General features: G+C 33.2%; 6 protein-coding genes across 8 annotated transcripts; 2 read left to right on the plus strand and 4 right to left on the minus strand.

Moving 5' to 3' along the window:
- The first annotated feature begins 56 nt into the window (after positions 1–56).
- On the plus strand, positions 57–2,696 carry LOC108818994 (probable N-acetyl-gamma-glutamyl-phosphate reductase, chloroplastic). Its single transcript, XM_018591974.2, has 14 exons — positions 57–64; positions 185–245; positions 339–482; positions 640–747; positions 837–923; positions 1,004–1,054; positions 1,124–1,195; positions 1,282–1,401; positions 1,496–1,556; positions 1,635–1,715; positions 1,792–1,871; positions 1,951–2,040; positions 2,132–2,260; positions 2,364–2,696. Exons 2-14 carry the CDS (start codon positions 198–200, stop codon positions 2,469–2,471), a joined length of 1,179 nt encoding a protein of 392 aa, XP_018447476.2. The 5' UTR covers positions 57–64; positions 185–197; the 3' UTR covers positions 2,472–2,696.
- Positions 2,697–23,750: 21,054 nt separating this feature from the next.
- Positions 23,751–28,797, minus strand: LOC108822786 (uncharacterized). 2 transcript variants are annotated; one of them, XM_056993350.1, is made up of 14 exons: positions 28,473–28,797; positions 28,181–28,333; positions 28,006–28,104; positions 27,813–27,914; positions 25,485–25,628; positions 25,310–25,404; positions 25,089–25,218; positions 24,905–25,009; positions 24,686–24,792; positions 24,557–24,608; positions 24,396–24,485; positions 24,224–24,308; positions 24,073–24,137; positions 23,751–23,971 (listed from the first exon to the last, which is right to left on the minus strand). In XM_056993350.1, the coding sequence occupies exons 1-14, from the start codon at positions 28,563–28,565 to the stop codon at positions 23,888–23,890; spliced, it is 1,404 nt and encodes a 467-aa protein (XP_056849330.1). In that variant the 5' UTR covers positions 28,566–28,797; the 3' UTR covers positions 23,751–23,887. The 2 variants fall into 2 exon arrangements, with proteins under 2 accessions (XP_056849330.1, XP_056849329.1); XM_056993349.1 differs by having other exon boundaries at positions 23,751–24,137.
- Positions 28,798–29,110: 313 nt separating this feature from the next.
- Positions 29,111–31,201, minus strand: LOC108818631 (uncharacterized). Of its 2 annotated transcripts, XM_018591543.2 has the most exons (7): positions 30,606–31,197; positions 30,377–30,520; positions 30,238–30,310; positions 30,045–30,150; positions 29,869–29,965; positions 29,490–29,585; positions 29,111–29,397 (listed from the first exon to the last, which is right to left on the minus strand). In XM_018591543.2, the coding sequence occupies exons 1-7, from the start codon at positions 31,017–31,019 to the stop codon at positions 29,242–29,244; spliced, it is 1,086 nt and encodes a 361-aa protein (XP_018447045.2). In that variant the 5' UTR covers positions 31,020–31,197; the 3' UTR covers positions 29,111–29,241. The 2 variants fall into 2 exon arrangements, with proteins under 2 accessions (XP_018447045.2, XP_056849292.1); XM_056993312.1 differs by lacking the exon at positions 29,111–29,397 and having other exon boundaries at positions 29,508–29,648; positions 30,606–31,201.
- An 8,707-nt stretch (positions 31,202–39,908) lies between these two features.
- Positions 39,909–40,232, minus strand: LOC108820131 (uncharacterized). The gene has a single exon (XM_056992902.1). It carries the CDS (start codon positions 40,230–40,232, stop codon positions 39,909–39,911), a length of 324 nt encoding a protein of 107 aa, XP_056848882.1.
- Positions 40,233–42,286: 2,054 nt separating this feature from the next.
- Positions 42,287–42,706, minus strand: LOC108820132 (uncharacterized). Its single transcript, XM_018593110.2, has one exon. The coding sequence runs from the start codon at positions 42,704–42,706 to the stop codon at positions 42,287–42,289; it is 420 nt and encodes a 139-aa protein (XP_018448612.2).
- A 19,392-nt stretch (positions 42,707–62,098) lies between these two features.
- LOC108821292 (ethylene-responsive transcription factor ERF022-like) lies at positions 62,099–62,836 on the plus strand. Its single transcript, XM_018594339.2, has one exon. It carries the CDS (start codon positions 62,171–62,173, stop codon positions 62,684–62,686), a length of 516 nt encoding a protein of 171 aa, XP_018449841.1. The 5' UTR covers positions 62,099–62,170; the 3' UTR covers positions 62,687–62,836.
- The last annotated feature ends 6,539 nt before the right edge of the window (positions 62,837–69,375 follow it).

Raw genomic sequence — 69,375 nt, forward strand, 5'->3', positions numbered from 1 at the left:
CCATCCTACGGTGAGAGACCGCCGAACGCTTCTACGCCGCGAGAGTTAAGAAAACTTTCTTCATGTAATCTCTCTCTCTCTCTGTCATAACTTCTGTCGTCTGGTTTGCTAACTCAATCTCTTTCTCTTATTCAAATCAAAAAGTTTTGTTGTTTTTGATCCTTATGACTTTCGATTGTTGCAGAAACCAATCAAGAATGAGTAATGTTTGTTCAATTTCCTTCGAACAAGGATGCTGGTTCAAGGTTTTTTTTTTTTCTTTCTCAAATTCACAATCTTCTGTATTGATTATGCAAATGTGATTTTTTCATTTATTAATTTTATCTGTTTCCAAAAAGGGTGAAAGGAAGATTCGAGGAGTAGGGGATAAGCTAGTCAAGAAGCCATCTTCTTCGATGAGCTTCAGTGTTTCAGCCAGTAGTTCTGAAAAGAAGGATATTCGGATTGGTCTTTTTGGTGCAAGTGGCTACACTGGTGCTGAGGTTTACTTCAATGCCCCACTTCTATGCTTCTTTATTGTCAAATGTTCTACAATATTACATGTGAAAAAGACTGAAAATTTCTATGTGTGAGGTATACATACAAGTTTGGGGTTTTAACAATTTGACTTTTTTTGGAACAACGTTGGAATGGCATCAGATCGTTAGGCTACTTGCAAACCATCCGCATTTCGGTGTCACTCTGATGACTGCAGATAGAAAAGCTGGGCAGTCTATGGATAGCGTCTTCCCTCACCTCAGAGCTCAAGTATATTAACTCATTTCTTCTATTATACCATTCTTCTATTATTACTTTGTGGTGGCGTACAATACAAACAATTTTCTTTCTGTCTTCAGAAACTACCTAGATTGATCTCAGTAAAGGATGCAGATTTCTCTACTGTGGATGCTGTCTTCTGCTGTTTGCCTCACGGAACAACTCAGGTAGGTCCTTTTAGTTTTTTTGATTCTCCCACCACAAGTTTGTTTCTGAGCTTCTGGTAATGAGTGTGTAATTCTCACAGGAAATCATCAAGGGACTTCCCACCGCTTTGAAAATTGTTGATCTTTCTGCGGTAAATGCTCTAAACAGTTCTTTTTTGTTTCTTTCTGTGATATGTTTATTTAAAACACGCTTTCTCTAGGACTTCCGGTTGCGTGATATCGCTGAATATGAAGAATGGTATGGTCAGCCACACAAGGCAGTTGAGTTACAGGTACTTCTTTCTCTTGGCAGTGATTACTTTCTTCTCTTGTGTTCATAATGCTTACTTACTCTTACTGAGTCTCTTGCTTGGTTCAGAAAGAAGTTGTGTATGGCTTAACAGAGTTACTAAGGGAAGACATCAGAAAGGCTCGCCTTGTGGCTAATCCAGGCTGTTACCCCACTTCGGTTCAGCTTCCTCTTGTTCCTCTACTAAAGGTTTCTTTTCCTTTTCTTCTTCTAATCAGTTTGTCTTTGTCTTTGTCTTTGTCTTCATTTCAACTCTAAATAGTATGTTGACATTTTGGTGCAGGCAAATCTCATCAAATATGAGAACATTATCATCGACGCAAAGTCTGGTGTTAGTGGAGCAGGTCTGAGTTTAGTTTGCAGTTAAAGAAGAAGAGGTTTCTAGCTTCTTCACTGATTATGATATTTTTTTTTTCCATCAGGACGTGGTGCTAAGGAGGCTAATCTTTACTCTGAGATAGCTGAAGGCATTTCTTCTTATGGTGTTACAAGGCATCGCCATGGTATATATTATTCACAAACTGATTTGTCACAGTTGTGTATAAATGATATTTAGTTTCTTGATTCTGTTTTTTGCAGTACCTGAAATTGAACAAGGGTTATCGGATGTTATACAATCAAAAGTAACAGTTAGTTTCACGCCACATCTCATGCCAATGGTACAAACTATCTCAAGTCTCTTTCTTTACAGTTTTCACTTGTAAAACATTAAAAAACTGAACCTCACTGTTTGAGCAGATCCGCGGAATGCAATCTACTATATATGTGGAAATGGCTCCTGGAGTTAGAACAGAAGACTTACACCAGCAGCTAAAATCGTCTTATGAGGTGATGGTTTACTCTTTATGTTATAAAAGGCAAGCCAACTACTAGTTTTGTTTACTTATATAATGTTTTGAGAAAAAAAAACGATCTGTAGGATGAAGAATTTGTCAAAGTGTTGGAGGAAGGAGTTGTTCCTCGGACACACAATGTTAGAGGATCAAACTATTGTTTCATGAATGTGTTCCCTGATCGTATACCTGGACGAGCTATCATAATCTCAGTGGTAAGCAATGCATAACCATCATCTGCTATAAACGTATAGTGTCTATAAATGGAATGTACTTATCTTTTTTTTGTGTGTGTGTGTGTGTGTGTGTGTGTTGCAGATTGATAATCTTGTGAAAGGAGCTTCAGGGCAAGCGTTGCAGAATCTTAACATAATGTTGGGATTACCCGAGACAACGGGACTCCTACACCAGCCTCTTTTCCCTTAAGGTGATGAGCTTTTTAAAAGGTGTGAGCAACTTCTTGTCTTCTTTTGTGTCTAGAAGATTTCATCTGTCTTAAGTTGTTTGTTTCGAGTCTTTTACTGCCGCCGTAATAGCAATATGGTTTGTTTTATGATTCACTATAAAGACTGAACCCTCTTCTCTTACCATTATAGACTATTGGTTTTGTTTGTTTGTTAATTACGTTACAGAACTTATATTGTTTGATCATCGTCCTCTTTATTGCAGACCTACAGATCACAACCTAAAATATTCACATTATTTCAAAACTTATAACCCAAAATCTATTCTATTACAACTACGAGAACAATTCTACCACCTTGTAAGAATACACGCCTGACTGCACCACTCTGAGCCGTTCTATGAGATTCATGTTCGATGATACGCTTTGCACCAAGCTGAAGATCTCCTATAACTTGTTTCTCTATAATCTGCATAATTTGGTATTTTCTGGGGTTTGAACCCCAGACCTCCGGGTGTAGAAGCAATTGAACCATTAGTCAAACCACTGGACCAAGAGGGCTTCCACATATTCTAACTGTTAGATATTTGTTTTCTTTTTAGAAAATTTATGTGACATATCTGGTCTATCATAAATATGTCTCCTAAATATCATGGTCTAACAAATAACGTGGAAAAGAGATGTATATATGTCAATATAAAACCTTTGCATTCAAATGAATCAGTCCAAATCATAAAGCTTTTTAGACCCCCTAATAATATAATTGTACAACATTATACTATATTTTCTTATATCACACGTTAGTATATTAGATATATATATTTTAGTTAATACATGCGGTAATATAATACTCATTATCAAATTCTGCTATCAATCAAATTTTCACTGTTTGGCTTCTCTAAAATGTTGGTTAGGTAATTTCAAATATATGAATAGTAGCCTATCAAAATATTTTAAGTTCTAAAACTAAATTTGATTGTATATATTTTTATTAAACTATCCTTGATTTTTCGAATTACAATAAAATAATAATATTTAATAAATTAAAATAAACAGATGTTAAAATTATACATTTAAAGTTTGACTATCACTTTATATAAATATCTTATATAATACCAATTTTTATAAAAATGAAATCAGATTTCTAAAATGGTATCAAATATATATATATATATATATATATTTATTTAAATATTCTATGTTACTCAATTTTTATAAAACTATAATATTTTATACCATAAATAGATTCAGAAATATTTATTTAATTCAAATATGTACTTATTTATCATATATATTTGAAAGAAACCAGATTTCTTAAACCATATAAATTATATAAATACTTTTTAACATACCATTAACTATTCCAATCGTACTATTATTACTCAACATTTCATGTGATATTATTTTTCTAAAAATATTTTATCACACAACGTAGGGTTAACACGATAACATTATATAATATATTTTATGATCAAAAATAACTACATATACTTATATATCTATATGTTCTGTTGCTACTAAGACTGTGTCACGATTATTCTGTAGTTACCATTCAGACTTTTAAACATCAATTATTAAAATGAATTATCATATATCATATTATACTATATCTTCTTAGATTATATAGTTCCAAATATTTACAAAATCAAATTTTACAAAAAATAGTTTAGCAAACAATTTGTTTAAAATTATATATATATATATATATTACACTAAATTATTTTTATAAAAATATTTATAATAAAAATTCTTATTTAAGATAACTTTAAAAACTGTAAAAATCTTATAAATCTATATTATTAAATTAGCTAAAACACTGTCAAGTAATCTTAAGTCTCACCAAACACGATAAATGTAAATTTTATAAAATACACACAAAATATAATAAGAGAGAGCAAGTTTAGGCTTTCATATCTTTGGGTCAGGTACCAATCAGTTTTTTTTTTCTGGTATAGATCTTTCGGATCCTAGACATTTAGACCTAAATAGGTGTTTGATATTTTTTGTTTGGGTTCGTGTCGGTTCCTTTCGGGTTTGGATGAATAATTAAAATACATGTAAACTACATGTAATTTTTGGATACTTAATGGATCCATATCGGTTCAGATATTAGGACCTGAAAAATATTTGAAGTATCCGAAATTTCTAAGAAAACATATCTGAAATACCCAAATATATCTAATACACACAAACGATAATTCAAGTATTTTGAATATCCGATTCGGTCTCGAGTAAGATCCATACTCGAATAGAGACCCACATATCTAAGAAAACTATTTTTAATAGGTATTTGGCCTTGGACTTGGATCCGAACCAATATCAATGCTTCGTTAATCAGTATATATTTTTTAGTTCAATTTTAATAAGAAAATAAAACCCGCGCTTTTAAGTGCGGGTCAAAATCTAGTTTTACATTGTAATGAGAACATGCTCGAATAAGTCCAGTTCTCTCTTTGTATTTATTTAATCTTAATCACTTTTCTTCTGCCTCCTTCACTTGACTGTAACGTGTATAGCCCCTTGTATTGTGATGTACTGGAATGCATATGTTGATGCGTCAATGGCCAAGATTTGACACAAGAAGCATCATAGAAGCAGCCAGAGTATAATCTGTTATATATTATCTCGAGGGATATCAGACTGCAAAGAAACACTGAGACTAATTCCAAAGAATACAAAACCCCCATAGGACTTGCAGAAGAATTAAATGTAAAGTTCTTTAAATATTTTTGTAATATTGTAATATGAGAAAGAATCTTAATATAAAGATTTTATGAAACTCAATTCCAGTATCATTTTCAGAAGACAATAACAAACAACTTAATAATTTCAAAATGGATTTAATTTGGGTTTAAATCTATTTATTCAATTTGCTTATCAGAGAAGAAAATATAAACTGTTATTATAGTAAATAAAGTTAACCACTTACCAAAAACTAAAAGAAAAACAATATAATTATTGTTTATTTATCCATCTATTTCTTCGTCCAGATGATTTATCTAAATGATTCATTTGAATGTTATGTGGTACTCTTCATTCTTCCATCGACATGGTTTATCAGGATGAATCATATAAATAATAAATTTTAACGTTTTCTCATCTATATTTACATCTAGATAAGTGTAGGAATCATATGACTTATATACTTCGTGTTTAGATTTAATCATATTTTTATTTTATGCTTAACTATATCAATTTTATTATTTATCTAGAATATAATTATTTTAACTATGGTTTTGTCGAGAAGATATGATTTTGTGGTTTTAGCTAAAAAATGATATTCTTGCACCGGAAAATAAATCGGATTCTTTTGGGATGAAATAAAATCTTTTAGTCCTCTCAAGTCTCTAATCATTCTCTATTCTTATATTTATTGACCATTTGTCATTCTCATTTCAATTGATTTCTTATTTTCTCTTTCATCAGCCACCAAATATATGTTACAAAGAAACTGGCATTACCAAGAAACAAATGTATGCCGGATCAATTTTTAAATTGCTGCTATTTTATAAAATATCAAGTTTATACATATTTTGTAAAACACAATCTATGATTACAAAGAAAAATACAAGTATAAAAATTAAATATCAATACTATTAAAACAGGAACATGCCATGTTGATAATAGTTTGGTCCAAGTTAAAAAAGAAAACATATATAACTGTTTATATGCCTATATAAAATATAACTGCTTAACATTTAACCTTATTTTAAAAAAAACACGCCAACAACTAGCTGGTCGAAAAGACTACTATTTTTTTAAGAATATGCAGATAAGAACTAACTAGTAAAAAAAGTTACACAACTTTTTTTCAAAAGAGTCTGACGGCAGTTTGTTGTTTGTTGTTGGTTACAACCTGAATTTTATAAAAATTATATTTCTTAAAAATATAAAACAAAAAATATATCCATCATTTTAAAGATGGATCATCAGTTTAGTCCAACTATTTGAAAAATCGATTTACGGGTGCGGATTATGAGTATTTAATGCGTGGTGAGTGTGGGTTGGTGGATTTTGGATCGGGCCTACCCATCGACCCGCAAAGTATTTAAAAAATAAAATGTAAAAAATTAAATATTTTTCTATAAATACAGAAATTTAAAAATAATAATTGAAAATTTAAATCATTTATAATTTTTTAATTATAAATATAATTTTATAAATAATTGAATTAAATAATGATTTCTAAAATATATATATAACCTGCGGATAACCACAAAATTAAGTAAAGCAGGTGCAGGTACAAAATTATTTGTTTGCGGGTTGTGCGGGTCATATTTTTTAACCAAAAAAAATAAAAACCCGCTGGTTGGCGGATTAGCGGGGAGAGTTTGACCCGCAATCTAGCCTTATCCGTGCATATACCAGATCAATTTTTAAATTGCTATTATTTAATAAAATATATTTTGATTAAAATTTATACACAAATATGATTATAACAAAATACAAATATAATAAAAAAGAAAAACAAATATCTAAAATTAAATTTAAAACAAAAGAATACCCGCCCTTTTAAGGGCGGATCAAAATCTAGTTGATTTCTTATTTTCTAAGCAGGTCTCCTTAAGTTAAGTAAGTGCATGTCCTTTCTTTTGAAGGTTGGGGAACCTACCGATGAAGATTCTCTCTACCATACTGGGCAATATAGATGAACAAGCCATGCCCACCCCGCCTCAGATCAGCAGGAGTCAGACACTGCATGGCTCATCCATCAGGTAAAGAAAGGCCAACAATAGAATACATGTTATTTATGGCTGTTTGTACAAGTGCTTTACAAGGAATGAAATCTATACATTAATTACATTGACTACATTCATGTCATAGAGAAGACTTGGTCATGGTGATAACTCCAAGGTTGACTGAGTCTTCTGATCTCGGTCCGGTTTGTAGATGAACCGATGTAGACCGGATGTAAACCTCCTTGCACTTCCTCTTGTACTTGTTGGACTTGTCTAGTACTTGGTTAAGTACTTGGTTATGGTGCATCCACACAATGGTTTATAACACTCCCCCTTGGATGCCATAACCATATGAGTTCATAATATGCTTAATGTTGCCTCATTAAAACCTTACTAGGAAAACCCATTGGGATAAAACCATAGTTAAGGAAAAAGAGTACAACACATACTACTCCCCCTGATTTGAACATCACTTGCTGAATAGATGTTCATGGATTCTTACTTGAACAATCTTGTATTGTTCGGACATATCATGTCTCTTAGAATCCTGATGGTACTTTAGAAAATGTACCACTTTGATATCGACCACTTTAGTACTTTAGATAAAATGTACTATTTTATACTCTGGTCGTTTGATTATGGTCCTTGACCAAATCACTTTTATATGCCTTTCCATAATATTGGCTGGCTAGTACTTTAGATCCTTTATATAATATGGATCATCATTATATCAAATATGAGCTACTTAGCTCTTTAGGACTTATGGACATGCCTTTGGCTTTATGAGTATAATATTATTTGCCATAGGCAACTTTATACATAGGTCATGTCTGTTAGATCATGATCCTTATATCCATAGTTTATCTATGATCGATCTAAGACATTTTGCAGTCTTAGTGTGCCGGCAATTCGTACACATATATATATATATATATGGACGATTGGACTGATCTAGACCGGACACGATCATGACATAGAATTGATCTAATTGATCCTCAAATTTATGTCTAATGACATCCATGATCTACAGCTTTATCATGGACCAAAACTTATAATATGGTCGGACCCGTTTGGTCGCATATGGACACATAATGTGGTCCTACACATTTTTGTTCAAAGATGAACTTTGATCTTATAGCTTATCTTTATGATAGCTTATTCATTCATACCACAGCTTGGTTGGTTCATGCTGAGAATTTTGACCAACCATAAGTATTACCAAAATTTGGCTTAATTTGTGGTGATGGTCTATAACCTTTCTAAGGTTTGATGAATAACCATTTAACCTATCTTAGGCTGGTTAGTATAACACAAGGAATTTAAAATTCCTCTATGGACTGATTTGAATTGTTCTTATAGACCCTTTTCATTTGCTTACATATAGCAATTTAATTCAGTCCATGGACAGCTTTAGGAAAATGCTGTTCATGAGAACTTCTTTTCTCATCTTATGATTCTGAGCTCAGTATATTTTGGTAAACCTTTTAGGTACCAATAATATTATTATCATCCAGTGAGTCATATAAAACATACTACATCTTTTGAATTTCTTCCAGACATTATATGTAGTGACATATGTAGTAGTATCCACCACTTTGGATTATATAGACCTCCCTTGGTCTGTCTCACGATTTGTCCTTCTTTCAGGATTCATCTATTCACTGGGCATCATATGGCGTTTACATATTCATGGCCAATTCAATACGCCTTTATCCGTCACTTTTAGAAACCCCACGTTTCTTTCTTTCATCATTATTATGAGTACTCTTGCGTGGGTTCATGATCCTCGATTCATTATTCATGTGCTACATATTCGCGCTTTTTCTATGAATGTATTGTGTCGACACATTTATATATATATGGTTTCCTTCCATTTCCAGACATCAAATAATTAATTGAGATCTCATCATAGTCAATGACTATGCCCTCGGTACAGAGAGGCTCAGCGTCCCGAACCACATTAGTATGTACCTCAGCCATAGCCATCCCGGGCTAATCTGGAAAATCTATGACCTCGGTTCTTTTGCACCTTTCTTTGATTTCCGAGGTCTTTTATCTTTGGAACCAATTGGTCTTATATTTAGACTCTGTAGCAACTTGGTTGTGTCTTTAAGACATCAAAACCGTGTGGTGCTAAGCTGGGATGACATAGTCATTCTTTTTCGGGTCAATGTGTCTGGCATTTTATTTTGCTATCATTGTAGCATATGGACGTCTATAAATCTTTCTCTAGTCCGAGGATCTTTGCCAAGACAATGATGGTTGATACCATTCTTTACCAGCTTACTACTTCTCCTTTCAAATGTTGGATATTGGGATTCATAAACTCTATGTAATCCTTGTTCCTTGGCCTATGATTAAATCACCTATTTTGGCTCAAGGTTTCTTTTAAACTTATGGAGAAAGTATATTCATAATATATATCCAACATATATATTCCCAATCCTCCTTATGAGATTCTAAGATAACTTGATCTTAGATGGCACATATATTTGTGGTGGATTTATTCATAATATCTTAATATGATATATGTCTGGACTCATGACCCGTATTAGTCTGAGGTGGGAATATTTATTATCACTTATATGGCCTGATATAATATCTATGGCCTGATGCAAGTTAATCTTTTATAACTCATGATGTCCCCAAGCATATGGACTTTTAGATTTTGAACCTTATAGGTAATGGTCATAATATGATAAATTCAACCAATATGAAATATGGTTGTGGACCATGTTTCACGAATTTTAGTATGGTCATGTATCATGGGATTTTACCTCTCCCCCTCATGAACATACTCTAATTCGTAGTGCTTGGGACAATAGATTCCCTTGTGCATAGATATAAATTGCACAAACGTGAGATCTTATGGGATAGCTTTTGTGCCCTTTTAAATCTCTGCATCATAATTCAGATGGCTAAGTATGGTAATGCCATCTAAGTGATAATTTCGTGGGTCAATCAAACATGATTATGATTGCCCTGGCTATTTGCCTATTATCATATTGATCATTTGATCAATAGAGAATGTAGTCTCGACCACTTAGGCGATTTAATTTAGGTACTCTTATTCCCTTTTTTTTTTTGCCCATAGTTGGAAACCATATTCTCTTCTTAATTCAATGGGTCTTACAGGGTGAATATAATGCCTTTTAGGCAATGCCTTGGTCGGACTTCTTTTCCTTTCTTTCAAGGAATGTCCAGTTGAGTTCAAGAGTAAAGCCTGGATAGCCGAGCATGTCGTGCCATATGTTAAAGGCTTCTCTGAACTCTTTGGAAAGTGATTTGGGGTATTAACCCACAATCATATTTATCTTGGCTCAAAGAAGGCCTATAGATATAGTAGGCATAGTCTCTAGGATTTTCCTTTGGCCTTGGGCATTTTCATAAATCATAAGAAATTCTTTCTTTCCTTTGCCCATAGTTTCAATATGTAGACCATTCATATGAATGTCTTTGAAACTTTTATAAATTCCACTTTGATTTATGGGGAATGTAATGCATCAGAGAATTTTCAGATGTGTGCCTTTAGGCATCATGAGGTTGGACTAGCCATGACCTTGAGTAAAATATCTTTTGTCTCTTAATATAATGTGGCTTGGTCCACTATAGAGAACAAAGACAAAGTAAAATGATGTCGAAATCTAATTGGCCTCTTTAAGGCAATATGAAGTCTCGTGTTCAAGCTGATCATCATTCTCATGGTCGAAATTATTCGCACCATCTAGATGGACCCAATGGGTCATAGGGTTTTATCCCTTTATGCTCTCCTGGTAGAGTTCAATAAGGTGTTTGGGAGTTCTACATCGGTTGGCCCAATGATTATTCATCCCACACTGATGGCAAGCAGATTTGGTCGAGGCCCGGGTTTTTAAAATCGGACTTATTCCCACGGACTTATACCCACGGCTAGGTTGGCCTCGGCCTCGACTATGGAGTGACTGTGGGTGATATCCACGCACACCCTTGCCATCTTCCATGGCCTTTCACATGGCCATGGTTTGACTCTTTCATTTGGCTCTGTGGCCGTATGTGCCTTAGGCAATGCCTTAAAATCCAGGAGGCCTCATCTCACTATTCCTCATGAGTAACTCATTGTTTTGCTTAGCAAGCAACAAACAAGAGATTAAATTTGCATATGTGGAGGAATCCATTTCTCGGAATTTATTGCTGAAGCAAAGCATTGCTTGTGGAATGTAGAGAATTTCTTCTCTAACATGTCAGCATATGTGATAGTCTCTCCACACAGTTTCAACTTTGAGACTATCATGAATAGAGCCGAGTTATACTCATCCACAGACTTATAGTCTTGGATTTTTAGGTGCCTCAAATCATATAGGGCCTTTGGTAATAGCACCGTACTATGGTGATCATATTTGGATTTCAGTTCTATCCAAAGGTCCAGAGGATTCTCAATAGTGAGATATTGATCATTGAGACTTTCAGTAAGGTGATGGCGTATGATTAAGAAAATCGCCTTGTATCTATCTCAAAAGTGAGAAATTTAGATATAGTCACCAAGATTTAGATTTCAAGATGATTTTAAACATCTGAATATTTAATCATTGCTTTCAAGCATCAAGAATTTATGCAAGCAAATGTATATGATTTTCAATAATGCTTCCCCCCAAATCATATAATCTATTTGCTTTAAGCATTTCTAGTATGACAATGATCAATTGATCACTGCATCTAGTGATCCTTTTAATTGTAATTCATATTTGGATTGATTATATATATGTATATAATTTCATATAGGGTTTCCAAGCCCTTTAGAATTTTGAATAAGGATCAATCATTATTATGGGATCAAGCAGGATCACAATGGTCGAATGATAAATGCATGGCTCAAGAACTAATCGGATGTATGTTCTGTCCTAAGCATTGGACCAAAATAATATAAATGTGATTCTTAATGCATGAGGATACTTGATTTTCAAAGATCATAAAATGAAACTAAAACCGAAGGATATTTGGTTTTCAAAGATCATAAAATAATAACCAATTCCTTCCCCCCTTTACCGGGTAAACCAAGACAAGAAAATTAATAATTTTCAGGAAATGACTAAACCAAATTCAATTAGATTTTCAATCAATTGGTTTCAAAGATGGTTATATTTTAATAAAGATAATCATGCTTAGTTTTTAATAAAACTATATGACAAGAAGATGCATGGAAATGATCAGTTCATGATATGTGAATGATCTAACAATTTACTTATCCATGTTTGATCGGTTTAAACAGGTTTATAATTTCAATCAAAGCAAACATGCTAAGTTTAAAAGAAAACCGATTTGGTCTAATTATATGCAAGCAGTGAGAACCATTTAGATGCAAGCAATAAGAACCATTTAGATGCAAGCAATAAGAACCAATTTATATGAACTATTATCAGGATTGTCAATGATATGCAAACATAAAATCAGTCTTAGCAATATGACAATTATGCATGGTCAGATTTTAAACAATATGACAATTGCATTCAAAGTTGGTTCAAGATGATTCAAATTTCGATTTTACTAAGCTGATGCTATCAAGAATGCAACAAGATTACTCTATAATTTAATCATCAATTTCAAGCATGGTAAAAGATCAAGATTAACTATCAACTTATGAGATCAATATTCAGTATGATATGAAATCTATTCAAGGTTGGTTCAATTATTTATCTATCAACCTATATGATCAAATGATTTCATGCATATTTATTCTATCTTATGACATATCAATTTAAAATCAAGACTATATGCTATAAAACTTTTATAAACATTTTCAGTCAAAGATATGCAATTAATAAAATCAAGCAAGCATTTATAAAATCGATTTTCAGTTTATAAAATCTGATTTTGCATTTAGAAAAGTTTTAAAAACTCTTGACAGATACAAAATAAATTTTATTGGTCAAGGATATGCAATGAATGATTTTAATTTCGATTTTATTTTGGTTGACTGAATTCGGGAGATCTGGCCGAAAGTGGCACAGAAAAGGATTCATGGATTTTTGTTTTGGCCAGATTATACATTCATGTTTATCACATCTGGTAAATTGGCCAAAACATCCATAGGTTTAAGCTATCTCTAATAGTTTATGGTTCATAAGTTTTATAAACAAGATTCATATAGATCTTTAGGTATTTTAATCTATTTTTGAGATACTTAGAACCTTTAGAGAATTATAACTTTTATGGATTCAAAATAATTCAGAATCAAGTTTCTTATTAATCAATGGATCATAGAAACAAGATTAATATTATGGATTCATATAGATCCTTAGATTTCTTTTCAGATATAATGGTGTTCTTAGATTTTATGGATAGATTAGTTTACCATTTTACACCACAAGAATCTGAATGGACCACCATGAGATAGAGCTGATCCACAGATGAGCTGGTTGATAGAGAGGTGGAGGAGCTGGCCGGAAAACCATCAGTCGGCGGTGCGGAGTGTTTATGCGATTGACGACGCGTCAGAGATCGGATCGACAAGCCGTCTTCGGCAACGGATTCCTCTCGTCTTGGGCTTCAGATTGATAGGTGGATCGTCTTCTGGCTCCACAAAGTTTGAGAGATACGGCGGTTTAAAGTTGCGCCTGAATATAGGATTTTCTGGCCGGAAAAGATGGCCGGAAAAGAGAGCTCAGGTGGAGAGAGACTTCTCAGGTGGAGAGCACATTCGTGCTGATAACGTGTTATAAACTAAAGAGAATGTGGAGAGTGATTTGTGAGAAAGTTGTGTGTATTTTTCATTAGCCAACACCACAATATATAGTGGTTTGATACAAGGGTTTACAAATGCTTTACAAGGAATAAAATCTACACATTGATTACATTGACTACATTGATGTCATAGAGAAGACTTGGTCATGGTGATAACTCCAAGGTTGACTGAGTCTTCTGATCTCGGTCCGGTTTGTAGATGAACCGATGTAGACCGGATGTAAACCTCCTTGCACTTCCTCTTGTACTTGTTGGACTTGTCTAGTACTTGGTTAAGTACTTGGTTATGGTCCATCCACACAATGGATATTATAACACTCCCCCTTGGATGCCATAACCATATGAGTTCATAATATGCTTAATGTTGCCTCATTAAAACCTTACTAGGAAAACCCATTGGGATAAAACCATAGTTAAGGAAAAAGAGTACAACACATACTACTCCCCCTCATTTGAACATCACTTGCTGAATAGATGTTCATGGATTCTTACTTGAACAATCTTGTATTGTTCGGACATATCATGTCTCTCAGAATCCTGATGGTACTTTAGAAAATGTACCACTTTGATATCGACCACTTTAGTACTTTAGATAAAATGTACTATTTTATACTCTGGTCGTTTGATTATGGTCCTTGACCAAATCACTTTTATATGCCTTTCCATAATATTGGTCGGCTAGTACTTTAGATCATTTATATAATATGGATCATCATTATATCAAGTATGAGCTACTTAGCTCTTTAGTACTTATGGACATGCCTTTGGCTTTATGAGTATAATATTATTTGCCATAGGCAATTTATACATAGGTCATGTCTGTTAGATCATGATCCTTATATCCATAGTTTATCTATGATCGATCTAAGACATTTTGCAGTCTTAGTGTGCCGGAAATTCGTACACATATATATATGGACGATTGGACTGATCTAGGCCGGACACGGTCATGACATAGAATTGATCTAATTGATCCTCAAATTTATGTCTAATGACATCCATGATCTACAGCTTTATCATGGACCAAATCTTATAATATGGTCGGACCTGTTTGGTCGCATATGGACACATAATACGGTCCTACACATTTTATTCAAAAGATGAACTTTGATCTTATAGCTTATCTTTATGATAGCTTATTCATTCATACCACAGCTTGGTTGGTTCATGCTGAGAATTTTGACCAACCATAAGTATTACCAAAATTTGGTTAATTTGTGGTGATGGTCTATAACCTTTCTAAGTTTTAATGAATAACCATTTAACCTATCTTAGGCTGGTTAGTATAACACAAGGATTTTAAAATTCCTCTATGGACTGATTTGAATTGTTCTTATAGAACTTTTTCATTTGCTTACATGTAGCAATTTAATTCAGTCCATGGACAGCTTTAGGAAAATGCTGTTCATGAGAACTTCTTTTCTCATCTTATGATTCTGAGCTCAGTATACTTTGGTAAACCTTTTAGGTACCAATAATATTATTATCATCCAGTGAGTCATATATAACATACTACATCTTTTGAATTTCTTCCAGACATTATATGTAGTGACATATGTAGTATTATCCACCACTTTGGATTATATAGACCTCCCTTGGTCTGTCTCACGATTTTATCCTTCTTTCAGGATTTATCTATTCACTGAGCATCATATGGCGTTTATATATTCATGGCCAATTCAATACGCCTTTATCTGTCACTTTTAGAAACCCCACGTTTCTTTCTTTCTTTCATTATTATGAGTACTCTTGCGTGGGTTCATGATCCTCGATTCATTATTCATGTGCTACATATTCGCGCTTTTTCTATGAATGTATTGTGTCGACACATTTATATATATATATGGTTTCCTTCCATTTCCAGACATCAAATAATTAATTGAGATCTCATCATAGTCAATGACTATGCCCTCGGTACAGAGAGGCTCAGCGTCCCGAACCACATTAGTATGTACCTCAGCCATAGCCATCCCGGGCTAGTCTGGAAAATATATGACCTCGGTTTCATTTTTGCACCTTTCTTTAATTTCCGAGGTTCCTTTTGGAACATATATTTGGTCTTATCTTAGACTCTGTAGCAACTTGGTTGTGTCTTTAAGACATCAAAACCGTGTGGTGCTAAGCTGGGATGACATAGTCATTCTTTCTCGGGTCAATGTGTCTGGCATTTTATTTTGCTATCATTGTAGCATATGGACGTCTATAAATCTTTTCTAGTCCGAGGATCTTTGCCAAGACAATGATGGTTGATACCATTCTTTACCAGCTTACTACTTCTCCTTTCAAATGTTGGATATTGGGATTCATAAACTCTATGTAATCCTTGTTCCTTGGCCTATGATTAAATCACCCATTTGGCTCAAGGTTTCTTTTAAACTTATGGAGAAAGTATATTCATAATATATATCCAACATATATATTCCCAATCCTCCTTATGAGATTCTAAGATAACTTGATCTTAGATGGCACATATATTTGTGGTGGATTTATTCATAATATCTTAATATGATATATGTCTGGACTCATGACCCGTATTAGTCTGAGGTGGGAATATTTATTATCACTTATATGGCCTGATATAATATCTATGGCCTGATGCAAGTTAATCTTTCATAACTCATGATGTCCCCAAGCATATGGACTTTTAGATTTTGAACCTTATAGGTAATGGTCATAATATGATAAATTCAACCAATATGAAATATGGTTGTGGACCATGTTTCACGAATTTTAGTATGGTCATGTATCATGGGATTTTACCTCTCCCCCTCATGAACATACTCTAATTCGTAGTGCTTGGGACAATAAATTCCCTTGTGCATAGATATAAATTGCACAAACGTGAGATCTTATGGGATAGCTTTTGTGCCCTTTTAAATCTCTGCATCATAATTCAGATGGCTAAGTATGGAAATGCCATCTAAGTGATAATTTTCGTGGGTCAATCAAACATGATTATGATTGCCCTGGCTATTTGCCTATTATCATATTGATCGTTAGATCAATAGAGAATGTAGTCTCGACCACTTAGGCGATTTTAATTTAGGTAATCTTATTCGCTTTTGCCCATTGTTGGAAACCATATTTTCTTCTTAATTCAATGGGTCTTACAGGGTGAATATAATGCCTTTTAGGCAATGCCTTGGTCGGACTTCTTTTCCTTTCTTTCAAGGAATGTCCAGTTGAGTTCAAGAGTATATTATGCATCATAATAGAGCCTAGATGGCCGAGCATGCCGTGCCATATGTTTAAAGGCTTCCTTGAACTCTTTGGAAACTGATTTGGGGTATTAACCCACAATCATATTTATCTTGGCTCAAAGAAGGCCTATAGATATAGTAGGCATAGTCTCTAGGACTTTCCTTTGGCCTTGGGCATTTTCATAAATCATAAGGAATTCTTTATTTCCTTTGCCCATAGTTTCAATATGTAGACTATTCATATGAATGTCTTTGAAACTTTCATAAATTCCACTTTGATTTATGTGGAATGTAATGCATCAGAGATTTTTAGATGCATGCTTTTAGGCATCATGAGGTTGGACTAGCCATGACCTTGAGTAAAATATCTTTTGTCTCTTAATATAATGTGGCTTGGTCCACTATAGAGAACAAAGGCAAAGTAAAAATGGTGTCGAAATCTAATTGGCCTCTTTAAGGCAATATGAAGTCTCGTATTCAAGCTGATCATCATTCTCATGGTCGAAATTATTCGCACCATCTAGATGGATCCAATGGGCCATAGGGTTCTTTCCCTTTATGCTCTCCTGGTAGAGTTCAATAAGGTGTTTGGGAGTTTTACATCGGTTGGCCCAATGATTATTCATCCCACACTGATGGCAAGCAGATTTGGTCGAGGCCTGGGTTTTTAAAATCGGACTTATTCCCACGGACTTATACCCACGGCTAGGTTGATAACCTTGGCCTCGGCCTCGACTATGGAGTGACTGTGGGTGATATCCACGCACACCCTTGCCATCTTCCATGGCCTTTCACATGGCCATGGTTTGACTCTTTCATTTGGCTCTGTGGCCGTATGTGCCTTAGGCAATGCCTTAAAATCCAGGAGGCCTCATCTCACTATTCTTCATGAGTAACTCATTGTTTTGCTTAGCAAGCAACAAACAAGAGATTAAATTTGCATATGTGGAGGAACCCATTTCTCGGTATTATTGCTGAAGCAAAGCATTGCTTGTGGAATGTAGAGAATTTCTTCTCTAACATGTCAGCATATGTGATAGTCTCTCCACACAGTTTCAACTTTGAGACTATCATGAATAGAGCCGAGTTATACTCATCCACAGACTTATAGTCTTGGATCTTTAGGTCCCTCAAATCATATAGGGCCTTTGGTAATAGCACCGTACTATGGTGATCATATTTGGATTTCAGTTCTATCCAAAGGTCCAGAGGATTCTCAATAGTGAGATATTGATCATTGAGACTTTCAGTAAGGTGATGGCGTATGATTAAGAAAATCGCCTTGTATCTATCTCAAAAGTGAGAAATTTAGATATAGTCACCAAGATTTAGATTTCAAGATGATTTTCAACATCTGAATATTTAATCATTGCTTTCAAGCATCAAGAATTTATGCAAGCAAATGTATATGATTTTCAATAATGCTTCCCCCAAATCATATAATCTATTTGCTTTAAGCATTTCTAGTATGACAATGATCAATTGATCACTGCATCTAGTGATCCTTTTAATTATAATTCATATTTGGATTATAATTAATACAGCCACCCCTCAATATATCAAATTTTTTTCTTCTATATATTTCTGAAATTTATTCTCTGTAATTCATGTTCTTATATATATTTACATTTGCATAATTTAATAGAAGATTTATCTGTATGTTTACAAAAATAGATATATCTAACCTTTTGATATGTTGTTGTTGTTATAGATAGATCACTAAAGCTATGACAACTTTTCTTTCTTGAGGTTATGCTTGCATAATTTGTTTTTATTTTTTTGTTAAAGAGGATCTATAGCTTATTTTGCTTCTTAAGACTGTGTATTTATCATCTGTATTTTTTTAATATCTTTTTGTTCTTTTCTATTCTTTGTTTTTGATATTCATTAGCATTTGAACCTAATTGGCCTTAAAAGATTAAGAAAGATATAATGACTAATGATGTCATAAGTTATTCTTGTAAGCTATTCTGTGATATTGAATTAAATTAATTATATTAAACACAAAAGAAAATAGTTACTAACATATATTGTTGTCTATTGCTACATTGTTACAGCTGCCAGCATAACTTCATGGAGTATAAATCGTATATTTGATATTTATATTATTGATTTAATACATACAAATCTCTGTATTGTCTTAATTGGAGAAATCCCCAAATTAACAAACTTGTTTTGAAATAAAAGAAAATTTTGTTTCTCACTTATCGTATGCATAACATTATTCAAAGTTTAAACAGCCAAACAATTTTGTGTATATCTTGTGCATCCAAAGTTGATGAAAACAACAATAACATTGCTTTTAAACACATGGTCATATCCTCTATGTAATAAAGTACAAGTTACCTCACCAATTAAATTTTTCCAAATGGAAAATGTTTTGAAATTTGATTATAATTATTTTTTTTCATCAATTCCTAATTTTCAGCAACTTGATCATGTTTATTCTCAAATATCACATTCAAAACCATGATTTCAAACTGTTTTTTCTTATATAAATTTTGATCTACTAATTACTTTCTTTTCTTTAGCATTTCTTTATCATCTCTATTATCAATTTTTATCATCTACGTACGGTTCTTCCTATTTTTACAGTTCATAACTTTTATTATTTATCAGATGGATTAATAGTTAAAAATCTATTGTCGACGATGTTTTTGATTGATATAGTGGGACTATGAGAATATACTGATTTTTGTACTCACACGCAGTGAATTTCCAAGCACCAGGTTTTGAAAAAGGTTTTGCATGTTTTCCATTCTGTTAGTATATTTCTTTGATTTGTTTTTTTTTTTTGCTGAGTCAGTTATTTTTAAGTATTCACCATTGAAATTGTCTTCCACCATCAAACTATTGATGGACATGTCAGAGAACTTGCATTTCTGAATTTTTTGTATTTACAACAAAAGATAACTACTATCCTAAGAAATCACCCACTCAGATAAAAGCTCATTTGTGTCGCTGATTCATTAAATAAGACGCAACGTTTCATTTTAAAGTGACGCGTGTCGCATTCTGGTTTCACTATATAATGACGTATACTCCTTAATTAGAAGAGAGTTAAGTTCTCTTTTATAGTATAAGATAGTTTGTTTTTTACTTATGTTCTAAAACAAGCCGGGGTGAAATGCTCCACGGTGGTGTGAATAATTGAAGTAATGGTGAAATCAATTAGAAGGTAGATAGATTTGTATAAAATGAGTGTTATCCATATATATGGTTTAAATTATGAAATCTCAACTACATGAGGTTTTGTTTGTTAACCTAACCTACCAACGATTTTTATCATTGCAAAAAGTATTAACATAAGGTTCAATCACAATACTCTTATTCACAATATAAACAATACAAAGACTGACTTAACCGGTGAAGGGGAATTAGAGAATACAAAATTATTTTAAAAGACTTTGAACGTATTAATTGTGATGAGATTTTTTTCTTCTATTTTTATATTTTTCTTTTGACCGTCGTCGTGAAATAGAGTATATTATGTCATTTGAGAACTGGGAAACAAGAATTAGATGTAAATACCTGAACGGGTAGAGTGTTCGCGTTGGTCACTTCGGTTGGTCACTATTTTAATAACAAGTGTTTTAGCTTCACAAAACAATTGTTTATGTTACTTTTACAATATGTTGCTAGATTGACCAAAAAAAACAATATATTGCTTATGTGCTATTCGTTAACATATAGAAATATTAGTTAAAACTGATATACATTGTTGAATAGCTATAGGTTTTGACTGGGTTTTGTTGATCCAGTTCAACTATTTTCGCCAACGGATTCAAAATAGACAAATTTCATCCATTATGTTAACTTTTTCGGCTATATATTGACAAATACCGCTGTTATTATTTTTATTTTATTTTTGTAACTGACCAGCTATTATTTCTTCTCTCAATCAATATGCATTATTTATAATAATAGAATCATCAGTTTCTTATACATTTTATATAGGTTTATTAGTCACTAGTATAACTACCCATGCTACACATGGGTTAATTTACCATTTATAAAATTATTTGATCACTTCCATAAATTTCAATTAGAATATATATATTATTTAAAAACATTATATTAACAGTGGCACATAATTTATAGGTGTCTATATTGAAACAAAGAAGTTGAAGTGGTAAACAAAACACATTATTATATGGATATATATGTTTGTAGTATTTTTCCAAAATAAAACAATATACAAAATATAAAATATAGTTAAAATAATTTATTTGAGACATTAGTTTATTCAATGGTTTTTCGTACTTAATAATAAATATTTAATTTAATTTAATGCAAATTTAGACACAATATATCTAATAAATTTGATTTTAATTTACAGTTTTAAATAATTCATTTGACATTTTATGTAATTACCTAACATCTTTTTTAAAAGAACACATTTTAAAAAAATTAACCCAAGCTTTTAGTTTGATAGCTTGTTAAATTTATAAAATTAAAATTTACAACTTTTGTTTGTGTTTTATTAAGCTATAATGAATTGTCCAGCGATAACTAATTAAATTCCAGTTACAAACAAATTAATCAAAGTAATTCACCTTCCTCCAGCTTGGTTATCTGAGTGGATGATTTTTTAGGATAGCAGTTATCTTTTATTGTAAAAAAAAATCAGAAATGCAAGTTCTCTGACATATCCATCAATAGTTTTATGGTGGAAGACAATTTCAATGGTGAATACTTAAAAATAATTGATTTAGCAAAAAAAATTAATAAACAAATCAAAGAAAAGTACTAACAGAATGGAAAACATGCAAAACCTTTTTCAAAACCGGGTGCTTGGAAATTCACTGCGTCTGACTATAAAAATCAGTATATTCTCATAGTTCCACTATATCGATCAACAACATCGTCAACAATGGATTTTTAACTATCAATCCATCTGATAAATAATAAAAGTTATGAACTGTAAAAATAGGAAGAACCGTATGTATATGATAAAAACTGGTAATAGAGAAGATAAGGAAATGGTAAAAAAAAAAGAATGGAAGAGCGCCCAGTCATGTGGTGCGTCGCTCTAGAGTCTACTATCCAAAATGTATCAATACTCTTACCACTTAGAATGGCAGAGGCTTTCCCAGCATTTACTAGTTTCTGAACCCGTTGCACATTGCTCGTCTGAGTGCCCACTGAAACCTTGTCGATCCTGAAATGTGATCTCATTGCCTGATCCAGCTACCACCGTGTTGATTCTTTTTACAATAGCTCTTGGATTGTATCCTTTACCATGACCAGCTGAACCTTCCTGAGACTCATGGTTATCTCCACGATTGTTTGTATTGTTTCTTAATCTCTCTCCCCACCATTCCGGAAATCCAATGACTTTGAAACAAAAAGTAGCGTCATGTCCCATCTTTCTGCCCTGTGAAAGCTCTCTATTTCCTTGACCACTCTTGATGTTTTCTGAGTCATACCCACTACGTTTTGGCAAGTCACGTGTACAGACAGTAGCAGGTCATCTATTTGTAGGTACTTGAGAAGAAAAACTCATGACCGCTACCTCTGGTGTAGCATTCAACCGGAGTGTTTCATTTTGTTTAATCATTTGATACTCACTATCTAAGTCTTGGAGAGGAGTAATTGCACAAAGCTGCGATCTGATCACTCCACGTGTAGAGTCATCAAGCCCATCCAGAAATCATGAACTCACTGAATCTCCTTCTCATGTGCGCGGTGTTAAGATCACATTCACATTTGTTTCAGGTGCACATTTTTATTTCATACACTCTGCTATCCCATCCCACAACTTCGTCAATCTTCCAAAGTAATCATCTACAGTGGAACAGTTCTATAAGAACGTTGCAAGAGAGTTCCAAAGTTTCTGCAAGCAAGCTACACTCTTCGAGGAGAATCTCTTATTGATAATATCCAGAGATCTTTAGCCACCTCCCCGGTAGAGATAGACGACCTGATTTTGGGTTTTATCGTTTGCTTAATCCATCCTACAAGCAAGTGGTTATTTTCCGTCCAGTCTTAAAGATAAGCCGAGTCCACTGCTGGCTTTGGTATGCTTCCATCTAGGAAGTCAAATTTCTTACGAGAGCTAAGGGCCATACGTAGATTGATAGCCTACTCGTCATAGTTTGAGCCATTGAGTAGCGGCTGTGAGATAACAGCACCAAGACTATCACTGGAGCTCAGATCATATGGAGAGATTGTTTTGTACTTAGGGTCGTTATGGAGATCAAAGAAAGCTTTTAGGTTTTTTAAGCTCTGATACCATGAAAAATTATGTTTTAATGTGTTGTCTTATTCCATATACCAAAGGTCGACATACATACATGTACAAATTCAACAATAAAGGAAACAAAACATATATACAAGTATATATAGCCAATGATATCGAGAATATACGAGAGTATATCTCAATAGAATGGCTTTTCGTTCTTGCAGCAAGATAAAACAATTTCCTATTGTTTTCCAGCGATTTGCATCTCTATTTGCTTGATTTGTGGTTTGCCTCAGCCAGAGCTTATCCTCGGATTTTCAAGCTTTTATTGCTATTTCTTGCCATGGATTTTACAAGCTGAAGTTTGAGATTTACTGTTTGCTATTTGTTTCCACAGTTTTTTATCTTTTTTTTTTCTGTGTGACCAATTACAAATAGGTTGTACAATTTGTCAACTACTTATTGCAACACCTTCATTTCATCTCTTGAAATAACATTTACAGTACTAGCAAGAAATTGTAATTTTTAAAAACATATTCAAAGTATATTTTGTAGAAATTGTAATCGTCCACACACATATACATGTTGAATAATAATTTCAAATTTTGAAGATCATAAAATATTTAGATAGAATTTAACATGATTGAATAAGATCCTCCTTAGAAATAAGAAGATTCCAGCATTTTAGCTCTATGTCCTGCACTCCCAGCCTCTGCATCACCTTCCATGGCATAGCTCTTCTCCTGCCACCAAAAGCACGACATGGTTTTCTCATCACCAAAACCCATTGACACATGAACAAAACCCAGTGAGATCCTACTTGAAGAATGCATATTGTGTTTACCAGCAAACGCCACGTGAAAGGAGAACCTTCTCTGACCTTTATCCTCTTTCTGATCACCTCTTTGGCTTCGTACATCAGACCGAAGAGCATTCGTTGGTATAGTAAACAAGATATATTTTTAATGAAAATATTAATACTCTACAACAGGTACCAGTGGAGGATTGGCCTGTCTTTAGCAGCAGCTGGCACCATACTTCATTGAAAACATCTATCTGTTCATCTGATGCCGCAATGATCTGTTATTAACCACCAAACTGTTAAAAAGGAATCCATTGTGTTTGATCCAGAGAGTCTTCGTGTTAGTAGCTTTAGATTTGTTTTACCTTGTAGTCAATGGCATTAAAATCTGAACCAAGTAAATGTAGAGCCTGTTTGTAGTTACCCTTTGCGTATTCGTACACAGCTTCTCCGAGCTAATATAAAAGAAAATAAGACTGATATTGACTGTTAGAACAGAGAAGACGTTCAAGGACGAAGAACAAACCTGAATCCCTTTCTGCATCACTTGTTGTTTCTTCTTGTTCATTTTTGAAAGTCTGCAAGAACAACATAGTTTCACAACATACCCAGTTTCAGTTATAGAAACTGTAGAAGATTATAAATTCATACTAACCGGAACTTCAGACCCTCAAGTAATTCATGAGCTCTAGGAGTCTCTCCAACCTTTGCCAGTGCCCAAACTATCAATATATCTAGCTGCCAGTCCAAATACCAGTTTGCCTGAAATGTCAAACCACACATGTGGCCGAGGAACAAACTAATCATTTCCACATATCAATAAAAACCCTATTGAGAAGAAGAACACATATCATTCGACTAGTGCAAGACTTACCTGATCAGTTAAACGAGCTGCAAGGAGTTCCAGACGGTCTTTAAAACCATCAAGAACATCTCTTACTTCCAAACGCAAGAACAAACCCAGAGCATTGAGATAAACCTAAAGAGTTGCATACAGTTGAGTATTGGATAAAGGAAGTGAAAGCACCAAATAATTTTCCAACCCAAAAGAGAATTACCTCTGGAGGAATGGCGTCCTCTTTCTCCAGTTCTTTCCAGATATGATTATCATAAATCTCCTCCACTCTACTCATTGGTGACCCTCCTTCCAAGTAACAGAGAGCAACATGCCACCAATTGTGTGTATACCTTACAATTTTATAGATATTTTTATTATTATCAGGGTTATATTTAAATGATAAGAGATGAGCTTTATAATTTGTAAGTAGGAAAGCTTTACAAGAATGATGTGCAAGAAGGCCAATATTCTGCCATTTCTTCCATGAAATCCACTGCTTCTTTAAATTGACATTTATGTTGAAGAACATGACACAACTGCAAGAAAAAAAAGTTAAATATTTACAAAAAAACCCGATAAATGCTGAATAAGATGTAAACTTGTTTGATAAACTCACACAATGATGTGCCAAGGCGTCTTCTTTGTTTATACCACAGCCTTTTCTGGAAGCAGCTGCAGCTTCTTCCATTCGACCAAGTTCTAACAATGGGAATGCAAGCATACCGTGTATGTAACTTTCATTTTGATTCTCAAGTAGAACCTAACCAGAAACAATAAAAGCCTCAGGCAAGTGTATGTTAGTGCAGTGACGACTGAGTTTTAGAAGCTGAAGAATAACAACGCCTCAAGGTGTCCATGTACCAGTCGTGAAGTACTACATGAAGTTGTGAAGTACTACATGAAATCGTACAAGAAGTGCTACGTGAAGTGAAGCTGTATAGCTGACTTGAAAACTGGAATTGGAGCCGACTTAGAGTTGAAATAAAGACAAATTGGAAGCTAAACGAACTATGATTTACCTTGGAGAAAAGGTAAATCATGAATTGGAGATTTCTAAAAGACTTTAAAGAAGATTTGGAAATATTCCATAAAGAAAGATATGGTAATATCTCTTTCCTGGGAAGTTGGCTAAGGCAAGCCACGAAATCTACAAGTATGAGTAGAGAAAGACGTGCCTAGGATTAGGTACCACCTCAAGAGAAGGACGTAAGTATAAGGGTTTTGGTGTCGAATGAGAGTAGACACAAAACATAAGGGCTAGGGGGCCATGAGGGGGTCAGAGGGGTTCTTGGGTTAGTTTGATCTAGGAACGTGTAAGGCTGGTGTCTCTGTCCGAGTGTGACATGTTAGTCAAATCGAAAGGGAACTAGTAAGCACTTTATCTATGTAAAGATAAACCTTCATTGTTATCCTCCTGTAGTACTTTGTGAAATAAAAAAGAACATTGTACTTGTATATTTTACTCTCTGTATCAGATCCTTTTTGTACTTACAATTGGTATCAGAGAGGGTCACCTAAGTTACTGATCCTGAATGTGAAGATGTATACAATTGTTCTATGCAGAAGACAATCATGTTGGATGATGGCCAGTATGGTCATTGTAGGGTGCACATGAAGCTGCTGGTTCGAGGAATTAATGAGGGTGCGTGGATAGCTGTGAAGACTGGATTGGATGAACCTACCATATTTACAGAAGAGGGGAAGAAGCCCAAGCCTAAGGAGTGGTTCGAGAGGTTGTTCGAGAAGTAGTTCGGCGGATGCGTCAGATCCTGATGCAGTACGCATGAAGAAGCAGACAGGTGTGTCTGTGATGTTTGTATTGACATCTAAGCATATGTTTTAGCTTAGTATGCAATCAAGCAGAGGGAGAAGTGGTGACTTCTGATCCAAGGAGTGCATATCTCGTGGGGGAGAAGAGCATGGTGATGGACGTCCTGAAGTAGATGGTGTTTATTTCATGAGGGAGAAAAGCATATCTATTGTAGAAGATGAAGATAGTGCAAGTCTCGTGGGGGAGAAAGGCATATCGAGTGTGGAGGTTTCCATGTGAGGAAACATGGTTGTTGAATCAGAAGGGTGTTGTGCTTGATTGGCACACAAAACTAAAAGAAAGAGATTGAAGATGCAAGTGGAGCTTGTAGATGTCAATAGTCTTCTGTGACTAACTAGGTGACAAAGTCACTGATGCTGGATGCATTAGTCTTTACTACATAAGACATGCGGAGTGGTGGGTTACCATGTGGATGCAAGAGGTGCTGAGATGGAGAAGAATAAACTGAGGGTTTATGTATTGACGTAGTCACTGAACTAATTGGCTAGTTGCTGATGCAGTGTGTGTCAGAGAGTGAACCAGGAGGCATGCAGAGTGGTGGAGACCATGTGGATGAGAGATGCTGAACTGGCATGGGATAAACTTGAGGAACAAGTTTATACCGTGGAGAAGAGACAAGAGATAAACTTGGAGAGCAATTTTATGCCTTGAGGAATAAGTACAATTCCAAGAAAATGAAAGTGTATTTATTAATATGAAAGTTGTCCATATATCCAAGTTGCCTTGGAGACTAGGGTTTCACGAACGTGGAGATCACTATAAAAGGGCTATGGAGTCGTGAGTATTCCAATAAGAGACTGAGACTTTTATTATAGAGGAAGAGTGAAAATCTCTTAGAGTGTTCTTGGATCGTGCTGAAGCAGTTGCTGAAGTATACTACGATGGAGAGACAAGTTTGGGTAGATTAAGAATCTTTCAGTACCATCTGTTAAGATGTTAACAGGTTGTATAAAGCTGATAAGCTAGTCTTGTAATAAATTGTTTAGTCGATTTCTAATAAAATAATATGTGTTTGCTTAAATCTATTTTGTCTCTTGATTTATTTTCTGCATTACCTGTTCACTAACAATGTAAATCATTAAGTGACCATCAACTTGAAGAGAGATAAAATACCTGCTGAACAAGATCCAAAAAAGGAACAGGCTTAGCCATCTGGAAACTTAAAACCTGAGCTCTCTTCAATGCGACCAATTCCTTTGGGAATCTTTTAAGTAGCTGCAGACCATATATATACTTACAAAGATGAAACAAGAACTCTAGAATAACATTTTTCATGTAACATAACAATGAAAAGTGAGAACTGAACCTCGATGTGCATTTCAAAAGCCAAGTCGTCATCCCTGTCCTCTGAAATCAAGTAAGTAACAGTCTCGAAAACCGCTTTCTCGTAAGGTGTAGAGTGTTCCTGAAGAAGAAGAAAAAAAACGAATAATACTAAGAATCTTCCTCGAAACTCAAACAGCGAATATAAAAAGACTCACAAGATTAGAAGTCGCAGCTTCAACGTAGAGATTAACTTTGGAAGGATCACATGAGGAAAGGTAATGAGCAGCTAAAATGTTTCCCAAAACACAATTTTTGTCGTGTATCGGTGCTTCAAGAATCACTTTCATGTTCCTCCCATAACTAAGAACCTGAACACGACCAAACACGTATTAATGAGTACAGTTACAAAGAGTCCAAGATCAAAACTTTATGAAGTAAAACCCCAGAGAAAAGCACAGCATGAAAACAGAACACAAAAAGGAAAGATAGAGATAATGGAAGAGGAACCTGGTGAAAATAGGAGTCAATTGCGTTAATGCAATCATCGGAAGAAGCATTGACTTCATAACCCCACCGGACACATCTTACTATCTTCTCCATTTCACAAGAAAAAGCTTTCTACAAGAGCAGTTTTGTTTTTCTTCTGTGTTGGAAGATGTTTTGACTTTTGAGAGAGACAATTATAGCTTCAGAAGAGACAGCGGGACTTCCATGTTCCTTGTAGCCATCAATCATTTTCAAGTTACTTAAAGAAAAAAACACGAGTTCCTCTCTTGTGATCATGTGACGTGTTTCATTATTGTCTTTTGTCGCCTTTTGGATAAACTCATCCGTTGACTCTACCAGTGAGGATACTAAACCGATTCAATTTACCAATCATGATTCAATCGGTTTAGAAGACCAGGAAACCGGTCCCACCATAGGAATAGCTGTACCAGATTCGTTACCTAGATGAGAGCATGTGCTTTTAACTAAGATAGGAAAGTTCTCAAATGTGTGAATCAAAGAACAGTTCCGCTTCTGCCCATACACCAACGGAGAACAAAGGTTTCTGAGGCTAATTTGGAGTGAGTCGAGTGACTAATGTTTGTTTGTGTGTTGTTGTTATAATTCAAACACATGAAAGTTTGTAGCTTTCTGATGAATAAAAGAAACGTTGAACTCCTATCTACCATTGGATTTTGTTTTGAGTACAAAAGTCTCTCCTTCTGGGAAAACTATTAATAAACATACTGTTTTTAGTTAAAACAAATTAAGTACTGAGTTCTTGTATTTACTAACTAGCTTGAATCGCTTGAGCTGCAGGAGTATCATCATAGACCAGTTCCTCCACTGGATTCATCTCAGACCACGTAGCTGCATCCGCGTATCCTAGCTCAAACAACTTATCCAACACCTCGTCCTCTGCTGGCTCCAATGCCCATTGCAATAGCTATACGTATCAGAAAAAGAAATAAAAGGAAGATTAGCACACTTATTCTCAAAGGAGAACGATCTCCACTGGAAGAAACTGAGCCTTTTTACCTGTCTTGCGGTTGCCCTGTTTAGAGGGTTGCAATCTGGGCTGATCCCAATACCCTTTAGTTTGAAGCTACTAGCGGAAAACGCACAAACCCGAACCTGTGGAAGTTTTGAAACAGAACGTTCATTGAGCTCCAAGGAACAGCTGCTATATTATGTGACCTAAAGCGAAAATCACAAAGCAACATTGGTGGGCAGAGGCCTTGTTTCACTCATTTACTCTATTTTTCAAGTCAGATAGATAAACATATGAAATCCAAAATAGTGACGAAGACACACACACACACACGCTTTTGGTTGATCTCAAAGATATGAAATCAATAGACAACAGAAGTAACAACTAGAGAAGATAAAGAATAGAGGAACAAAACAAGAAGCGTACTGTTTTAGTAGCAGCAGTTGGTGGCATAAACAATGTCAAACCTCCATCAACACAAACTCGATTACGGAACATTGTTACAGGCCTTGGTGCAAGATATCTGCATTTGTTCTTAAATACTATTTAAGTTAAAAGTTCTACAGTAAGTTTCAAAAGAAAGCCTCTAGGTATTAATTTACCCTGGAATAAAGGAAGATGTAAAAACAGCATTTATAAGGTCACTTTTGGAGTCGAATTGATCCACCAGTAAACCTCTAGGTCTCCATAACACCTGTGTGACGGCAACTACAATACAGTAGAAAGTTAGACCCAAAGAGATGTCCCTTGACAAAAAACAAACCTGGATTGAAGGGAAAAGTTGTTTCTTCTTACCACGAACTCTGCCATTACACCTAGTATGAATATCATCCGGGAGTAATTTCTCCATAGACTCTCTGAGGACAGCCTAAATCACATACACAAAAATCATGCTATAGAAAATGACAGAACACACTGTCTACGGTTTAGTTACCCCAAGACGAAAAGCGGTGCCATTGCGTCGACAATCATCAGCAAGAACCTTGGTAGCTTCAAGGGCTTCCCACATAGAGGATCCTGAGGTTATCACAGCACAGACTACAGCACCAGCAGAAGCTCCTGCCAAAGGAGTAGTGTCCTGAATCAAAAACAACCTTTTTTTCTTGAATTCCATCATCATATAAAGACAAGAGTGGAATTCAAGAAGGAAGGAAGGAAGCGACCTTGATGTAACCCTTCTCGATGAGAAGCTGAGCAACACCAAGATGATAAGGGAACAAGAGACCAGCGGCAGAGAAGCTAAAACCAGGGCTTGTAGTAATGACCCTCCTCTCTTTCTCAGCCTCTACGTCTTTAACCCTTTGTTCCCATATCATCGCTGGATCAACCTCATCTTCGATTACTGTTCCTCCTATTCTATCTCCTTCATCATCGACCTCAGGCGTCCGTTGATTGGACCTCTTCAAAAGCCTCGAGGCGAGTCCGATGAACTTCTCACCGGTTGCAACAGCGAATGATCTCTTCTCTGGAATATTCGAAGAACATGATAGCCTAAGGGAGAGAACCCTGGGTGAAAGGTTGAAGCTTTTGCTTGTACGGAGCGAGATGAAGGGTCTGGGAAGAAGAGAGATCGCCATGGAGTGAAGGGTCACACTCTGACTATTGTTTCGCAATTTCGAAAGTTAAGAATTTGATCATCGGAGCTAACAAGAGAGTCGTGAGGATGAACGTAACCGAGGTTTCGTGGCTAATTTGGTTGCCTTATAAATGCAAATTTTACAGAATATATATTTTCCGAACAACAAACACCGACTCTTTAATTAGATCAAATGCTGGAACCTGACTGTCTCGATAAATTCTCTACCATTTCCTTTACAAACTTTCTTTTTCTTAATAAAATTAATTACAATTTGCAATAATCTAATCAATCATTCTTTCAAATAGCTTTTTAAGTTTTTTTTATCACAAAATAGCTCAAAATAAAATAACCAAAATAATCCTTTTTATTTAATTTTTTTTTAAAAAATTTGAAACCTCATCCTCAAATATACACTTTAATTCTAAACAAGGCTAGATTAGTGAATTCTAGAGGTATAATGCATATTTTATCCTTTAATAAAAAAAATTTGGTCTTTTCATACTTAAGTGTTATTTTTGTGAAAAAATGACTATCTAAAGAAATTCCTTTAATCTAATCTCTATAATATTAAAAAATATAATTTGGACTGAACCTTGCCTTATATATGTTATAAATATTTTATTTTAACTAACATTAGACTACGTGATGAAAGTAGTTAGAAAATATGGACAAGCATCATACCAATATATCAACTTTGAAAAATCCTCTTTACTTTTTGGTAAGAGGATCAATGCAACTGTTAGACATAGGCATGGGACTTCGGGTAATCGATTCGGTTCCGGATATTTCGGTTATTTAGAAAGTGTATCCAAATAGTATCCGACTGAATTTCGGTTCGGTTCCAAGTCAGTTCGGTTAAATTGTTTAAAACCTGAAATGTAATTATGTATAAGCAACTTAATCAATTGGTGCATGTGTCCCAGCGGTCTCAAACTTTATTGAAGTTTGAAGCAACCCGGGTTTGAATGACAATTTGTTGTTTTTTTTTTTACTTTTTCATTAGTGAATGGCAGTTTTGTAATTTTCTGCATCTTCTTCCTCGTGCCTCCTTTTCCTAAACCCTAATTTGCAGCCTCATTCATTGTTGCAGACTGAAATTCTTCATTTGATTCATGATTTTATGCTATTTATACATAAAACATCAAGATATAACATAGAATCACCAATTATAAACTCGAAAAGTAGAAGAAATCATCTATTGTTCACGTTCTTACATAGAGTTTTCGGGTTAATTGGGTTACCCGAATGGTTCCGGATACCAGCTATTTCAGGCGACGTCTTTGGGACTCCAACATCCGAGGTAACGAGGTAAAACCACCTTCCCGGGGTTAACATCAATAGAAGAGAACTGTCATTGGTAGTCTAGTAATTATCAAGCTTTCTAGCAGAAGGTGCCGGATAGTTGGCACGGGCGGATTTAGAAAAATATTTTACATGGGACACAATATATTTACAGTATAACCTTTTCAAATTAATAATCTATAAATTAATATATACTAAAATTCTCTATAAATAATATAATTTTATAGTCTCGAATTGAGTTTTTGGTTCAATTAGTATATCGATAAATTAATAATCTCTATAAATTAATTAAGAATATAGTTTTAGTGTAGTCTCAATATTATTAATTTATAGAGGTTTCACTGTATATAAATAAACTAAAATATTTTACAGTTTTTCTTGCATTATTATAAAATACTATATGCTCACAATAAATATTTTAACTAATTAAATACTCTTTCTGTTAAATAAATATTTGAAAAAAATATTTTAGAATATATATTTTACATTCAAAACATTATATTGTATATAAGATAATAATGATAAACTGTAAACTCTGAAAAATAATTATATTTATTGAATTACTATTCATTAATCACTGAAATAAAGTGTTTATTATTATACTTAAATATATTTTAAATACACATAAAATTTAAAATGTTTATTTTAGAAATAGAGGAAGTACAAAATAAGAATTTTGAAATTCAAAACTGACATTTACACAAACAAATTTAGTAGAAATAACTAATTTAATAAAGTTTACGAAAACAAGAAATAATGTTTAAAAAAAAGAGAACAATAAATAATAAGAGTTAAAATATGAAAACAAAAATGTAACTAGACACATTAAACTTGATTGAGGATAACAAAATAGATAAAAAAAAATATGAGAAAAATATTGTCAAGCATGAGAGTGTGTGGCACCATTTACCTAATTTAACCAATTACTATGCGCATGTTGATTTTCACTTTATATAAATAAATATTTGGTTTTATGGTAAGGTAAAAAAATCAAATGTTCAAAATTAGAATGATATAATTACATTTAATAATGAATCAAATAATAGGAATCAAATATCGATTTGTTAACCAATCATGTTTTGTAGGAGTTTATGGTTATATTAGGAGTGATATATTATTAAGTTATATTATTAAATAATAAATAAATGATAACTGATTTCTAATAAGCATCTATTTTTTTAAAAAAAAAATCACACATGAATTGAAGTTTTGACTTATGTTTTAATATATAAAATGCTAGATTTACATGCTCAAAATTATGTTTATAAAAAAAAAATTATAAAGTTAGCATGGGGCACTTGCCCCATCCTCCATGCAACTAGATTCCCCACTGATAAGTGGTGATGCGGAAACTAGAATTGCAAACATAATGATCTATATAATTTTGTTCGAGCTCGATTTGTATTCAATTTTGGTATTTTTTCTGGATGGATAAATATATATATATATCGAAAAAAAGAAAAAAAGTTGCCAAAACATGGTATTTTAACCAAAAAAACATCAATATAATAGAATGGAAAACAGTTTTTTGTTACACGTAGTATAGAATAGAGATGTGGGATCCCCCGAGAATATGGGCGGTGAAATTAAGCCGGAGACCTTTTTGACCACCGGATATTCCTGGTCCGTACGGATTGCGATACGTGTGGTAGTTAGCGGCGGTGGTGATCCTTATGCGGCCACGTTGCTCAACCATATGCTTTATTTTTTGTTTGGAAAATTCGACACACGATGTTTACCAATAAATCAATAAATTATTTGGATGACAGAGCATCTTTTGCTGTCTAGCTTTAAGTAAGTTACTAGATTCTTATTCAACACAAGATTACCTTTTATTATTTACTGTAACAAGAATAGGATAATTCTTTCGAATAACATTTTTTAAATTTTTGTTACAAAAATGACATTCAAAAAATAAAATATGATTAAAATAGTTCATTTTTGTTTTAAAAATTTTAATATTTTTTTTACTTTTAAAATTAGAAACTCATATCCAAAACCCACATCTTAAATCTAAACCCTAAGTCTAGATTACTTAACTCAAATGGTACAAATGCATAGTTTATTTATTAACAAATTTCTTTTGATCATTTTTTTTCTTTCAATGCTATTTTTCGTGAAGACAAATGGTACAAATGCATAGTTTAATTATATTATATAAAATTTTCTAAATTTTAATTTTGATTTGTAGATGTGCATAACTTTTCTTTTGTAGTATGAATTTGATTTGATTAATTTACAGATATGAGAAATATATTCGGAATATTTTTGGTGGACAAATATATTCGTTTTGCTTAAACAATGTCAATAAAATTAAGGAGATTTTTCCAAATATGATTCAAAACTTGATTTTTAATGCCAAAACTAGATCTCGACCCGCACAACCGTGCGGGTGATTATTTTCATTTTTATACATGTAACTATCTAGTTTACATTAATGATATATAATTTTAATGTTCTCCTGCCAAAGGAGTAGTGTCCTGAATCAAAACAACCTTTTTTTCTTGAAGTCATCATCATATAAAGACAAGAGTGAATTCAAGAAGAAGGAAGCACCTTGATGTAACCCTTCTCGATGAGAAGCTGAGCAACACCAAGCTGATAAGGGAACAAGAGACCAGCGGCAGAGAAGCTAAAACCAGGGCTTGTAGTAATGACCCTCCTCTCTTTCTCAGCCTCTACTGTGAAAGGTAAAAACTCAATGAAACTTTACTTATTTTGTTCTCCTTAGTTACAAAGGTGAGAGCTTTACAACTTATATAGCCTTAGAGTTGTTCTAAACCCTAGTGTACCCTTTGGGATCATCCTGCACGTGTCTCTATTACAGCCTTACGATCTACACTGATAACGGTAGGAAATGGTTGTGCATAACCACAAGACTAGCTGGCTCTGTCCTCTCCATGACCGTACTTCTGCAGGTTTTGTTTGAATGAGCTTCAAACCCTTTCTTTCCCGCATTATGATCTATTGGGCTTTGAGTCACGGGATGGCCCATCTTCAGAGTGTTATCTGTTGTCTAGCCCATCTCCTTCTTCTCTTGACTTGTCTCTGTTCTCATATTACCAACACCTCCCCGCAAACTTGGAAGTTGAAGGTCTCCAACGCCAAGTTTGGAGCGTAAGAACTCGAACGACCGACGCGGGAGAGACTTTGTAAAGATGTCGGCGAGCTGCATTGTTGCCGGAATGTGGTTAACCTCCACAAGACCCAAAGCAACACGTTCCCGAATGTAGTGGTAATCAACCTCAAAGTGCTTGGATCTTCCATGAAAGACCGGATTTGCAGACAAGTGTACCGCCGATAGGTTATCACACTGAACATGAGCAGGACAAGGTTGTGGAATGCGTATGTCACGGAGTAAGAAGTTTACCCACGTAAGTTCCGCTGCCGTCTGCGCCAAGGCACGGTACTCTGCTTCGGTTGATGAACGCGCAACCGTTGGTTGTCGTTTCGCGCACCAAGACACCAGAGTCGACCCCAAGAAAACACAGAAACCTGTCGTCGAGCGCCTCGTGTCGTGGCAACCGGCCCAGTCACTGTCACTGAACGCAGAGACCAACAGAGGACTGTCTTTATACATATGGAGGCCAAAAGATGTTGTTCCTCTGATGTAGCGCAAGATACGTTTGAGGTAGCCAAAGTCAGTCTGTGTGGGAGCATGCATTCTCTGGCATACGAAGTTGACGGCAAACTGTATATCAGGACGAGTGAGAGTCAAGTATTGAAGTTTACCGGCAATGCTACGAAAGTAGCTTGGTTGAGGGAAGAGTTCCGTGTCTTTAAAGGCAGCATCCAGTCTTGTAGGCAGTGGTGTTGGCATTGGGTTTGCAGTATCCATTGCAGCTTCTCGGAGAATTTCCTCAGCATACGCAGTTTGATCTAGGAAGAGGCCCTTCTCATGGAACTGAGCCTTGATGCCAAGAAAGTAACTGATAGGTCCCATATCTTTCATAGCAAACGAAGAGCTCAATGTAGAGATCAAGCAGTCAATTAACGCAGACGAGTTTCCAGTGATCAAGACATCATCGACATACAGTAACAGAGCCATGGAGTCAGTACCTCGGTGATAAGTGAAGAGAGAGGGGTCCGCTGGACTACATTTGAAGCCAAACTCCAATAGAAAGTTCGCAAACTTGTTGAACCATGCACGAGGAGCCTGTTTAAGCCCATACAACGCCTTGTGCAGTTTGCAAACATGATTAGGATAGTTAGGATCCTCAAACCCCGGTGGTTGTTCCACATAGAATTCTTCCTGTAACTCGCCGTGTAAGAAGGCATTTCTTACATCTAGTTGTCTGATTGTCCATTCTTTAGCCACTGCAACACCAAGAACCACCCGGATTGTAGTCGTTCTTACCACCGGACTATAGGTTTCCACAAAGTCGATTCCCTCTTCTTGTTCATATCCTTTTGCCACCCATCTTGATTTCAGCTTTAAAACAGAACCATCAGGATTTAGTTTCACTGTATGGATCCATCTACTGCCAAGAACATTCATATTTGATCTTCGTGGGACCAGTGACATAGTACCATTCTGCTGTTGAGCATCCATTTCATCTGTCATAGATCGCCTCCAACCCTCATGTTTCAGTGCAGATGCAGTAGTTCTTGGTATAGTTGGGATCACTTTGCTTGCTAACAAGGCATAGCGAGGATTTGGCTTCCTGATTCCACTTTGGAGGCGTGTCGTCATAGGGTGATTTCTAATCACAGCTGGTTCTGGAGAGATAGATGGCTCTGTTTCAGGACGGGGTTCCTCAAGTGACTCGTCAGAGGAAGACGAGTCTGAGGTGTCAAGATTAGGTTGATTTGGAGTAGGAGCTCTAAAGACAGGAGGAACATACGCAGTAGGGAGATGAAGAGGACTCGGTGGAGCAGATTGCCATGCTTTCATAAGAGGGGTAGTAGCTGGATCAACGAAGTCTCGGTAACGATCAGCAAAAGGGAAACTCTCCTCGTCAAAAATGACATGGCGTGAGATGTATATTCGTCCAGTAGGTGGGTACAGGCACCTATAACCCTTGTACTGAGCATGGTAGCCAAGGAAGATGCATTGTAGCGAGCGAGGGTCAAACTTTTGGTTTGTGTAGGGGCGAAGACACGGATAACAGGCTGAGCCAAATACTCTCAAGAATGAGTAGTCTGGTGCACTCTTGTTCAGCAGCTCATGAGGTGTCAGGAAGTTAACAGCAGAAGAAGGGAGAAGATTGCTCACAAAGTTAGCTGTGTAGAAAGCTTCAACCCAGTATTTGAATGGAACCTTGATTTGAAACATCATGGAGATAGCCAGCTCTGTGAGGTGGCGATGCTTACGCTCTGCAAGGCCATTCTGTTGTGGTGTTGATGGGCAAGATAGCTGATGTTGGATACCTTGTGACGCAAGATGATTACGCAGCAAGTGACTGGTAAACTCCCCTCCTCCATCACTCTGAAAAACTTTGATCTTTGTGTTGTATTGTTTCTGAACTTGTTTTTGAAAGTTGACAAATACTTGGAAGAAATCAGACTTGCATTTGAGAGGAAACAACCACGAGAAACGAGAATAATCATCCACTAAAATGGCATAGTACTTGAACCCTTGGTTCGATACAATAGGTGATGGCCCCCATAGATCACAATGTATCTTGTCCAGGGGTGCCATTGATAAAGATAAAGACGAAAAGAAAGGAAGCTTGGAACTCTTTCCCATCTGACAAGGTTCACAGAGGGTTGACTCGTTGCTCTTATTTGTTGAGATAGCCTTGATCTTCTTGAGATGTTGAAGGACTTGTGAGTTTGCGTGAGCTAATCTTCTGTGCCACACCAGATCACTAGCCATCACTTGCCTGTTGGAGTAAAAAGCAACAAACTCGGAGTCCTTCAAAACATATAAGTTCTCATGTCGTGGTCCTTTGGTCACCACTCTCTGAGTGTGTAAATCAATCACATATACCCAGTTAGAATCAAAGAAAACCCCACAAGGATAGTCATCACACAGTTTTGATATTGAAAGTAATGACTTTTGAATGGTTGGACAAACCAGTACATCAAGAAGAGGAATGCTACCTTGAGGAGTGTTAATGACCGTAGAGCCGACATGAGTAATAGGAAGCTGGTTTCCATTGCCAACTAGGACCGTCTCAGGACCATGATAAGGAGCAGCAGATTGCAAGTTGGATGTGTTGGCGGTGATATGAGCTGTGGAGCCAGAGTCAGGATGCCACTCTCTACCAGTAGGATCTGCCACTTGAAACGCTGCTAGAGCTTTCGGAATATCATCGCTTTGATATGCATTATCAAAACGATTCCAGCACTTAAGTGCAGAGTGACCAATCCTGCCAAAAATTTGGCACACAGGACGATTGTTGTCTCTGGATTGAGACTGATCCCATCTAGAAGAGTTCACCTGTTGAGAGAAACCTCGGCCTCTTGTCGAGTATCCACCTCTTCCTCTGTTTCCAAACCTTCCAGGATAACCTCCTCTGCCTCGTTGACCACCATTGTTATTGTTTGAGCGTTGAGTTTGAAAGACCGTGAAGGGAGTTACATCAGCAGGTGACTCGTAAGACTGCAGACGTGTATGATAGCCGGTGACTTCAGAGACCACGTCATTGAAGGTTGGTGGAGGGTAACGAGACATGGAGCTCTGGATTACAGTAGAGATTGGATCGTAGTCACGAGTCAGACCATTGAGGAAAGTGAAGATCTTCATGGAATCCTCTACAGGCTTTCCAATAGAACTGAGTTGGTCACAGAGTCCACGGAACTCTCTGATGTAGACTGGGAGATCTTTTCCACTGGTGTTGAGGAGCTGAAGTCGTCTCCTGAGGTCAAACTCTCTCGCTATGGAGCTCTTGTTAAAGTTATCTGCAAGCGCGACCCACACATCACGCGAGGTTTCCAAACTATAGACACAACCAAGAACTTCTTCCGTGAGAGTTCCAAACAACCAGGACTTGACGAGTTGATCTGAGCACTTCCAGGCTTCGAGATCTGGATTTGGGTTCTCGACTGGAACCTCATCAACGACAACAATGACAGTTGCTGCAGGAGCAGGGACTTGACCGGTCACAAAACCAAGAAGCTTCTGACTGCTAAGTAGAGCCTCCAATTGGGTCTTCCAAAGAAGGTAGTTAGTATCGTTCAACTTGATGGTAACACAACTGGTGACATGAAAACTTGTAGGAAACGGATAGGGAGCTTGAGCTTGAGCTTCCGCCATGACAGCGCCTGTTAAGGTTACTCAGTGCTCTGATAACATGTGAAAGGTAAAAACTCAATGAAACTTTACTTCTTATTTTGTTCTCCTTAGTTAAAAAGGTGAGAGCTATATAGCCTTAGAGTTGTTCTAAACCCTAGTGTACCCTTTGGGATCATCCTGCACGTGTCTCTATTACAGCCTTACGATCTACACTGATAACGGTAGGAAATGGTTGTGCAGGACCACAAGACTAGCTGGCTCTGTCCTCTCCATGACCGTACTTCTGCAGGTTTTGTTTGAATGAGATTCAAACCCTTTCTTTCCCGCATTATGATCTATTGGGCTTTGAGTCACGGGATGGCCCATCTTCAGAGTGTTATCTGTTGTCTGGCCCATCTCCTTCTTCTATTGACTTGTCTCTGTTCTCATATTACCAACATCTACGTCTTTAACCCTTTGTTTCCATATCGTCGCTGGATCAACCTCATCTTCAATTACTGTTCCTATTCTATCTCCATCATCAACCTCAGGCGTCGTCCGTTGATTGGACCTCTTCAAAAGCCTCGACGCGAGTCCGATGAACTTCTCACCGGTTGCAACAGCGAATGATCTCTTCTCTGGAATATTCGAAGAACATGATAGCCTAAGGGAGAAAACCCTGGGTGAAAGGTTGGAGCTTTTGCTTGTAGCGAGCGAGATGAAGGGTCTGGGAAGAAGAGAGATCGCCATGGTCATGGAGTGAAGGGTCACACTCTGATTATTATTTCGCAATTTCGAAAGTTAAGAATTTGATCATCGCAGCTAACAAGAGAGTCGTGAGGATGAATGTAACTGAGGTTTCGTGGCCAATTTGGTTGCCTTATAAATGCAAATTTTACAGAATATATCTTTTCCGAACAACAAACACCGACTCTTTAATTAGATCAAATGCTGGAACCCGACTGTCTCGATAAATTCTCTACCATTTCCTTTACAAACTTTCTTTTTCTTAATAAAATAAAGGGAACTAATTAGAATGACTCAAATTTGTTTAAAAATTACTAGAATAACTCTTAAAATTTTAAAATTACTAACATTATTTAATGGTCGAAAATACCCTTGAATTTAGTTATGATCAAAAAGTAATATTACAAAAATGCCATTTAAACTTATTAAAAAAATTTCGACGGCATATTTATTTAAAGAAAAACATATATATCGTAAGATAAATCTGTCATATTAAACTATTGTAAATTTTATATCTGCCATGTATTTGGCGGCAGACTTTTCTGTTACGACATATTTTTTAAGTTGGCAGATTTGTGTGGCCGATTTGAAATTGTTGATAGATTTGTCTATTTTAATCTGTCATATGTAATAACCGATTTGTTGAAGTGAAACGTTTTTTTCTGAAGTAGTCAGATTTTTGAGACAGATATATTTATCGGAAATAGACATAAATTTTCTGATAGATATGTTTGCCCGATTTAAATTGACGGTAGACTTTTGTATTCATTTGGTGGCAGATTTTTTAAATTGTTGTCTTTGACGATAGTTTTTTAAATAAATTTTTAATTACTAGAGTGGGACACAATTCAAATTTCTGACTAAATTCAACTAAATTCTGATTTAATCTAAATTGGATCTCGGTTTAGATTGATTGAATTTGGTTTTAATTAATTTTGAAATTTGGTTTAGAGTTGTTTTTAGTTTAAATTAATTTGGCAGCTTTATTTACCAAAAATTGGGTTTATGTAAACCAATTTCAATTTCGACCCGGTTTTCTAATAATTTTGAATCTAATTTATTTTTAGATTAATTAAACTCAGTATTAAGGAAAATTTTGTAGTTTTCGTCATATCTTCATCCCTCTTTCCTTTCTTTCCAATTTTTTTATGGTAGTTTAATCACTTGTTGCAATCCTTATTGCTTGGAGGAACATGGATCAAATCATTCTCGTCTGTGGAAAGTGAAAATTTGACAGAAAGAAATGGTTATTTGAAGTAGACAATGATCAAGGTAGTAAATTACTTACGGCTAAGGAGGTATGGACATTAAGGGAACAAAACACAAACTTTTCTTGGTAACACAAACGTTTTACAACAGAAAATCAAGGAACAAAAACAATGACATGGTAATGGTATCAATCACAATCCGTAGCTTCTTCAAAATTTTCCCCCTTTCTTGGCTTATAAGACACAGATACACATCTGATTCGATTGAACGCTCAGCTATGAGCTTACGGTATATTAGTCAGTATATCTCTCTCGGAAGAAGAGAGATCGCCTTGGAGAGAAGGGTCACACTCTGATTATTATTTCGCAATTTCAAAAGTCAAGAATTTGATCATCGAAGCTAAAAAGAGAGTCGTGAGGATGAATGTAACTGAGGTCTCGTGGCCAATTTGGTTGCCTTATAAATGCAAATTTTACAGAATACTAGATTTTTAAATCGTGCTAAGCACGAGTTTATTTTAATAAAAATATTATAATTTTATAATAATTTCAAAATAATATGTATATGGCTTATTTACATTTTAATTTAATAAAAAGATTTTAATTTCATAATAATTTCAAAATAATATGTATATGGTTTATTTACAATTTTATGTGAAATCATATACAAAATTATACCTTTTTCGACTCAACAACTACTTCTCATTAACCAATTCAATGTTCTACAACTGATATCTCAACCTCCATACAACAAATTAACCAACTAGGCACTATAGAATACAGCTTAGAGACAAATGACGAAAACGTAGTAGTCTCCTTAGCTATTCTATCTGCTACTTTGTTACCACTTCAGAGGTAATACACCACTTCAACCTCTTCAAAACTTGCTAGGGATGAAATTATCTCCTGTATGATAGGTCTCACTTTTGGCCATATTTCCTCGTCACCATTCAGCATCCTAGAGAGAGTCTGTGAATCGGTTTCAAATGTGACATTTTTGTATCCAAAACCTGCCAAAGTATTAGCCGCCCATCTCAAGGCTTCTGCCTCCATTTCCAGCTCTGAATTCAGTCCCTGTGCTCGTTTTGCTCCTGCCCACAGCATTTTCCCTTGATGATTACGAAGGATCCAGCCCATACCTCCCTCTTCTGTTTCTTGTTTCCAAGCTCCATCTGTATTGCATTTGAGGCGTGTGTTCCTAGGTGGAGACCATTTCTTCTCCAGTTGCTGTTTGGGCGGTTTTTTTACCTCCTGAACTTCCACCTCCATTCTACAAGACCAAGCTTTCGCATCCTCCCGCGCCTTTCCTACCGTGGCTTCTGCAGAGTAATCTTTACTCCTAAGTAATTAAATATTAATTATTTATACCTTTTAAATAATTAATATTTAAGTATTCTTTATCTTGTATATATAAATAAATGTATATGTGTGTTTGTAAAATTACTTGTCTTAATCATAGTTAGAAGAAAAACAGATTGTTTAATACATATTAACTAATACTATACCGGTATAAATAATTTATTATAAGTTTGTATCTATCATTTTTTGAATAAAATAAATAAGTGATCTATATGCACAATGTCGAAGTTTTCTTTGTATACTTATTGTGTGCATATATATTTGAAACACTTTTATTTATTTATTTAAAATGCATATCTAATATTATAATATTTAGATTTATGGTTTGAGCATAATATATTTTTGATGAGATTTAAATAATATTAAATATATTTTGCTAGATATAAAAAAGAGGAAATAAATATATAATTTTTAAATAATGTTAATTAATGTTTTATTTATTATAATATATAAAATATTAGATATATCTTCTACTTAATCTAGTTAGGGTGTTATTGATCTCAGGGCTATGATGTTTTTTTAGCTAACATGTATTTTTTAATGTTTAGAAGTTTTCCACAAATTCATTGTTTCTATTTTATTGATTAACATTTATTAGATAATATATTTTTTACTGGCGAACCTCTTTAGGGTTTTTGTGTTTTCATATATTTTATTAATTCTTCAAATATTTTTCTTTGATCATATTCTTTGTTGTATATGTTTTGTTGATTACTTTAATAAAGTTTCATATGTATGGATCCTATAACTTTTACTGATGAATTACATTAAATACTTATGAAAAGTCAGTATGCACCTTATTCTAAAAAATCTAGTAGATTATAAATATCATTAGGTTTATTTCAAAAAAAAACTATTTGATTAGATTAATGAAGATTTTTATTATAATTTTCTAAAAAATGTTTTCCAAAAATAACATAGTAGTGTTATTAAATTTTTTATCATTGATGAGTAAATAACTATATTAATTCATTTGATTGATAAAAGAAGTTTGAGAATATATTGATAAATGGGCTAGTTAACAATATGTTTTTACATAAATAAAATACTTTTATCAACATTTATCTATAATAAAACTTTGTACACTTATTGTAAATCAAACAATGATCTAGTTCAGACAAAAAATGACCAAAATGAACCATTATTTAAAAAAAAACTTGAGAAACTGACTATAAAGTATAAACTTAGACTATTTTTAAAGCCGAAACCTATATAACTAAGAAAATTTAAATACTAAATTTCAGTTTACATATTTAACTATTTTGATTTTAACTATCTATTTTATTTTGATGTATATGCTATTTTTATTTAATGACAAAATTTACGATATATTTTATCAATATTTTATGTTAATTTTTGAAAGACTTAGCATTTATATCTAGTCAGTTTTGTAGTTTCATTTTGTTAGTTTATCATAATTGATATTTAAGTTTATTTTAATAGATTTTCTCCATAACTTTCAGATTTCTATAAATATTAAACTATTATTCTGATTTGGCATGTTTTGATATTTTTTAGTTATATCTATAATATTTTAATAACATATAGCCCTTCTCATCAAAAATACACAATTTTGTTTTTTTTCTTTTTAAGTCTCTTATATTAAATTTTCAATAAGTTAATATAAACACCAATCTAACTTTTAAGATAATTTTTTTTTTATATTTTGTTTTTACTTTTGTATTGATTTTAATTTTAAATACATGAATATTTGAATTTTTTAAAGCTTAATTTGTTTTTTAAATTTTTTTGGTCAGTTAAAATTTTATGTGGATTTTAAAACATTTATTTTATATATCAAGTTATTATTTGATGAAGAATTTTTTCTTTAAATTATTTTTTCATTTTATTTTGAGAGAAATAGTTTTCTGAGAGTTTTATATTTAAAATATCAAATTAAGATTTTGATTTGGTATATTTTCAGTGATATTTGTAAATTCTATGTGAACGCATCTTTTGTCATCTTTTTTTTGTCATCAATTCTATATGAATACATCAAATAAAAAATAGTCTCAATTTTGAAATCATATGTGCATTCAATTCATATTTTCTTTTTATTTGAAATTCTTTTATTTTTTAAGAATACAATCTATACTATTAAAGTACAAGCACATTTGGATTTTTTACTAAACATGCCCTTTCTTTAACTCACATTGTTTATTTCATTAAGGGCAATCAAGTAATATTAATAACACATTTTTATTGGGTCATTTTTTTTTGGATCCAGCCCACTGCCCACATCATCTCTCTTGGGCCATTTGGGCTGATTAAGAAATCAGATCCAATTCTTTTTTTTTCCCTAATTCAAATAATTTATTTTCAACCATTCTTAATATTTTGTGTAGTGAACAAAAATTAATAACTTAATTATTATGTTTTTTATTTTTAATATAATTTAAGCATTCATAAAAAAATTTGAATTTTTTCATTGAAAATTATAAATCTTTATTAAAAGTATATATTTTTTTTAAAAAAATTAACCACATAATAAAATTAATATATCAGAGTTATACCAACTTAATTCATTAAAAAACAAAGTTTAATTTTCTAAACATAAATACTCATTAGACCTGGACGTTCGGATACCCATTCTGGTACGGATTGGTTCTTTCGGATATCGAATTTTTCGGGTTTTGAAATTAAACCCCATTCGGGTTTTGAAATTAAACCTCATTCGGGTATTATAAAATTTCGGGTTGGGTTCGAGTCGGGTCTTTCTGGGTCCGGGTGGGTTCGGTTCTCATGCATAAGAACCTGCAAAATAACCAAATAACCAAAGTATCTAACGGGTTCGGTTATTTGTACTTAAAGTAACCAAAGTATCTGATTCGGTTCAAATTTTTGTATCCAAATTATTTAATAGTAACCCAAAATATATATTTATACAGTTTTTTGGGTAAACTTTTATCCAAACTATCATATTTTATCTAAAAATACTCAAAATTACCGAAAATAACTACTATAGTTAACTTATAAAATTAATTTAAAAATTAAAATAATTATAAATATAATTATAATATATATTTTTAGATATATTTCGGATATCTTCGGGTACTCATTTGGTTCTTGGTTCAGGTCGGATTCGGGACCGGTTCTTCGGATATAGCAATTTAGAACTCATTCGGATATTTACCCCGGGTCTGATCGGGATCGGGACACTGATTTTCGGGTCGGTTTCGGGTTGGTTCTTCGGGTCCGAATATTGTGTTCTGGCCTATACTCTTTTAAAATGAAACACGATAAAGAAAAATTAAAAAAAAACTTAAGTCTTTTATAAAAAAACAAATATATAAAAATATGACATTTACTAAATATTTGTCAATTTAAAAAAAAAAATAAACCCGCGCTTTGAAAGCGCGGGTCAAAATCTAGTCAATACCATTAAATCAGAATCATTCTCAACTTATGCTCTTAATTAATGTTTTAAAGTTTTCCAAAATTTCTTTAATGACATGAACAAACAAAAAAAATCATTAATAGCATTAGTGTCTTTTGATTTTATGGGCCTATTTCAACTTTTAGATGGATTTGCTAACTAATTAAATGAGTTATGTTTTTATATAATCAAATTCAAATTCCATAAACTTTTTAATATCAATACCACAAATTAAAGTCTGCAATAATTTTAATAAGTTGATATTAGAGATTGAAATTTTGTAACTACACGGGATAAGACTTAATCAAAAATATTATTGGCCAGTTTATATGTTTAGCAATATTTTATATAAATTATAAATCTTTAAAATTATATAATAGCCTAAATAAAAATTTCGGATAACAATGTTTTGAATACTGACCCGAACACTGAACCGGACAATTTACCGAGTTGCTGGGTCATTGAATCGACTGCAGGTAAACCGCGGGTGAACCGCAGATTAATAAATGAATTAATTTTATTATATAATAATATATTAGTTAATAAAATAAATAAATAAATATATATATAATATAACTAAAGTTACTACTTTCTAAATATCTTTAAAACATAAAATAATAATTTGGATATGTATATATTTTATGCTTAATAAACATTTAGAATACTTAACTTAACTTTTTATATTTTTATTTTCATTTGATATACAACTAAAAAAAGTTATCTACTGGTTCAACCGGTGGTTCAACCGGTATCTGGTTTTGGGTTTTAGTTGGTTTTAGAGGGTTTTTGCGGGTTTTTAAATTTTGGGTTTTTTTACAAAACCCAACCCGAATTTATTTTGGGTCATCGGATTTTCCGGTTCAACCGCGGATCCGGGTCGGATTTCAAAACACTGGATAAAACCACTGCTTAACTTATTTACAAACATAAAACGGTTGTGATGCATTTTAAATTTCGTCATACTGTACACACTATAACAAACCCGCATAATTGAAACTTGATCATGTCACAGTTTATATAATTAAAACGAAGAATTATCAATCTTTATATTGAAAAAAACAACAAAAAATACCCGTCATTTTAAGGGCGGGTCAGAATCTAGTTTGTTAATTAATTTACAGATATTTTTCAAAGATCCCCTAGACTATATTTAAGAAGTGATTTTGACATGTGTCATCATCACATTCATTCTCACTAAATGAAGATGACATGGCACTAGAAATAGATGACATGGCTCTTATAAAAAATGACATGGCATCACACTATTTCTGATATTTATAATTTCCTTACAAAAATTTATATTTTTTTGGCAAGAACTTATATGGTAATGACTAATAACTTATATATCGTCATTAACAAAAATTACCATATAAATATTTATTTTTGATAAAAATATTAAAATATATTAAAAACTCATATATCGCTATTAAAGTAATATATATATATATATATCACATAATGAAAAGAAGCTAAATAGGATTACAAATATAATTTTTACATTAACTTATATATGATATTTGTAGAAATATATATATTTTACCAAAATTAATTGTAAATGTACATCAACAAATACAAAACTAAAGTAGCAATAATCAATTTTTTGATAATTAAATGATTAAAATTTTATTTAATTTTCTCTGTTCATAAGGTTAATTAAAAATTGATATCTAAGTTGAACATATTTTTACCAAGATAAACAAAATCTCAAAATTATTATACTTTATATCTCAAAATTATTATACTTTATATATATATATATATATATATATATATATAAATAAATAATCATTAAACATAATACTTTCTCCGTTTCTTTTTATTTGATGTTTTAGGACTAACACAAAAATTAAGAAGAAATATACTTTTGTTAAAATCATTTGAGTAAAACAAAAAGTAACTAAAATAATCATTACTTTTCTTATCAAATAAGACAAAAACTACACATTATTTTTTAATATTTTAATATTTTTGCCTCAAATTTTTTAAAACATCATATAAATTGAAACAAAAACATCTTCCAAAACATCATATAAAATAATCAGAGGGAGTATAATATAATTAAAAATATTTTTATAAAATGTAACTTAACTTTATTAAAATTTAAATAAAATCAAATTGAAATAGTTAAACTAAATCAAAAGAAATAAAACTAAAAAATAAGTTTATTTTTTTAAACCATTGAAGTTAAAATATACAAATAGGAATGTCTAAATATAAATTATGTACATTTAAAAAAAAAAGATATTATATTTAAAATTATTACTTCTGCATATGGCGCAGGAAAACTCCTAGTTTAGTTTATATAGTAAACAATACGTTGACATTCAATGTTTTATATAGTTAACTTATATTTTTTGACTTAAGTTCAACTTTCATTCACCAACAGGAGTTACACATGATTTAAACCTCAGTGAGATTGAACCACACAGACAAACAAACTAACCTAGTATCGCTTAAGATCACTTGATTGGATCCTACACTACCGGTTGATGTTTGTTGTCCATTTCACCCCGATGAGACGAACTCCTCCTACTAACAGGAGGAGCCACCTCCTAGCCTCCTAAATTCGACCACATGAGACGAGGACCTTACATCCGACATAGATGAAATCTAGGCCAGACAACTAATTACAAGAACAATGTGCTGATCACCAAAAGATAAGAGTGCTAATCATGGACCAACACTTCGACACCTCACGGTGCATACTGGATTTGACCCACCACCACCAGACTTCTTGTCCCGCTCCTAAGCCGGAAAAGACGGCACACCGCCGTATTGAAAAGTCGGACTTGACGATAGCAGAAACGAGACCGGTTCAGCATACCTAGCTACAGATGGTGTAGGACCGTACCGCTGGCGAAAACGCAGAGCTACCGCCAGCGCTGAGAAGTAGAGCCCCACCGTGATCCTCAGCAACGCTAACTCCTCCGGTTGACTACTACGGCAGCGTTAACCTTGCGACATGTTGATTCCGAGAATCGGAGTTACAAACCATCTTCAGCCGCTTGTCGTTCTCTCCTCCGTTCTTCTCACCGCCGTTCAAGGAGGTAGATCTAAGACGGCTTGGTCTTTTGCTATAATAGATTCTCTGAGCTAGGATTGTTAGAAACAAACGGAAGTTGATCTATGAAGCCTAGTGAACAAATTCAACCCTATCGTTAAAGCTTGCTAGAAGACGATCGATCGATAATCATATAGATTAATCAATCGATGGCTCGAAAGGTGTCTCGATCGATATTCCTATAGAATCATCGATCGACACTTTCTTTAGATCAACACACAGAAGTTTAGTTCCGAACATCTAGACAACATATAGTTTAAACAAACGGAAGTTGATCGACTATTGCCTTAGTTGAGTTCTCATATATCTTGCATGCTGCTTAGTATCTGTACCTCTATAATCCAGATTACCTGAATAAAAGCCCTAGACTTAACTCTTTATTATTATTGTCTTAACCTCAATCCATTCAACCGAACAACTGCCTTGTTCACCACTGCTTGTTTTCTTTAATCATATTAGACCTAGCTTAATCACTGCTGATTATGATTTACTGTGTACCCTAGCTCTCTGTTGATTTGATCCTTAAGTATTACAATTGATCCTCTTATTTGAGAGAGTAATCCACTCCTTAGGGTAATTTGAGTGAGATCAAATTTGGCGCCGTTGCAGGGGGCTTTGACCGCCATTAGATTATGTCTAGTCCGATTTAGTCTAGGTTTTCTTTAATCAGTGAAAATCTCATAAAAAATATGCTTGTCTTTGAGGTGAATGCCAAGCAGTAACCAGAAGCAACAAGGAAACACCATTGCTGTTCTCAGATCCCGCAAGTTTGGATCCCACAATCCGCAAGGGGAAACGCTCTGCATCGATCGACAGTAACACTATACCGTCGACCGACACTCGCATACCGCTTTAGACCGACACTACTCTACCGTTGACCACCACTTGGCTACCACCGTCAACTGAGACTACTCTTTCGTCGACAGATACCTTCCACCTGACATCGATCGACGTTGCACATCCGACAACGATCGATACTCAACCGCAAGACATGGTTGTGACTCTTATTCTCGCATGGGACGAGAATGGAAACCTGCATGACCAGGATGGTCATCTGCGTAATGCAGCAGGTCAGAGGATAGATGATCAGGGGACTGATATCCCTGATCTTATTGATATAGCTGCATATGCTACTAATGTTGTAGATGAGGCTGCTTGGCCAAGAACATTGGATGATTACAACCGTCCAGACCAATACTGCACCAACAGATTTGTTATTCGTCCTCCAGCTATTCATAGGAACGTTTTGGAGCTGAAGCCCCATTACTTTATACTCGTGGGACAAACACCTACTGTGGTTTATCACACGAGCATCCGATTGACCATCTGGAGAGGTTCGAGGATTTAGTTTCTTATATCAGAGCAAACGGAGTCCATAAGGACTATCTACTTTGCAAGTTCTTCAAGTACTCACTTGCGGGAGATGTTTCGCACTGGCTTAAACAGCTACCACCAGGATCTCTTACATCCCGGAGTGACATCAAGAATGCATTCCTACGAAACTTCTTTGATGAATCACGAGCTGAAGATTTGAGTAGTAAAATTGTTTCATTTACACAGGAGCCTACATAATCATTCAGAAGCTCCTGGATCAAATTCAAGTCTTATAAAATAGATTGTCCACACCATGAATTCAATGAAGTGCAGTGGCTCAGAACTTTCTTCAAATGCAGCGTGCTGGCATATCAGATGGCTCTAGATACTGCTAGTGAGGGGAATTTCAACACAAGGAATCCATAAGTAGTTGTGAGACTCATAGAGAACTTGGCATCCAGCAATATCACCAAGAACACTGATTTCAAGAGGAGAAAATCGGCCACTACCCTAGGAAAAGAGCAGATGGACGATGTTAAAGATAAGCTGGATAGTGGTCATAAGCTTCTAAGGAAGCAAGTTAGCTTTGTAGAGGATACATAAGCTGTAGATATTGACAGTGACAAAGAGAGCAAGAAGTGAAATTCATCAGTGGTACAGGTTTTTTCAGAACCAAAGGTCTGAAAATCAAGGTGGCTTAAGAAACCCCTATGGACAGAGGAGTAGATACAGTCAGAATTTATAGTACCAAAAGCCATACATCAACGGAGCATGTGGAACTTCTTCCTACCAGAATCCACCACCACATAATCGATTCGCGATAGTTTGATGAGCGAGTTCCGGTTCTCGAGTTTTATCTAAGAGTGTCCGGATCATATCCTGAACTTCGGCGAATTCCACTCTCATCTGAGTTATCGGCGTAGGAGATATTGGTCTGGTCAGTTGCGTTCGAGTAAGTGAACTGTCGATGGGAGGCCTCTCCCCTGGGCGGTTCCAAACTTGGGCTCCGAACCAGTCAGGAGATTTAGTCCCTATGAGAGGAGCTTGCGGGGTCCAGATCGGATCATCGATTCCACCGGTGTTGGTAGATCCGATCGGTGAGTCGTTTCTTTGCTCGATCCCAGTGGGATTGACGTTGATTGTTCTTAGTTGAGAGTTCCTGGATTGATTGGGATCCATTATCGTGCTTAGAAATCTTAGATCGGGTTCTTAGCAAGGATGTATCTCGTTTATCTTTCCCACAGTCGGCGCTAAAATGTAGATCCTAAAATCTACAATAAGTATTTGATAGTGTTTGTGATGTAAACTGGGGAATGAAAAGGATGTAGGCAACGATATCCTTAGAACACAACGATGTAATCGGAAATCGGTTGACAAAAATTGACTTTTATTGAGTAAGAGATCGGTTACAATGAATGGAGATGAGATTCGAAACTACAAAGGAAATCGAATAAGAATAGATCTAAGACAACAAAAAATGAGGTCGGTGTGAATAGTGTGCTCTTTCTATGGTTTTCGACGTGTCTCTGTCTATGATCTCTTTTCCCTTTTATAGTTTCATCCTAACTTACTCGAACGCAACTGACTCCATGATCTCTGGGTTCTCGATGACTCTTCCTTTAATCTCAAATTTTTACCGTGGACTCTTTCACACTCGGCCCATTCTCTTGGCTCGGCCCACTTAGAAAATGTCCAAAATTGGGTCCAACAAGAAGGCAGTTGATAAAATCGGTTCTCCTGAGCATAGTAAATTTTTAGATGACTGGCTTCAAACTTCTCGGGCAATATATTAAAGAAATCAACAGTCTATGTTCTGCATTCTTCTGGTCTGGTACTTTCTTGAATGCGAAGATAACAAAAGTAGCATGGGATGTGGTCTGCTTCCCAAAACAGGAAGGAGGTTCGGGTCTTAAATCTTTGAAGGAGATGAATATGGTTTTCACTCTGAAATTGTTGTGAAGATTCATGTCTGCACAACCTTCACGCTGGACTAAATGTATCCAAATGTACTTGATTAAGGGAGACACACTCTGGTCTTTTAAGAACACAACATCAGGATCCTCGATATGGAGAAAGCTCTTAAAATATAGATACTTGCAAAACATTTTCATAAGATGAAAGTGGGAAATGGTAAGCAGACCTACTTTTGGTTAGACTCTTGTCACCCCTATGATGTCTTTATGATATCACGGGAGCTCATCTAGGGCTCAGTTTAACTGCAACTCTTTTTTTAGCTTTACTTTGGAGAAGAAGAAGGCAAAACCATCGTTTGGACGTTTATTGAAGCAGCCATGGAAGAACAGAGAACCAAGGTTTCAAATGGTTTTTTTTGTTGTTTGGAAAAGTTCTACTGATGTGCATAAACCTATTTTCAGTACCAGAAACACTTGGAGTCTAATCCACCAGCAAGGACAAACTTTCAAGTGGAGTAAAGAACTTCAGTTCTAGCATCACACCCAAAGTATGATTTCTTCATTTGGCTACCAATACATAACCGTTTAACAACGGGGGACTGCGTGCTCCTCTGGAGCAAATCCAGCATGTGTCTTCTGTAATCAACTAGAAATCCGAGACCATTTGTTCTTCTGCGGATATATGGTCTAAGCTGCTCAAAGACTTTGTTCGTGGGAGCTTCACAATAATCTGGGAAGAGATAATGGAGCTTATCAACAATAACAGTCTGGACTTGCTCACCACATTCCTCACCAGATACGCTCTCTAGCTCTCAATACATTCTATTTGGAGAGAGAGAAACGACATAAGGCATTAAGAAAAGAAGGTATGGAGCAACTCCAACCACATTGTCTATAATGGTAAGAATACCTGATAGACAACTTTGAAACATATATTTTTCATTTAGATAACTGGGCGACTTCAAATTTGCAGACGCTCTTGGTGTATTAAAGTTTTCTTCAAATATGTTGCACAAACTGCAAAAATAGGATAGAAAACTTTTGCTCTCTCTCTAATCTATCGTCTCCAAACGCATGCATCTTATGCTCTGGCATTTGGCTAGCGCGTGACCACGTACGCCGGTGCCAGAGGTCCTCTTCTTCCCTTCTCTTGGCTTTTGTTTGCTGTTTTCTCTAGTGGGTTCCTCCATTTTGATATGCTATTGTTTATGGGTTAGGATTGCGGTTCCGACGAGGGTCCGCTCGAGAGGATTCCAAACCGGCGACTTCTATTCCTCCTATGGACTCACGGCGAGACTGCGGCAGGGCTTCTGTCGTTAGCAGTCGACGTTTAGGGCTTCACAGAATATATCTTTTTCTCCTTGTAGATCTGTTCCCGGATGTTGTTACTCGTAGCGGCGATGGGGTGGTTCGACTTCTTTCAGATCTTGGTGTTCGTCGGATATGCTGGTGTTGTTGTTCGGTTTTGGCGGTGGAATATGGTGTCTCTCCTCAGTATCATGGAGCTTCTGGTGTTCTCTATATGACGCCAAGCGAGCTCTTGAGGTATTCTCTTCCTCAGAGATGGGATGTAAGTTGGTTTTCGCATGAGGTGATGGTTCTCCAACTCTTTCCTTGGCTCGTGAAGGAAGGCGGTCAGCTAGAATGATGGTCGTCTATGGCCACCTTTGACGGCTGACTGCTGAATTTCCTCGCTTCAGACCATCACTGCTCTGTTTCCTTATAGTTCCTCCGATGGGCGACGGCGGTCTACCTAGCGGCGGTGGTCTATGTTCTTCATTGTTCTCTCTCTGCTGGCACTGGAGGGAGGTTTTCACAGTCACAGAAATTGCGGTTTGGAGCTCGACTCGGCAAATGTCAGGTTTTTGAGGGTTCATATCTCTCGAGTTCTTGGTGTCAACGTTTGGTTCTCTCGCACATCCCGGTGCATTGGTGCTCACTTGATCTCCTGAGGAGTGCGTTTGGCTTTCTTGTGCAGGTCGGGTCAATTCTAGTTGGGGTATGTTGATAATTTCAGGCCCGATGTTTGTTTCGTTCGGCGTTGGTGGTGGTTGTATAGTTCGAGCTTTCGATGTCTCGCTCATGTGATATGTTGCAGCTCTCCCACTTTCAATGTCTTGATCTTATTAAGCGGCAAGTGTGGAGTGAGGTTCAACAGCTCTCCTCAGGTATGGCTGGCGCGACCTGCTCTCATTTGGTTGTCTCGGGCTTAAACGACAAGGAAGAATGCAAACTTGGCAAGATCACCGATTACCAGCTATTTCAGGCGATGTCTTTGGGACTCCGACATCCGAGGTAATGAGGTAAAATCCACCTCCCCGAGGTTAAAACCAAAAGAAGAGAATTGTCATTGGTAATCTAGTAATTATCAAGCTCTCTAACAGAACATGCCGGATAGGCAGGCCCGACTCTGTGTAAAGTCCGTGAAACATATGCTTGAGACGCCAAATATTATAATAAAATTTGGGGACCCAATAACTGTAATATTTCTTTGTTCTAGCGATTATAGTGCATATAAGTCTCTTAGAGGTGATAGTTTCGATGTTAGTAAAGAGTAATGTTTTTTTGAAAATTTGTTTTAGCTGTATTATTGTTCTGGACCGGCACTGCGGATAGGTGGTGATGTGAAACTAAAATTGTAAACATAGTGATATATAGATCATTTTGTTCGAGTCCGATTTGTATTCAATTTTAATGTCTTTTTGGATGGATAAATATATATATTTAAAAAAGAAAAAAAGTTGCAAAAACATAGTATTTTAACCAAAAAGAAAACATCAATAAGGCCCGTCTCTAGACATGTGCTGGGGGTGCATTGGCACAGGGTCCACCACAATTTTCAACTTTTTCTAATCCAAATTAGGGTCCAATATTTTTTTTAAAAAAAATCTGTATGGTAAAATATTTTTTAGCCCAGGGTCCATATATTATTTGAGACGGGCCTCTAGAATGGAAAACAGTCTTTTTGTTACACGTAGTATAGAATAGAGATGTAGGACCCGTCGAGAATATGGGGCGGTGAAATTAAGCCGGAGATCTTTTTGACAACCGGATGTTCCTGGTCCGTACGGATTGCGATACGTGTGGTAGTTAGCGGCGGTGGTGATCCTTATGCGGCCACGTTGCTCAACCATATGCTTTATTTTTTGTTTGGAAAATTCGACACACGATGTTTACCAATAAATCAATAAATTATTTGGATGACAGAGCATCTTTTGCTGTCTAGCTTTAAGTACGTTACTAGATTCTTATTCAACACAAGAATCTATCTTATTAAAACAGAAGTACACATATTGAATACCCCTTAGTTTTCAGTGTTATTTACAATTGCATGCAACTGAGAATTAAATTGAATTTTCTATTTTAATGATTGTCTTTTTTAGTTATATTAATGTGTTTCTTTTTCTTTCATATTTTAATGCTTATCTTTTTTAGTTAGATTAATGTGTTTTTTCTTTCCTATTTTAATGTTTATTTTTAGTTAAATTAATGTATTTTGTTTTTTTATTCTTCAACAATTAATGATATTTTAAAGTTGTCTTTTTTTTGTCAACTTATAGTTGTCTAAACTATTTGAAAATATAAAAATAATCAAAAGTAAACATATAAAATAGATAAAAATAATCAAATACCAAAAATATTTAAAATATATATTTATTCTCATCCAAATTGAAGTTCAACCTGTTTTTTTTTAATTTTTAATTTAGGTATTTTGGCTTCCATTACTCAAATTTATATGTTTTAAGAAATTTTAAATATATATAAATTTTGAAAATTTTAAAATAATTCAAACAGGTTATCCGTATCCGAACCGAACCCGCAAATACTCGAATCAAACCGAAACCAAAATTTATAAATATTTGTATGTTGCTGAAATCTTTAAACTCAGGAATCTCAAACACAAATAGATTTTAAACGAATCAGTGGGTATCCAAATACACATAAAATGATCAAGTATTACAAATACATGATTTAGTATAAATAAATAAAAACTAAAACAAAAATTAATGCCCTTACGATCGCACGGGTCAAGATCTAATATATCTTAATATATTTGTAAATTGGTAGTTTTGTTCTCAATAAACACATTTGATAAAATTTTGGATTCTAATATATAATAGATTTCTTTGCTTGATTGTTGTAACTTTTTCAGTGTATATATAATACATAATTATATTATATAAAATTTACTAAATTTTAACTTTGACTTGTAGATGTGCGTAACTTTTCTTTTGTAGTATGAATTTGATTTGATTAATTTACAGATATGAGAAAATATTCGCAATATTTTTGGTGGACAAAGATATTCGTTTTGCTTAGACAATGTCAATAAAATTAAGGAGATTTTGTCAAATATGATTCAAAACTTGATTTTTAATGCTAAAATATATCCAAACATCAATTAAATTCAAAATTAATCTAAAAATTTGTGAAATTACAATCAGTCCCTTATAATTAAAAAAAAAAGAGAATTCATTTTTACAAAAATAATTCCAAAAAAATTTCTGAGTTTTTGTAAGTCTTCTGAGGTTATGTAAATTTTGGAGAAGACTTCCAAAAATTCTTCTCGTATAGTAGATCTTAGAAATAGTTTATAAATTTTATGAAAAATACTTTGATGGAGAAAATTGAAATCATGTAGTTATAAATATTTGTAAATGATATAAATTAAGATATAGTAAAATTGAATTGTATTCGACATAGATGAGTGAATGTAGAGAATCATAGACTCATAGTATTCGTTGGTTTATGGTTTGATAACATATGTTGAAGTATTGTATGTTTTCTTAGGGTTAGATTTTGGAAACTTAACATTTTTTTTGAAGAATTTGACTTATATGTGTTTAGTTCTATATGTATTAAACACCTTTTGAATTGAAATTAAGTTTAATGAAATATTTAGTTAGTTAATTAAGTTCAGTTTTTTATATTTAGGGTCTAGACGATTTCGAGGAAGTTTTCTGACGAATAGTCTTTACGGGCTAAATGACTTCCAGAAATTCTTTTGATAAATAGTATTTACGGATTAGAAGACTTTCGTGAAAGTCTTCTGAATCAAAAATATTTGACCTAAATGGAAATTTTTGTTTCCATATGTAAAAAAAATTACTCATTCTTTCTCTTTCTCTTTCTCTCGAATGGCTGCAACAAAAATATAATATTTTCACTGTAAAACTCTTTAACTCTCTCTAATCTCTTTGAATTTGAAGGTATTAAACTTTATATCAATTTTTTATTTTTGTCTCATGTCTTTTTCACTAATTTATCTTGTTTTCGTAGGTTTTAATCATATGATTCTCATCTTACAATCATTTAAAAGCAGATCTATAAATTTTAGATATGTATTTTTGTGTGTTCTTTAAAGTTAGATTTATCTAATCTTTACTCATTTTCTCAGTTTTAAACTATTTGTACGTTTTTGAATATATAGTTTTTTCAGATCTGGATTTTGATATGCATGTTTTTCAGATCTGTGTCAGACTTTGTAAGAAATTTTTTGGAAGACTATTCTTGGAAGATTTCCAAGAAGTCTTCTGAAAGACTTCCTGGAAATCTTCTGGCGGAGTCATCTCATATATCTTTATCTGAGCATTTTGATAAGTCTTTTTCTGATTTTTTTTCATTTAGTAATCTCATGTTGCATAAAACTCTTACCTTTTTCTAAACTAAAACTGTCCGAACTAATAAAAACAGAAGCACAAAAGTATATTGTACAGTGAATCTTTCTTATAACTCAAATTGCTAAGTAAACTACTAAAATAGTCATTTAATATGGTTGAAAAATATTGTATATTTATGATATAGTTCAGCTTAAAACATCACACATGAAAATATCGGTAAGAAAACACTGCACACTTTCAACAAATTATTTTTATTTAAGAACCTTTTTAATGCAAATTATAGCTGCATCCATAATTCATGCATTTGAAGTTTTCTATGATTTTATTTGAATTTATGTAAATAAATTTTATTTTAGGTATTTGTTAAAAATCTAATTTTGAAATTTTAAGAATAATTATAATCACTATTCTATACATATTTCCTTGTTTAAGTTAGAGAAAAATAATTTATGAGAATTTCATTGTTTAGTTTTTTACATATATACAAGTTTAGATTTAAGTCTTCAATTGGTGAAATAAAGTGAATGCGTTAATTTAAAATGTCATATTTAGATTTGTTAAGAGAAAAATTTTAATAAATTTTTCAAAATGAATATGTATTATTATTTTATTAATTATATTGTACTATAATGTAATAAAAAAATAAAAATAATATCTTGTTTGTAAAGTATCCATTGTAATTTTAATATATGTTGATATGTTGATATATGTTGATATGAATTTTTATTTTTTAATATCCTGTAATCAAATTAAATTTAAATAAAATATAACTATATAATAATCAAAGAATAAAACAGAATAATGTTTTTTATTTTGTATATTTTGCATTTGTTTTATTTTATTTTCTATGAACTACAATTGAAAGAGAAGTATACATCTTTTAACATGCCTTGCAAGGAACACTTTTGTCTTTATAAAATTATTAATAGAAATGAGCTAATTTATTAGTCAAACCTTCTCATATTTTATTAATATAGTATGTAATTGATAAAATAATCCGTAAGATTTTACAATTATAAAAAATCAATCACAATCTGTTACACTATATTATGAAGTAATATAAATATTAGTTTCTAAAATATATAATTATAAAAATATGTTTTAAAATTTAGATATTAAAAAATTAGATAAATATTTATTTATTTGATGAAATGAATATTTGAAATAAACTCATATTTAAATTACAACATATTGTAAAATATAGCGTTTTTCATTTTATTCATAATAGACATTAATTTACTTGTATAGAAAATTGTAATTATGATTAATAGTTATTATACACTAATATTAATTTAATTTTGATTTATATACAATATAAAATCTATAATATTGTTAATAAACTATTAGCACTATCAAATATTAAATAAAATAATTAATATAGTTAAATAACTTTATTTATTTATTTTTAAATTAAAAAAATTATAAATTATAAAAATATGTTGTAAAATAATAATTTTTTATTTTTTAAATTCCATATTCAAAGTTCTGATTAGGTCTCTTCACAAAAAAGAATCTCGAAGAGAATAGAATTTTTTTATCACTTTTACTTTCGCAGGCATAAGAATTTATTTTCATAATTATAAATTAATTAATATATTAATTTACTTAACTATTTTATTATTTAGTTTAATATTTAATAAAAATTAATAAATAAAATCTGTTTAATAATAATTAAGACACTTTTTATATTACGATATTAATATATTTTTAGTATTTTCTTATAAAACATTTATCTATGCTTTTAAAAAAGGAGAGTAAGATTTTGTTTGATGAAGGTCTTAGAAAATGTATATTTGCATATTCTTTAGTTTTTTTTTATAAAAATATTGAAATATTTAGTTGATTCTGTTGAATAATAAATTGTTAAGAAACATATTACGTCCATATTTAATATAAGAGACTAATTTGGTCATAGCATATAATAAGGTAAGGTTAAATCCAAATTGTTCTTCTGTTTTATTAATATAGATATTTCATTATATATTATTTTCGTTAGTTCAGAATATTAGTAGATTCCTCCTCACTTTCCTTACGAACAATAACATTATAATATATTATTATCATGTTTGGTCAATTCTGTAGTCTAGGGGTAGTTACATATATATAATATTATATAGATTAAAGTTGTTTTCACATTTGCTGTCAAGAGTAAATCACTTTTCTACGTCTTGACTCTTGAGATATGCATCTAGCAGATATATGAAACTAATAATTTGAGTCGAGAGCCTAGAATTCTAACCAACAACACGTGTTTGAAAGATGAAATGAAACCAGATAATTAGAAAAAAGACTGTTATTAGCTTCAAAAGCAAAAGAAGAAATTTTTTTTTGACTAAAAGCTTTAAAAAAAAAAAGAAATTTCTGAAATTGATTTATTTGTGAAATAGCTAAGAAAAAAAGAAAAGTTAATTTTGCAAAGAAAGGATAGAGAGAGATAGAAAGAGAAAAGAGGAATTATTGTTCTTTTAGTTATCTCATCTGATTTTCCATATGAAATTAAACCAACAATTTTAGCAATTTTGTTATCGTTTTTTTTTTGAGAAAAAATTGATGATCGTTTTAACAAAAAAATTGTTCACTTTGCCACTGCATGACTGAAACATCTTTTACTTGGAAAATGGATTTTGTTAACTCAATTTTCTTAATTTTCTAAATAATATAGATATGGTAACTGTTTTATTTTATCTATGATTAAATGAATATCTTTAAAAATGACATTTGTCTGTACACGATGATGTTCCTGCTGTTAGTCAGTACTCAGTAGTAACAGTGTCCTTTATGGGTCTGTCTCTATGTAACACTCCACGTTAATATGGCAACACTGTTGGCGGTACTAGGTACACAGGTGTCAAAATGGGTAAACCAACCCAACCCAAACCATATCCAAATGAACCCACTCCTTTATGGATAATGGGTAAAACCAATCCATTACCTTAATGGTTTGGATAAATTCACAACTCATTTAAATTAATGGGTTAATGGTTTTAATGAATTGACTCACTATTATATATAATAGTTTTTTTGTAAAAAACATAACATTTTTTAACCCTTTTTGATTGAGAGATCGAGAAAGAGAGATTGAGAGATCGAGAGAGAGAGAGAGAGACAAAGGGAAGGTAAAAAAAAAGAAAAAAATAAAAACGACAAAAATGGGTTGGATTGAGTAAACCATAAACTCATTTTGATCCAAACCAATATTGAATCAACTCACTAAACTCACTAACCCATAAAAACATTTATTCATTAATACCCAAATTAATAACCAATTAGGATTATGGATTGGTTTGGTTTGGGTCAATCCACTGGTTTTTACCCATTTTGACACTTCTAGGTACACTTAACCAATCGATCACCCTTAATTTTAACCTTTTTTCTACATCACCTTAATTTTAACCATTACGTAAAACTTTAACATGATTACCAAAGAAAAAGAAAAAAACCATTACGTAAAACTTAACTGGTAAGAAAATATAGAAAATAAGTAATCATTTTCATTTTCATTTTTATAAGAAAAGATATTTTTATTTGGTCTTGGTTCTACATTTGCCCGCAAACGCTAAACCACGTTGTCTTAGAAGACACATTAACATATCTGCCGACAAAGATATTTAATTAATTAATTAGCTTTTTCAAAAAAAAGAAGAAGATATTTTACTATTGAAACAATTATTTTAAATTCTATCAAATCAAGAATCTCAAAAAAAATTATATAATTGTTCGAAAACATTTGAAATACAAAATAAAACTTATAAGTGGACCTTCTTAGAATACCCTACTATTACGTGTTAAAAACTATAAACAGTTTTTTTTTACCCATTATCAATTCAATGTGTAGAAGCAAGGACGATGCATGCATGACAGCATATTTCCACTCCACACGTAACTACGTGGGAAGCTCACTTGATCACTTGAAACCAAACAGGCCTCACAAATTCCATCCCATCACTCAATGTCTTTGTTAATTTCTCTATATATACAATTTCACCTAAATAAGGACTCTACAACCTTGGTCTTTTAATTGATTAGCACATTTCAATTCACACACACACACACACACTATATTACGAGCAACCTTATACTACTTACTACATGGAAAACAACCATTTTGATCAAAGAGAAGAACGCTTATCCGTTGACCAAGTGTCCTACAGAGGTGTTCGCCGAAGAAAATGGGGGAAATGGGTATCGGAGATCAGAGAGCCCGGTAAGAAAACCAGGATTTGGCTCGGGAGCTACGAAACAGCCGAGATGGCCGCAGCTGCCTACGACGCTGCGGCTCTTCACCTCCGAGGACGTGGGACACATCTCAATTTCCCGGAGCTCGCCGACAGTTTTCCTCGGCCAGAAAGCTCTAGTTCCGAGGCCGTTCAAGCGGCTGCTCAAGAGGCATCATTAATGTTTAAACCGGGTGGGTCTACTGAACCAGATATCGGGTCGGGCCAGGGACTATCTCGGGTCGGATTGTCTCCAGATCAGATTCAGGCGATTACTGAGTTCCCATTGGACTCGCCGAGGATGGGGTGGATGCATGATTTGGAAGTGAATGATTATGAAGAGTTATACAGACGATATTTTGGTCAGTGCGATAGAGCTGAGTTTTTTTGAAAATGCAGCAACTTCAGTCCATATGGGATTTTAATTGATATTTTTTTGGTAAAATATAGTGTTTTAATCTACTTAATTTCTTTAACATTCAAATCTTTTCATAATGTAACCAACAATTTTAGAGTTTCGATATGATATTTTATTTATTTAGTGGAGTATAATAAACTTGGGACCCGAGATGTTTTTCTTGGGTTCATTTTGTAATCATATATGTTTTTTAAATGTGATTGAATTAAACTTTCATTTATAAAATATTCATGGAGTGCAAGCTTGCCGGATGATTCCGTATATATGATAATAATCGTCTTAGAGTTCCTCTGTTTGGCCACAAGTATACAACTCAATGGAAGAGAGTACTTGAGCTTCTTGTTGATTCTACTAAGGAGAAAATCAGTGGACTGGTCGATCCAACTCACCACTAGGCGAGTTAGATGTGGTTCATTCATGTCCAACTCGCCACTGGGCGAGTTAGATGTAGTTCATTCATCTCGTATGATGGCAGGTTGGACGATGCCGGTTTGGTTGTTTCGATGTTCGGGAATCATCTGTTCGAGGAATTTGTCGTGTAATACTTTTAAAAATATGAAGTTTTAGTTTTCCGTATTTTTATTTTCCTTTTAAAATGATTTTTCGGGAACCTTCCGAAATTGATTTCATCGTTACCGATTTTGACCCCAACATTTCTTTAAGAGTAGCGATCTTAGACGTTGATTTCGAGAATACCCCTTTTGATTTCAAGAATACCCCTTTTGATTCCAACAGCTGTCGGATTTGAGAGTAGACTTCATGTGAATTATACCATTTGTAGAAATTTATTTTAATCTACTTGTAAAAAGTCAAACTTGGTCAGTTGCAAAAACTAACCAGTTCCAAAAAAAAATGTAGACTGCATATGAGTTTACTTTTGAAAGTCAAATCTTGGGTAAATTATGGTCAATTGCAAAAACTAACATTTTAAAAATGTAGAATGAATATTGCAATTATAAAAACTAACAGAAATTGTAGACCTATATGACAGTCTACAAACGTGAACTGAAAAGAAAATCTATTATTTTTTAGACAGAATATGGAGTTTACATAGAAAAATCTATTAAAAAAAATGGAGTTGTGTATTATTCATCAAGTTTTTAAAGATTTTTTTTGTTTGACAGTGTGTGTTAGTTAATCCTAATGGTCTTGACTCTTGAGTGATTTTGAAAAAAAAATATGTTATAATTATGAAACTATCAAATTTTTGATTTGACTATGTTGTTAGCTAATAAGTGTAGACGTATTTGTAAGTCTATTCTGTAGTAAAATATGAAATATTTGTTCGCTAAATTTGTAAACCGTTTTCTTTTTGAAGGGAATGGTTCAGTTACCTTTGTGTACGGAGAATGGGTAGTGAAAAGCTCTTGTTGAGAGTTTGTGGTCGATAATCAGAAAAAGGAGAATGTTCCTTGTGCTTGATGGTTGTATACATGGTGAACTTCGTGAATTGGCACAAGAAGATTATGATATGGACAAGAAAACCGAGATGGTGGAGCTAATATATTTCTTACCAGGCGTTATTTTATAGCAAATGGCTCCAGATACTCCTCCTATGCATGTCACGAATCATCAACAAGTGCCGAACTTGATCGAGTTATCTAAGACACACTTCGTACTCCTATGTGTATCAAGCTAGTGCCAAGTAGACTACAATTTTTTGGTTTAACTATATGTTAGATAATAAGTGTAGATTGCATTGGAAGTCTACGTCGTAAATTCTATTAAAAGTACATACGGAAGTCTACATCGTAAATTCTATTAAAAGTACATTTATGTATTATTCATCATATTTTTTTCACGAATCAATTATTTTACAATGTGTGTTAGTAAATCTTAATGGTCTTTGATGAATTTTAAAAGTTAATGTGTGTGAATTATGGAACTAAGATTTTTTTTGTTTTAATTGGTAATTAACTAATAAGTGTAGATTTACTTAGAAGTTTGCTTCTGCGTTTTATTGTTTGAAGTATACACTTCAAACTTATTGCAAAAATTAGGGGTGGGCAAAAAACCTAAACCGAACCGAACCGAACCAACCAAACTGAAGTTAAACCGAACCAAACCAAACCGTGTTCTTTATATAACTCAATTGGTTCATGTTTTACTCAACCCAAATGGTTTGGTTTCGTTTGGATTTAAACCGAACCAAACCGATAATCCAATATATATAGTAAATATATATATATATATATATATATATTAACATATTGTAAATTTTAGTTAAAGTTTCATTTTCATTTTTTCATAACTTACATATCTTTAAAAAAATTATAAATACGATTCAAATAATACTATTATATAAAAAATTATGTAGCATTAGTTTTAGTTTAAGCTTTAATCAATGCGTTATGGTTAGATTAAACCTTACTTGTCTGTGGCTGTTTTTTTAGTCTTTTTTTTTGGGCATTCACAGACCTCCTGCTTTAATTAGCTATCCTAGATTCACAAGGCTCTGATTCTTCAAAGCTAGTTGTATCACCTTGTCTCATCCCCTAGTCTATATTTGAGTGATTTGCCATGTGTCATCACTACATTAATTTTGAAAGAAAAATAATGATATGGCACACTAAATTGATGACATGGCTTGAAGCAAATTATGAGATGGACTTTTACATTTATTTGTTGATTTATATTTTAGATAAGTTTTTTAAAATATGGTAATAACTTATAGATCATCATATAATAACAATAAATAAAAGGAAATATTATTATTTAGCTAATATAAATTTTATTATAATTTTATTTTAGTCATTTTAAGTATTATTTTATTTTAGTATTAAAATAGAAATATAATAATATCTAAATTTTCGAAATATTATTTAGCTATATTTTTATAAGTATATAAATTTAATGTTAAAAAATTCTTCAAAATACTATGCATTTAAAAAAAGAATATATTTTTTTAAAAAAAATTGTAACATGGACATTTACATTTAATGTTGATTTTTTATTTTTGGTAAGTTTTTAAAATATGGTAATAGCTCATAGATCATCATTAATATATCAGTACATAATATAATAGTAAAAATAGAAATATTATATTATTTTAAAATTTTCAAAATTTAATACTATTTTGTAATTATATAATTATTGATAGTAAGACAATTCTTCAAACTATACAGTTTTTAAATGTAATTTTCTAATCTCAATACTATTAGTTTATTTTTATATCCATATATTTTAGAAATATTATTTAGTTTTATGTTTTGATAATTAAATACCTAAAAAGTTTCTCTTAAATTTACAGAATTTTATTTAATATATTTTAACCAAAAGATATACATAAAAGAATATTTTCAAAATTGTAATTTTAAATATATACATATATTACTAAATATACTTTTAATAATAAATATTTATTTAATCTTAAATTTTTACATACGATTAAATTAAGATTATGTATTATAAGAAAATAAGAAAATCAAAAATTAACAAAACTTTTATTTTAAAATAAATTTTAAATTTTAAAACTTTTATTTCTGCACATGGTGCAGGAAAACACCTAGTTGTCTTGATAATGAAATACACATACAAACAAATTTTATTAATAAAATTTGAAGATTACAAAGTCAATATTCAGTATATCGGAACTTTCAAAAAACAAATTATTTCTTTTACGACAAACAGTTTATTAATAAAAAAATGAAGATTACAAAGTCAATATTCAGTATATTTGGAACTTTTGAAAAATAAATTATTACACAAACAAATATATGCGTCATATACTAAAAATATAATATAATTTTTTTAATTTGACTATGCTCTCTTAAGAGTAGTCTTACTCCTAACAGGATATTCAATCAATTAATTTCTTTCCATGTATTTAACATTTCTTGGATGCAAATTGGGGATTTTGTTAAACATTTTTTGGCAAAACTAAAAAGGGAAAATTGTTTTAAGACCGAAAACAGGTACATTGTCTCATTAGGCTAATCTCAAATTTGTATCATTTTTTTCTTTAATACATTTTCTATTTATAAAAATAAAACATATAAATAGTTTTAGAAACCAAAAAAATTAGGAAAAATAGAAACCGCATTGGAAATTTTGTTAACAACTTATGGCAAAACTAAAAAGGGAAAATTGTTTTTTAGACCGAAAACAGGTACATTGTCTCATTAGGCAAATCTCAAATTTGTATCATTTTTTCTTCTTATAATACATTTTCTATTTATAAAAATAAACCAAATAAATAGTTTTAGAAACCAAAAAATTAGGAATTATAGAAAATGCATTGTAAATACCTATACCAATGTAAAGGTATTTTTTTGGTTCTAAAAGTGTGTAAATAAAAAAAATTCATATTCCAATCTACATATAGAATGTACATTATACAAAGTAGAAATGAAATCCACGTTTTTTATTACTTCAACTAAGATTAGAATAATTGATCTACGGAAATAACAATAATCTAAAAATATACATTACGCATTTTTTCTATCATTCCAAAACATGTAGAACTCACAATCTACACATTACTCAGAATCTAAAATCTGTAGAAATATATTTCAATCTGTAGAATCTAAAATCTGTAGAAATAATTGGTAATGGCTGTGGGTGCTCTCCACAGCCCCGTTTATTTCTAAAGCATCAAAATCAGAGCAATCAAGCTTTAATTTATTTTTTAAAACCACAGCTCTTGAAATAACCTACAGCTGTAAAGTGATCTGCAGAGCCAAATATCCAAAGCAAATTTTTAGTGCTTTCTATAAAATTCTACAGCAATAAAATTTAAAGTTACAGCAAAAAAAAGTCTACAGATTTTTTTCTACAGCAATAATTTTGAAGCTACAGTCATTACCAATCGGACCTATTAAAATGTAGATTCTACGGATAATTATAGACACTTCCGAAAATATGAGAAGTGCAGTTATGAACATATTTTAAAAATATTTTGTTACCATTTTTGAAAAAAACGAATTTTCAAAAAAAAAGAAATCTAAAATTCAAGTTTGGAAATATCCTGCTACAATTGTTGAAAAAATCAAATTTTCAAAAACAAAATATCTAAAAACGAATTTGGAAATATTGGGGTTATTCATTATTTTAATATATATAATAAACTAAATTAATTTGTTTTAAATTTTAGTTAAATTAATTTAGGGGTATAATGGGCTATTAGGAAGGTATCCCCTTCTTATTAATCAAGAAGCATTTTTAAAGAGTAACCTTTGGTTTGTAAGTTATTTACGGGTGTGCCATGCTGACGTGTCGGCACCATATTCATTCTCAGCCCATTTGTATATTTGCCCTCAACTCACTAGAATAATTACATAAATCTGCCATTGTCATATAATATATTCTCATCGTCAAACATTAATATAATTCATCGAATTATTTAGCATTCAATTCCGATTTATCCGTTTATGGCAACGTTCATATAATTGCGTGTATGACTTAAATGTTTGAATTTATTGTGTTTTGTTTCATTTGTTTATATATGGGAAACTCGGCTGGTGGACTTTAATTTGGTGTCAGATTTGGTGAGTACTATGATTTGCAATTTATGATCCTTCTATAATGATTAGGCAATTTATGATCCTTCCATATATAATGATATTGGTCTGTCCGAAAAGTATGAATATTTTAAATATAAATATAAGTGGTTCATTTTATAGTTTTGGTTCATTTTAGGAGACAACCTTCATTTTATAGTTTTGTTTAGATTGCAATTATATCATACTCATAATAATTGTTTTCAAAAATCTATACTCGGATTACTATTGGATATATCCCCTTCTTATTAATCAAGGAGCAATTTTTGAGAGTAACATTTGTTTTGTAAGTTATTTACATATGTGTCATGCTGACGTGGCGACACCATATTCATTCTCAGCCCATTTTTAGATTTACCCTCAATTTACTAGAATAATTACATATGAATGTCATTGTGATACATGTGAATAATCAACTTATATAATATAGTCTCATAACCGAATTATTCGCATTCAATTAATGATGCATCCGTTTATAGCAACCTTAATTTACTGCCTTTAATTTCGTGTATTAATTTAATGCCACTAATTTATTGTCTTTAGTTTCGTGTGTACATTTATAGCAACCTTTGTAGAGCGATTTTAATTTGGTTTCGATTTTGTAAACTACTATGATTGGCAATTATGATCCGTCCATAATGATTAAACAATCATTCCTTATATCATTCATTCATTTTCAAAATAGACAATTATGTTGTCATTCAAGGAGTAGCAATTATGACTAAAAAATATCGGGTATTAATTGCATAATACTAACGGAAATTTAAACTTGGTGCACAAGATCTAAAAATATATATAATGATAGTGGAGGTCATTCCGAACAAAATAAGTTGTGTACATGTAGGTGTGATTATATAAGGTTTCTATTACTTTTATTGCCTTATAATTCGTGTACATGTTGCTCCTTTTTTTTGTCTGATAGCAATCCGTCTAATGGTTTTCAGGGTTTTAACCAGAGCATTTTCAAGCGAGAGACTAAAAATCGAAGTGGAGCTTTATCTTTCCAATTCACAGGTTTTTGTAATTCACATTTTTTTTAATGTTTACTTTTAAGTATATTACTTTTATCTTTACCTTTCTAATTCACAGGTTTTTCTGCGAGAGACTAAGAATCGAGTTCAGACTAAGAATTGAATTTGAGCTTTACCTTTCTAATTCACAGCT

Source organism: Raphanus sativus, chromosome 8 (genome assembly GCF_000801105.2).
Source record: "Raphanus sativus cultivar WK10039 chromosome 8, ASM80110v3, whole genome shotgun sequence".
NCBI lineage: Eukaryota > Viridiplantae > Streptophyta > Magnoliopsida > Brassicales > Brassicaceae > Raphanus > Raphanus sativus.

What these genes read in the sequence shown, in the direction of transcription:
- LOC108820131 (XM_056992902.1), bottom strand. Translation starts at nt 40,232, where the DNA reads ATGGCGATCTCTCTTCTTCCCAGACCCTTCATCTCGCTCGCTACAAGC.
- LOC108818631 (XM_018591543.2), bottom strand. Translation starts at nt 31,019, where the DNA reads ATGGCGATCTCTCTTCTTCCCAGACCCTTCATCTCGCTCCGTACAAGC. An exon ending in ACATCTTCCTTTATTCCAGG is followed by an intron (nt 29,966 to 30,044) that starts GTAAATTAATAC and finishes GAACAAATGCAG; the next exon opens with ATATCTTGCACCAAGGCCTG. An exon ending in CAACTGCTGCTACTAAAACA is followed by an intron (nt 29,586 to 29,868) that starts GTACGCTTCTTG and finishes AAACTTCCACAG; the next exon opens with GTTCGGGTTTGTGCGTTTTC.
- LOC108821292 (XM_018594339.2), top strand. Translation starts at nt 62,171, where the DNA reads ATGGAAAACAACCATTTTGATCAAAGAGAAGAACGCTTATCCGTTGAC.
- LOC108818994 (XM_018591974.2), top strand. Translation starts at nt 198, where the DNA reads ATGAGTAATGTTTGTTCAATTTCCTTCGAACAAGGATGCTGGTTCAAG. An exon ending in AAATTGTTGATCTTTCTGCG is followed by an intron (nt 1,055 to 1,123) that starts GTAAATGCTCTA and finishes CGCTTTCTCTAG; the next exon opens with GACTTCCGGTTGCGTGATAT. An exon ending in GAGCTATCATAATCTCAGTG is followed by an intron (nt 2,261 to 2,363) that starts GTAAGCAATGCA and finishes TGTGTGTTGCAG; the next exon opens with ATTGATAATCTTGTGAAAGG.
- LOC108822786 (XM_056993349.1), bottom strand. Translation starts at nt 28,565, where the DNA reads ATGGAGAAGATAGTAAGATGTGTCCGGTGGGGTTATGAAGTCAATGCT. An exon ending in TGATGCAGAAAGGGATTCAG is followed by an intron (nt 24,486 to 24,556) that starts GTTTGTTCTTCG and finishes CTTTTATATTAG; the next exon opens with CTCGGAGAAGCTGTGTACGA. An exon ending in TTAATGCCATTGACTACAAG is followed by an intron (nt 24,309 to 24,395) that starts GTAAAACAAATC and finishes GGTTAATAACAG; the next exon opens with ATCATTGCGGCATCAGATGA.
- LOC108820132 (XM_018593110.2), bottom strand. Translation starts at nt 42,706, where the DNA reads ATGGAGGTGGAAGTTCAGGAGGTAAAAAAACCGCCCAAACAGCAACTG.